This window comes from Hydra vulgaris, chromosome 13, assembly GCF_038396675.1.
Source record: "Hydra vulgaris chromosome 13, alternate assembly HydraT2T_AEP".
NCBI classification, from domain to species: Eukaryota; Metazoa; Cnidaria; class Hydrozoa; order Anthoathecata; family Hydridae; genus Hydra; species Hydra vulgaris.
Genome location: NC_088932.1, coordinates 41,653,679 through 41,725,767, shown reverse-complemented (window position 1 = coordinate 41,725,767; position 72,089 = coordinate 41,653,679). Strand labels below are relative to the sequence as shown.

The 72,089-nt window shown below is 27.3% G+C and overlaps 2 protein-coding genes across 2 annotated transcripts; one reads left to right on the top strand and one right to left on the bottom strand.

Moving 5' to 3' along the window:
* Nucleotides 1-24,510: 24,510 nt before the first annotated feature.
* LOC100206681 (fructose-1,6-bisphosphatase 1) lies at nt 24,511-42,004 on the top strand. Its single transcript, XM_065816500.1, has 6 exons — nt 24,511-24,718; nt 25,019-25,274; nt 30,285-30,425; nt 34,872-35,009; nt 39,696-39,815; nt 41,733-42,004. Exons 1-6 carry the CDS (start codon nt 24,552-24,554, stop codon nt 41,907-41,909), a joined length of 999 nt encoding a protein of 332 aa, XP_065672572.1. The 5' UTR covers nt 24,511-24,551; the 3' UTR covers nt 41,910-42,004.
* Nucleotides 42,005-54,473: 12,469 nt separating this feature from the next.
* LOC100213518 (uncharacterized) lies at nt 54,474-71,657 on the bottom strand. Its single transcript, XM_065816563.1, has 6 exons — nt 71,218-71,657; nt 70,273-70,311; nt 63,805-63,904; nt 59,241-60,115; nt 56,261-56,347; nt 54,474-54,733 (listed from the first exon to the last, which is right to left on the bottom strand). Exons 1-6 carry the CDS (start codon nt 71,252-71,254, stop codon nt 54,627-54,629), a joined length of 1,245 nt encoding a protein of 414 aa, XP_065672635.1. The 5' UTR covers nt 71,255-71,657; the 3' UTR covers nt 54,474-54,626.
* Nucleotides 71,658-72,089: the final 432 nt, after the last annotated feature.

Sequence of the window (72,089 nt, the reverse complement as noted above, 5' to 3'; positions counted from 1 at the left end):
CTACATATATTAGGAGAAATCTATTGATAATTTATTTATATTAAATCCCTTAGTTACCAGGACTCTAAGCATTTGAATATTGAGATAAAATAAAAAAATAATAAATAAGTAATTAACGGTGACATCAACGTTGTGTTATATTTCAATTACATCTACGTTTTTGAAACAAAAAATTAGTACATATTATTCTAGAGTATTTAGAGATAAGAAAAACCAATGTGTGAAATAAATTTGTCATAGCATGTTATCTCAGTTATACTTTGAAAATCACAGATTAAAAAAAAAATTTCTTAAGAAACTTATTTTTTGCCGCACAATAACTAATAATTACCACAATTTGCCATGTGTTGTCTTATATTTATTTGAGCTATATGATGCTTCAATCGAGTTTTAATTGATTGCTCGTCCCCTTAAATCCCCGTTCAGATTTTATGTATGTTTTAACTTGGTTGCTATGGTACTAAATTTTGCATAGCAACAACTCATTTTTACATTAACGTTGTTTTAACAGTATTTTACTTGCGCTAAATACACAATATTGGGGGTATGTATTAAAATGAGATTCAGAATTCTTATGAGGTGAACTTTTTTTGGTTACTATGGATACCTTACTTTGCATAACATAGCAACAACATATTTTCGGTAGTTGTTAGTAATTTAATTACTAACACTGACAGTAATTTAATTACTTTTAGTTTTAATTACTAACACTTGTAGTAACTTAATTACTAACAAGTATTAGTAGTCCAGGCGGCAGATATTATAACATTTTATTTTTAAATACAAAATACTTGTTACAATAATTATTTAGATATGGTTTTGTTAAACTTAGACATTCATAATTTTCTCGAAAAAAACAATCTTAGTATTTCAAAACAAAATATTACTGAAGATATATTAAAATTTATTCACCCAGAATTTGCTGATTTTAAAGACGTTGATTTTAGACATGCTGTTCAACGATTTGTTTACTTGTATAAAAAAAAGTGGAAATCTGCAAACTATACTGTGAAAAATTTTGAAAAGAAGTTTGTGAACTGGCTTAATGAATATTTAATTGTCAGAAAAAAAGACAATGAACCAACTGCAAGTAGACGTGGTCGAAAACCAGTTGCATTTGATAATAGTTCTAATAAAACTAAAAAACGGCGTGTATCTTGTTTAATTGAATCTCATTCATCCAATGAATTATTTTTTGCTGCTAATAAAAAATTTAGAGATGAATCTGTTGTTATTGCTGCCAAGAATGTTTTAAATATATCAAATACAGATAAAGCAACTAAATATTCAGCAGACGAAGCACTGGCTTTAATAATTGATGCAAGTCTGACAAAAGCTTCCTATCAATTGATTAGAAGCGGAGCCTTGGAGAAAGAATATAACATCTACCCCGCTTACAATGATGTCAGAGATGCAAAATTGAAATGTTATCCTGCAAACATAACAGTGGAGGACTATTCAGCTTCAGTTCCTTTAAAAGATTTAATGACTCATACTTTGCAAAGAATCTGTGCAGTTCAGGAACCTGTGCTAAGGCACTTGATATTGAACGACAAAGCAATAAAAACAATGACACTAACGTGTAAGGCTGGTTTTGATGGTGCTACTGGCCAAAGCATTTATAAACAAGTTTTATCAGAACCCGACATTAACAGAGATTTAAAGCGTGAAGAATCGTTACTTATTACTTGTCTTGTCCCATTGGATTTGACTGGATTTAACAACAGCAACGAAAAGGTGCCTATTTGGAGAAATCAAAAGTCGTCCTCCACAGCCTATTGTAGACCCATAAGATTTGCATACAAAATGGAATGCAAGGAATCTGTGATTGAAGAAGATCAGTACATTAAAAGTGAGATAAAAAGCTTGGGTATGATTTTATTAGAGGTTTGCGGATCTTCTATTGAAGTGAATTGTATTATTGAACTTACAATGATTGATGGTAAGGTTCAAACAATATTATCTGAAAAAAATAACTCATACCAATGCTGTTCAGTGTGTGGTGTCTCTCCGAAAAATATGAATAGTCTTGATATCCTTAATATAGATTATACTAACAGAGAGTTCAAATATGGTCTTTCCAGTCTTCATGCATGGATTCGATTTTTTGAGATGTTATTGCACATTGCATATAAAAAAGAAACAAGAAAGTGGCAAGCAAGATCTAAAGAACACAAAGAAAAGGCATCTGTAGCTAAACAAAAGATTCAGACTGATTTTATGAACAAAATGGGACTTGTTGTTGATTTCCCTAAAATTGGTGGTTCTGGAACAAGTAATGATGGCAATACCTCAAGGCGTGCTTTTGCAGCATATGAACAAACAGCTGAAATTCTGGGTATTGACCAAAACCTTATATTCAGATTTTACATTATCTTGGTAACGCTCTCTTCAAGATATGAAATAGACTGCTTAAAGTTCAAGGATTATTGTTTTGACACTTTTAGACTATATGTGTCCCTTTATCCATGGTATTACATGGCTCAATCAGTTCGCAAGTATTGATACATGGACATGACATAATTAAAAGCCTTACATTACCCATCGGACTTATGTCAGAGGAAGCTCAAGAGGCTAGAAATAAAGACTTTAAATCTTATCGCGAAAATTTCAGCCGAAAAACATCCAGAAAAGCAACAAATACTGATCTTATCAATAGACTCCTAGTTTCCAGTGATCCTGTTATTTCATCATTGCGTAAATCAACATCACACCAAACAAATCATAAAGCATTTCCTTCAGATGTTTTACAATTACTTAAACAATCTTCAAACGATATTATTGTTTTATAATTTTTTGATGTAATTTAAAATTGATAACGTTTTCTTGCACTATTTTTTGCTTTTATTATTCCTAAAACATTATTTACCTAAATACTCAATTTTTATTCAATATAGGTGGGTCAAAAATCCGATAAGATATTCAAATATCAATTTACCACTTTGTAACTAAGGAAAGTATCCGGTAACTAAGCAATATAAGTATCCATAACAACTAAATTTAAAAAATTATCACTTTTGTAAGAAGTGTGATCTCATATTGGTACTCATGCCAAATTTAGTGAATATAGCACTTATAAAATATCTGCAGATAACAAAAGTAGGTTGTTGCTAAGCAAAATAAAGGTATCCATAGCAACGAAATAAAAAAATATTACCTTCATAAAAAGCGCAGACATCATATTAGTACTCATACTAGTTTTAGTGAATATAGCTCTAATATTAAATTAGTTATGAATTTTGTCCAGTAAAAGTGCATTCTGGCCCACTGTGCAATGGCTATATTACTATATTATAATATAATAAACGTTTATTAAACGTCGATCAAACGTTTAGAATAACAACTTATATTAGTCAATATTGTAAACGTTTGACTGACGTTTAATAAACGTATAAATTAAAAGATTAATTGCGTAGATTTTAAATCTATAAATGTTTACGTTTAATTAAGGTCGATTAAAAGTTCACAGTATTGACTAATGTAAGTCGATATTCTAAACGTTAGATCGACGTTTAGTAAACGTATATATAAAATGTTTGAAATATACATTTTAAATCAAGCGTCAATTTTTAGTCAATAATAGGTCGGTAAACGTTTTATCTATTTTTCGACCAATTTTGATGAAATATTGACTAATTCTAAACCAATATATGTTTACTGGGATTACTTCATGACAATAAACTTTTTGTCAAATAATAATAAAAAAATACAGGTTTCAAATCAAATAAAAAATAGAACTTAAGTAACTAAACTTTTTCAATAAAAATATATTGCTTTAAATAAATAAGGAATGCTTTTAAAATCCATAAACAACAAACTTCATGCATATTACAATTAACAACGATACAATTAACAAATCTCAGCAAATAATAAAAACAAAAGTGTCAATAAATAAATGTCAACCCAACAAGAAAAACTTAATATGGTCGTTCTTTGTTTAAAACAACATAGTTCTTTGTTTGATTTTGGTGTAACAATTTTTTAGTGGTTTTTTATAAATTAATATAGGAAAGTATATTGTGATGATTACACTCAATTTCAATTAATGCATTACAGCATAAAAGTATTGAATATGGAAGTCAAACAAACTTTATCTTTAATCTTTAATTAACTTTATCTATTAATATATTTACAAACTTTATCTATTTATATATTTACAAACTTTATCTTTATCTTTAATTTAAATTAAAGAAAATTCATTGAACAGTATTGTCAAAAGGACTTTTTAACCCACAAATTTAAATGATTTTGGATATTGACCAAAATTTTATATTGTTAAGCAAATCTTAATTTCAAAATACATTTTAATGTAGACAAGAGACTTCTTTGGTTTCAAAGAACACCTAAAAAATATGTCTAAAGATACTTTTCTTAAATTTCTAAATTCTGTTTCAAGTAACAAATTTTCCTAAACTTAATATACTTGTAACAAAAATGTTTCTCTTAACAGCGTTTTAATCAGCTATTTCTTCACGTGTATAATTTGTGAAATGCCTTGCGACATGCGTTGATATTTTATGCCTACTTTCTGAATTTTTTCAGGCATAATGCTGTATCGCAAAAATCCAAAACAACCTTTCTTTGTTTATCATTTAGATCTCTGAGCTTTTTACTATACTACTTTTTTTTTTATTACTTTTTACTTTTTTTTATTATACCTAAAATAAATGCCCACACTTTTTAGATTAAAAGTTTTCCATTATGTGACAGTAAGTTTAATAAAATCACCAGTCTTGTTAAAGTTTGAGATAGTAGAAGTTTCAGGGTGATTAAGAAGAACATTGTAAGTATTATCGGAAAAAACGATTCGCTTTCTGAGTCAATTACTTTGAATGTTTTTGATAACGTGGACAAAAGTCAAACAACAAAAGAGTTTCATCTGTAGTTAACAAAGATTTTTCATAAAATGTTAGAGTTTAATCTTTATCGCATATAAAGCCTTTGCTTAGCTATTTGACTCTCTTACTGATTCTAAATTTAAATGAATTTCATCACATAAAAATTAGAAATTTATTTGTCTACAGGTTTTCACAACATTTTTAAAAGAAATTTAGGACCATCAAACATATAATTTGTATTACAAGTTATCATAATATCATTAACACTTTTCGAAAGAGAATTTATACCATTGGTTTTCCAAATACAGTAACTTCCTGATACAATAACATTTTTGTAACATACATCTTGTCACAGAATAAAAGCTCCTAGTAGAAATTTCCAAATTAAAAAAAAAGTAGTAGAAAGTTCATTGCAATTTTAGAATAGCTAAAAATCTATCTAAGAGGAAAACTGTGCAAAGTGTTATTTTAGTTTAACCTTTTTGAAGTTTTGATGTCAATTAGATCATATAATAAAGTGTTTTAAAACCCGCATTAGGTAAACAGCGTGTTTTCTACTCTTTGTCTCTGGCAAATCTATAAAATTTTTAAAACGTTTTTAAATCGTTTGACTTCTTCAATGATAAATAACTCGTAGAACAGCAATAAACACATTTCACCATTTTTCATAAACATAAACAAATTTTACCATTTTTATAAGAGACTAAAAACCTTTTCATTTAATGATTGCTATCCACTTCATTTTATAAACGGAGAGTTGATATTTAACAGAATTTCTGTATTTGCTACACTTTTTTTTTTTTTGCTATAGGTTTTTGCTTGATGACTTTTAGTCACTACGTAAGACCTCGTTGTTAATAAAAAGATTGCAGTTAAATAGGTACAATATATATTAAATTATCGGGGGTATGTATAGAGTCGTTTCAAAATATGACAAATTGACTTTTGCTGCAGTTGCTGCAGTCGATTTGCCATTTTTTTTTAACTCCCAGTTCAATTTAAGGTGATACCAATGACGTTAATAAATAACTAGATGTCTAACTTCGGGATTTTTATAAAATAAAAGTGAAGCCGATTTATTTGTTTACTATTTTAATCAGCCATTATTATATAGGGCAGAAAACAGTAAATATCATATAATGTAGAGAGTAAAATCCGTGACATTATTTCTTTTGCCTTGCTAAAGTATTTATTTAATTCAATTATTTTCATCACAAAATGGTAAATTCTTGTGCTGCATATGGATGTTCTAATAGAAATATAAAAGGCGGCACGAAATCCTTTCATAAATTTCCTCTTCAAATTCTGAATTATGTAAAAGATGGATTGTTGCTTTGAAACGTGAAAATTTTCTTCCATCCAAACACACCTGTATCTGCAGCGACCATTTTTTAGAATCAGACTACAGTTATTGTATTCTAGACAAAAAAAATCCAAGTCTTGATCCTCATCAAAAGCCTATTTTAAAATGTAATGATGTGCCATCAGTTTTTATATTTTCTACAAATATTCAAAAGACAAAAAGGAAACTCCCATCAATACGAACATCAGTAAATTCATTATTTAAATTTGATCCTTTATCGAAAAAAACAAAGTTTGATGTTTACTCTGCTATAGACAAACCCAGCAAAGAAATTAATTCAACACATAATGATCAGCAAGAAAGCACTATTGAAAAAAATGACCACACCAGTCAATCTCCAACACAATCTATAAGATCTTTATCACCAGCAAAAGAAAAATTAAAACAAAAATTAAGAAGAAAAGAAAAGAAAATCTGTTCTTTACAAGACATGGTTTCCCTTTTAAAATCTAAAAATTACATTTGATGGTACTAGTACAAATTTAAATTCCGTTGTCCCATTTGGATGTAAGTTTGGCAAAGTCATTGACGATATAGTTAGTACTTTTTCATATAACAACCAACTGCTCCACATTTTCCTAGACCATGCTCAATTCCAGAAATCCAAATGGTAAACAATTTAAGAAACCTCTATATCTTAATAATCAGCTTTATTGGAAAGATTTTTTAAACAATACGATTACTTATCTGAGCAAGTTGACTGATAATAATTGCATTCCATTGCTTTTACATCGAAGAAAGACATTTGTTTTAGGTTTAATTGTAGATGCTAAAAGCACTCTAAAATTATCCACCGATCTGTTAACGTTTCATGAGAAACCATTTAAGTATGTTCTAACTTACAAATATTCCCAAGATCTACTTGAACTATTATTTGCTTGCATTCGTAGAAAAAATGGTTACAACCTGATCAATCCTGATGTAGTGCAGTTAAAGTCATCGTTAAAACGGATTCTTCTGCGAAATTCCATAGTTGGATCGAGTCATGCTAACTGCCTGATGTTTGAGCCATATTCTAATGGCTCTATATTTTCTCTTGGAAAAAAAGGTTGTGTTCTGTTGATAATTTTGACCAAGAGGATATTGACTTTGAAGAAGTTTTTTTGTACTGCGATGAACTTCAAATGTCTAGCTACAAAGAAGCAATATTGGGATATATCTCTGGTTTTATAGTCAGAAAGTTAATAAATACTATTTCATGTAATGTTTGTGCTCAATCATTAACTGATATTTTATCATACAAACATTCCTATGCAAAATCTCATTCTTCATTAAATAATGTGAAAGATCGTGGTGGTTTGTTTTTGCCATCAAGGGATGTTGTTTCTGTTGTCGAGTCGTGTGAGAAAGTATTTAACTTCTTTATTAGTGGTAAAGATTTTAAAAATCCATAAATAACCTCAGATAAAAATATAGATGATCCATTGTGTTAACAAATTAATTATTAAAAAAAAGTCTTAAAAGGACTTAGAATTGTGGACTGAAAATGAAGATTTGCATTCCAGCCAGCTTGTTAGAAAGATATGTGAATATTACTTTAGAATTTGAATGTTCAGATATGCCCAGGATTATACCACTAAAGTTCTAAGAAAGTCGTCAATTGGTTTAACACAACAAACTAACAAATTAATATTGTTCAAGGGTTTATGAATATTTTATTTTATTGTATAAAACTTTAATTAAAATAATAAAATATATTATACGATGTTTTAGTTTGATGTTCTAAATGCAAATATGTTTTTAAATATTTTTGTGGCTATAAAAATAACAGTTTGTTTTAGTTTGTTATAACAAACTAAACATGCTAACAATATCATGTCCAATATTTGACCAAAAAATATGTATGTATTGACTGTATGCTCACTAAATTGATCGTCTGTGATTCTAATCATCTTTAATTCCAAGAATAAGGACGTTAAAATTGCCAATATCTTTTCATATGAATGTGATTGCTAAAAGCTTTTTGCCCGATATAATAATGGCTTCCAACGCATTAAATTGGCTTCACTAAAAACGGCGAAGTTACATATCTAGTTATTTTATATCATTGGTTGATACTCTGCGAAATGTTTGACATTCTTTCAAAACTTTATGGGCATGTGAGACAAAACCATTTAAAAACATGGGTTTTACCTTAGACTATTAAAAACTACAGACGCGGCTTTTTGAAATTGCGCATATACGTCACTTTGTGGCAAAAACGCAAATAATGTAGGATTTTAGTATAAAATAGGATTTTGTTTATGTAGGATTTTAGTTCAAAATATTTAGGAAATTTTTTTCCATTAAAAAAAAAATTAAAAATATTTTGAATACTTTCTTTTGAAGAATAAAAACATTTATTACTATGTTTTTTTTTTAATTTTTTACTCAATTAAAAACACTCGATTTGAATAGACAGCAAAAATTTAAAAAAGTTTCATATATATATTTATTGACCACAAAATAAAATACTTTTAGTTAATTTACTTCGAAGTTTTTTACAATCTTTATTCAAATTATCTCCTTGGTGGTATAATCTAACGTTACAATAATAAAAGCTTATCATTTTGACTAAATTAGCCAAATGATTAGATTGAACATCAATATCAAACATATGTTCTCTGTTATCAATAAAAATAGAGCTACGAACACTGATTAGAACATTAATAATTAACTTTGTTATTAAATGTTTTTGAAACAACCTCTTTTCTTCCTTAAAAATTCTGATTTCGCTTTCTGCAACTTTACATATGTGAATAACATCTTTGGAGGGTTGAACCAAGCATAGTTTAATGTCACTGTAATTAATGTTGAAGTTGGGATTTGTGATTGAATTAAGGTTAAGCAAATGTCACAATCTAAAACTTTTTCAATTTTTTTTACAACAAATCCAGCAATATATTCCACAACATCACTAACATATAATGATAAACTTCTTGAATAACTTAAACTATTTACAGCATACTCATGGTCATCACACATTTTTTCTTTATCAAAATCTTCAATAAGCTGATGATCAATTGTTTTCATTTTAATATTTTTTAAAGAACTCATTGCTAAAATTATTGATGGTGCCTGTTCAATACAATTGGCCTGAGAAGAACCTGAAACACTTGTATGAATCAACAATTTTTTGTAGGCAGCTTGAAACTGTTTTGCTGTGGGATTATTATTATATCCTCCATGGCTCCTTAAAGCACTGAAAAAAACTTCCAAATGGTCTTGAGATATAAGCTGAAATATACCTAAGACTATAATTACCATTTTGAACATAATAATTCCATATTCCCATATATGATTTCAAGCTTACAATCATCCCAATAAAACCAGTTTTACTTTGACTTAAATGCAGAGGTTCTCCATTTTTAGCACATTTAAGTGTTATTAATTACTCTATTGATTCTTTTATTTTTTAGAAAATAGTTTCTTTATTATAATGTTGTAAACTAGACTTGAAATTCTTTGCTAACAAATTTCTGCTATTTAAGATGTCAAAAATGTTATTAATAGCAATAATGAATCTTTCTGTTGCTTTGCTGTCTTCAAAATCCTTCAAGTGCTGACTTTCTCGTAAATATTCTATTGCATTTGCAACTTTTTGACTGAATGTCTGTGCAGCTAGCTTGACTTTCATTTTTTCTTGAAACCAATTTATATGTTTCTTTGTAATTTTTGTCGCTAAATGAAGGCCTTCCTTTTCTTGAATAGTTACTAATTTATCAATAAAATCCCATTTTATTGGTTCATTATTACTATCAAACATTATTTTGTGCAAACCTTATGTATTTCTTATAAGTTTTAACATGTGCGGAGGATTCATGAAAATAAAAATTGTTTTTTTTGTAACTGGATGTGGAAAGTATGTACAAGTAGAGTTAACTGATAAATCAGCTCCGAGATGATTAGCCATACTAACATTTGCTGAAGCACCATCAAAAGTTAAACTTGTTATAGTAACGCCAGCTTCTTCTAATATTTTTAAACACATTTTTACTAAGTTACTTTTTTGAACTCCTGAGATTCCATTAATTAAAAAGTAGCCTATTGGTAGCTTCCACGCATTGTTTAAGCTATTAATCAAAAACACAATTGCTTCTTTTGCTACAACTTCAGAATCGCTTTGAAGTTCAGAACCAATATCAACATACCTAAAATTATAGTTAAATTTTTTTTGATTAAACAAACTAAAATTGTACTTATATATAACTGTATTAACACAACCTACCCTGAAAACTTGTCACCATCCCATTCTATTTTTTTATGAATTGCCATTTCATCAATCATTATTGAGCAGATACATGATTTTTCTTTTTCTTTTAGTTCTGCTACTTTCAGTTTTAAGACCTTAAATGATTCAGATCGAAATCCAGGTTCGTATGTGACTTTTTGATACCATTTTTGAAGTGTTCTTGGATGAGGCAGCATTTTAGTAAATGTTTTTTTGACATATGAATAAGCTCTAGGAGAATAAAAATTGAGGAAAGAGCAAAGCTTTTCAACTCCATTGGATATTCTTTAGTGCATTTGGATTTTAGTAATTGTTTAAAAACAGTTTTTGTAGAAGTAGGCATTGTGTCCTACAAAAAATAAAACAATTTTAAAATATCTAAGAAATTATTACCTATACCTAATTAAAATTTTGAATGGAAATTTCACATAGATTATTACTTTATATTTTTAGTAAATATCACTTACAGAAAGCTTAAGGGAGGATTCTTCGTCAATCATTTGCATTTCCTTCAAATGTTTAATTAAAGATTGTAAGTTAGATACTCTTTTGTGAAGTCGCCGATTTCGTTGCTGCAAAATTTTAATTTTTATTTCTTGCTTTGAAATTAATTTTAATGCTATATTAAAAGACTGGTGTTTTTTAAAATCATTCAGGTAACATTTTTTCCTTTTTAGAGGAGGCTCTAAGGCTGTTTTTTTTTTAAATTCCTAAAGGTATTGCGGCTCTGTCCTTTAGCTCTGTCTAAGGAGGCTGTTTCCAGGGTAGTTTCAGATGAAGTATCATCTTTTATTGTTTTGATATTAATTTAACTCTCACTTGCGATTTTTCTTTTAGCTGGAGGATTTCTAGGTTTAATTTTCTTCACCAAACTACTTGGAAAATTAAAAACACTTGGTATAGCTTCCTTTTTAAGTTGCTTTTTTGAACTCCAACCGCTAAAAACATATGAATCTGGTGTAAAATGCTTAGAACAAATTTTTGAAATGTTTGTTGGAATAAAGTTTTCTCTACGCATGGCAATAATCCATTTATTTTGTAACAATAATTCTTTTGGAAATCTGTAACATAAAATTTCATTAATAAATAAAAAATATTTTTTGCATGTTTATCAAAAAGTAACATATAGCAATATAATGGTTTATAGCAACATATTAGTTATAACTTTTAGCAATGTAATGGTAAACATAGTGGATGTGGTTCTAAACAATGATATATTCTATTGACAATTCTATAACAATTAAAGTATTAAAAAAGGTTATAAAAAAGATTTATAAACATATAATATTATGTTTACTTTCTTATCAAGGAAAAAGAACTTTTAAGTTTAAAACAACAAATTACATTTATATATAACTATTAATAAAACATTTTAAAAAAATATCAGCATAAATCAAAACATATGCTAGGATTAATCAATATTGGCCAAAATTACAGAAATCCAAAATAAAAATACCATTGAGTCGTTAATAATAGTAATAGTGGACAACAAAAACCAATTTTATGACATAATAATATGACTTAATATGACTACTATGTATAAATATGATAAGCTATTTATCTTTCATCATAATTTAATAAAAGATAAATATTTATCATGTATATAATAGATTATATACATGATAAATAGATGATTAATCATCTATTAATCATTCATGATAAATTATGATGATGATGATGATGATAAATTATGATGATGATGATGATGATGATGATATATATATATATATATATATATATATATATATATATATATATATATATATATATATATATATATATATATATATATATATATATATATATATATATATATACACACATATATATATACATATATATATATGTATATATATATATACATATATTTATATTTTTCTATATTATACTAAATATGATAATATTTAGTCATATTAAATAATCAATAGATAAATAACATCATAGTAATCATATTAAATTATTTTTTATTTAAAATAAACTCTTACCCATGAAATGATATATCTGCTCCGGTTTTATGTCTTTCTGTGCAGTTGTATGCACAGCAAGAATGCACCATAGTTGAAGATAATCAAAAAATATAATGCAAATGCAAGAGCAAACTTATCATCGAAAAAAGTTTTTGCCACAAACTGACGTCATGCGCAAATTGAATTTATTATTGCTCTGTTCTTTTAGAACATAGAGCACTCTGTTTGTAGAATACACTAACATAGTTTATATATATATATACATATAAACATATATATATATATATATATATATATATATATATATATATATATATATATATATATATATATATATATATATATATATATATATATATATATATATATATATATGTATATATGTGTATATATATATATATATATATATATATATATATATATATATGTATATATATATATATATATATATATATATATATATATATATATATAAATATATATATATATATACAGGGCCGGAGTAGGACATTTTTAGGCCTGGGGCTGTAAGTATAGGAAGGCCTAATGTGGCGGTAAGGTAAAAATGCCGAGCATTAGCGAGGCTAAACCCGGGGGTCAGTGGGCCGGAGGCCCCAGCCGGGAGGGTTTGGGGGCCCCCAGACCCCGCAAGTAGGAGGGTCAGGGGGGCAGCTGCCCCCCAGAATTTTTTTTTCAGTCTTGCTAATAAAAGGACTCAATCTAGGTATGTTTTAGAGCATTTTTTTTATAATTTTTTACCAACTGGTTAGGTACAGCTACACCCCTTTGGCTTAGACACCCATATATATGTAAACTGACAAAAGGTCTTGAATCATGACTTAAGAAAGCAACTGCTGAGCTGTAGGTATATTTACTATTGAGACAGTGGAGTACGTGTATCAAATTGATAATGTGTTCACCTCCAATAAAGGAAGAAAATACCAATAATATTGGTATTTAAATGAAAAAATTAAAAAAATAAAAGTAAACAATATTTCAAATACACAAAAATTCATTCTTTAACTCAATGCTTCTTACTGGGCACTGACAAATTCTTAAGGTATTGTATTGTTGTTTTATCATGTAAATATTTTTTCATATGTTTTCCAGGATATAGATCATTGGGCGGTGACAATTTGGCAAAGGTCAAACAGAGAAGTGAAGTACATGTATGCCCTTAGTACAGTCTAACATTACAAAAGCACCAATAAATAAAAAAATTTTGATGTTTTAATGTTTGAGAACATTCAAGTTTATTTATGTTTCCATCTATGTCCGCACAACTATTAGTTTTTTAAATACACGCTAAAAAATTAACTTCGTGACATATAAATTTTCTAATCAAATAGGTTTTATAAGAGAGTGCTTTAAAATCATTCACTAATATAATTGTTTTTCCTTTAAAAGGTTTTTACATCAACGAATGTTTTAAAAGCATTCTCTTATAAAAACTATTTAATTAAAAAATTTATGTTTAATATTATGCGTGTTTTTTAAAAACTGATAGTTGTGCGGACATAGATGGAAACATAAATAACTTGAATGTTCTCAAAACATCTTTATGCGGAAAGATAATTTAAAAAATATTTGCGAATACCAAAATTCCGCCAAATATACGAAGATAGAGATATAGTATATCTCTATTCATTTATTTATTCACAACGCCTCCGCAGCTCCCAATAAATTGATTTAAAAAAACTGAGAAACATAGGAATATTTATCTGGTTCCCTAAAAAAAAAAAAAAAAAAAGTCACGGGCCTTAGGGCCTATTTTTTTTTATAAGGGCCTGGGGCTGTAGCCCCATCCGCCCCCGCCTTAATACGGCCATGTATATATATATATATATATATATATATATATATATATATATATATATATATATATATATATACACGGAACTGACTACCGTGTTTATCTACAGAAAATATTGCTGGATATCGTTCTGGATCTCATAGACTGGTATCTTCTTCGTCCTTTAGTCTTAAATATAATTCTAACATTTCGATATTGACGTTGGCACAGTTGGTAGTCTACTGTCGTACACGTCAACAATCGGAAGACAAAGAAAGTGCCGAATAATCCTCAGATTGCAATACAAGAAATTCCAATAAATTTTGCTTCATTAATGCATTTAAAAGGTCGACGTCAATGTTTTCATTATTAATATGTCAATACTTTTGTTTTTTGAAGATATTATAAACCTCGTTTGTTTTCCTACCGATAAAATTTTCTTCATTACATTTTTTTTGAGTTTATTGCGTCCGGATTTATGTCATATTCTGCATGAAAAAGTTATAAAAACTGAAGTTTACAAATAATAACATATTAATATTTAAATAAAAATATTTTATATTTTAGTAATTGTAAATTAAAACAGCAGGGGCTAGTTGCCTCTGGCCTGTTTTTACTCTGTGAGCTCTGTAACGACACACTTCTAAAACTTTATCGCATGCTGATCTTGTTTAATCATGCAGTCAAACACTTAGTGATGCACAATAGGTACACAATTAGACAAAGCCTTCTTTGGCTATAAAACATTAAATTGTTATTAAAGTTTTTATTACAATAATTATTAAGAGGTGCCGTTCTGTTCTGTAATGTTCTGAGCAGCAAAATTACAGGCTATAGTATAACTATGTAAAACATAAATGAGACACAGTCGCACCTAATGAACACTAATTACCGGTTTTTTTCATTTAAGCTGGCGGTTTTTTGCATTCAATCTGGTAGATTTAAAATCTATATCAATTTTATAATGCATGTTATGAATTGCTTAAATGATTATTATTAAAAAATATTCCACATATTCCAATTAAAAATAAATTTAGATGTGTAACAAATAGTATAATCCAGTAGCATTGAGTAATAATAATAATGTTAAGAATGATAATAATAGCAATAATAACAATAAATAGTAATAATAAATTAGTAAAAAATCGCTTATCAAACTTAAATCATTTTACACTGTGTTTAATCAATAAAAGCACATGAGAAAGAAATGATATTTTCAGAAATGATTTATATATATTTAAATATATATTTATATCAAAACATAACAAGTTTGAAAAAAAAAAATTTTTTAAATTACGACATTTATTCTCTATTAATGTCATCTCCATTAACACATTGCGTAAGAAAAGATACGCAGTGTCTCACGAAGTTTGAAAGATCATGTTCAGTAATGTGCTCACAAGCGTTCCTCATTCGTTCTAATAAAGTGTTATTTCCGATCGGAGCTATTTGTCCTCTTGTAGTATTCATAATTTTCGAGAATGTCTCTTTACAAGGATTTAAAAAAAGGTGAGTATCGGGGTAAAAAACGAATATCTTTAGGGATAACTATCATAAAAATCTAATAATGAATGATGAAAGTTAACGTTGTCCATCATCAAGGTAGACTTTTCTTCCTCCCCTAAAATACTTTTAAGTGTATTTAAGAATCCTTTAAAGATATCTGCTGTCACCCCTACGCCAACTATTGCTTCACTGCGGACTATGTTTAACCAATTTAATGCTAATATCATGGTTATGTTACGGCTTCTTGATGACAATACACGTTAACTTAAGGTCGTTCCTCGGAGACTGTATCCGTGGTTTCTTATCATATGAAGATTGAACGGACTTTCATCAGTATAAATGATAATTCTGTAACTTTGTTGCAATGTCAAGTTTAAATACCATGAATCATATGTTTTTAAAATTCTGTGACAAAATTTTAAATTCTTAAAATTTTATGTTCCTAAAATAAATTTTATGTTCTTAAAATAAATTTTATGTTCTTAAAATAAATTTTATGTTCTTAAAATAAATTTTATGTTCTTAAAATAAATTTTATGTTCTTAAAATAAATTTTATGTTCTTAAAATAAATTTTATGTTCTTAAAATAAATGTTCTTTAAAATTTTGTATGTATAATTCAATTTTTTTAACTATCGTCATAATGTAGAGACATTGACATCAATTCTCAATTCTATCTTTATCTCCTTTAGATTATAGTTTCTGTTATCTCCAATTAACTCGTATAGCTTATTTCTTATTTCCTCAGTACAACCTGATTGTCGAAAACCACCTCTAATACCAGGATTAATATTACCTGTTAATATATATCGATGGGCCAGGCGTCTTAGTGAAATCTCGCTTCTATGCACAAGTTCCGATACCTTATTTTTTTTTTTTTTTTTTTTAAACATCTTTGCTTCCAACAAGGCTGCAAGCAACCACTAATTAAAGTTGGAAGTTACTGGAAGAGAAAAGATGAAGATTTCAAGATAACGATTGACAGACGACTTAAAAGATTGCAAATTATATAAATAAGGAAAGCAAGATGAAGGAAGCGAATTCCAAAGAGCTGATGTTCGAGGAAAAAAACTAGACGAATAAGAGTTTTTGGAGCACTTAGGAACAGTCACTGAAAAAAGATGAGACTTAACTGAATGACGAGTAACACAAGAATGAATTTTAGAAGATGGCACAAGAGATGCAAGCTCTTTAGAGCAGTGCCCATTATAGAACTTGTAGAAAAGAAAAAGAGAAGCAAAATTACGACGATGTGATAATGGTTGAAGGTTGGCTGCATAAGCAGGGCCAACTATGTTTAAAATGCGTTTTTGCACCTTGTCTAAAAGAGAAAGGGCATCATTAGAAGATTCGCCCCAGATATGGCAACAGTATTCCATACAAGGCCGGATTTGAGATTTATAGAGATAGAGAATAAAATTCGAAGTAAGAAAATGTGGAGCTCGATAAAGAGATACAACCTTAACAGATGCTAATTTTGCAACTAATTTGATATATGGTTTCCAAGAAAGATCAGAAGTAAGAGTTAATCCTAGAAGATGAAGAGTAGATGACTCATCGAGTACATCACCGTTCATAAATATAGGAAGATTTAAATTATTGCAATAACGATTGGCTGAAAAAAATTGAGTTTTATCTGTATTAAAGTTCACCAGCCACTGTGAGCCTCATGTTGTAATAGAAGTGAGATCCTTTTCAAGCTCAAATGACCCCTCCAAGCAATCAGAGAGTGTTGGTTTCTTATCACGACAAGAATAAATGGTAGTATCATCAGCAAACAAAGCCACCTTAGATGTGAGAATACCTGAAAGATCGTTAATGTAAATTAAAAAGAGTATAGGGCCAAGGGTAGAACCCTGAAGTTACAGAATATGAAGAAGAATGCTATCAATCGTGGACAACTTTTACGCTACGATTGGAAAAGAAGGGTTCAATAATCTTAAAGATGACTTCTTTTACACTTTTCCCTTCGTTAATTACAAAAATATTGATCAAATTTCTTGCTTCAATATTAATTTCTGAGCGTTGGCTTCGTGCGTTATTCAGCGTACACCTTACTATTGGTATACTTATTATTACCGCGTATTATTAGTAGATACGATTACTATATCGCGACCGACTTTGATGTACCTTTGATATAACTGTAGGATTCTAACCTATTTAGTACGCGTCAACCAATGCCAGATTATTATTTATACTATAAAATACTTTATCGTTTTTTATTATTATTATTTCATTTATTTAACACCCAATGTAATATACAAGGTAAAAAAGAAAAATAAGAAAGTTATTTCTCGTGATTTTCACTTAAGAATTTTTCCTTCCAGAATTTGTTTAAAAATTCCTCTTTGCTCTTTCGCATTCCAGCACTCTATTGCATGTTTCAAAGTTTGTTCAACTTCGGAGGGAATTTCACTTTTAGAAAGTGCTATTTTATCTTCTTTTTATTTTGAATTAAGTTTTGAAAATTTAGCATCCGAAAACGGCATAGGTCCTGAATATCGCCAACAAACGAATGTTTAAATAAGGGGTGTTTCAGTTGTGAAAAGATAATGTCTGAAGTTGTTTTATTATTAAGAAGACGAAGAAACAAGTTTAATTTATTTTGTTGAATACTTTTTGAAATTTCCTGGATTTTAAATATCGAATTTGTATAGTTCTTACTGTGTTTTGAAACATTTAAAAGCGATTTTAGTGCACTCCTTCCAATTACATCTAGCTTTTTCATCAAATCAGAATTATTTTCACATATCCCCATACCATAAGTTAAGGTAGGGACTGCCAATAATTTATATATATAAGAAATAGAACTTGGGTGGGCAAACCGGATTCCAGATTGAATAAGAGTTTGAACAACAGCTCTAAAGTTTGAAATTTTTTCATCAACATTTGTATTATCGAGTGAAGCAAAAGTTGAATGTTTAGTATCCCATGTGAATCCCAGATGTCTAAGTTTATTCTGAAGATTTATTTTATTACTAGATATCGTTATCGTATTGGTTTGTATTTGTGCTTTACCTGAAATCAAGAATTCAGTTTTTTCGGCATTTATTTTAATACAATTTAAATTACTGTAAATATTGCATGTTTTTATCAGCTTTTTGAGACCAGAGAGGGTAGAGCTTAAAAGTATGATATCATCCGCATATGCCACCACACCAGTGAAGTTACCATATATCGATGTGCCAACAATACCTTGATTTGTAATAGTTTCAAGAAGACTTTCAGTGTAAATATTATATAGGTGAGGTGAAAGAATCGATCCTTGTCTTACTCCTTGCTTTAGAAGAAAGGAGTTTGATTTACAACCTTGATATGAGACTGTTGCACTACTATTGTTATATAACGAAGAGATAGAGTTAACTATACAGAGTGGTAATTTTTTATCGAAATATAATTTATCAAATAGGATATTCCAGTTGCAGCTATCAAAAGCTTTTTCTACATCTAAAGAGCATAGGTATACAGGTGAATTGTTGCTATTGTAATGTTTAATTGTTTCGCTAATTAGAAATTCAGCATGTAGCGTTGAACAGTTAGCATTGAATCCAAATTGTAGGGGGTGAGTATCTCTAATATCCGGACATATAATAAGGATTAGGTATTCTAGAACCTTTGTAAAAATTGGTATAATGCTAATACCGCGATAATTGTTTGGGCTATCTAAAGATTTTTTAAACGTTTTAACAAGGGGTACAATAATAGACGTCGACATTGATTTTTGCTTGTGGTTATATCTTTTTTCAATTTTTATTATTTTGATAGTTTTAATCATAACCATAGCTAAAAGACTACGATATGTAGCTATCGAACAGATACAGACTTGCTGATATAGTTGTATTATGTTATTGTTAGCTACAATAATAATATAATAATAGCGATAATAAAAAGCTGTGGCATGAATACATACAACATCTTTTTAGCTAGCAATATCGACTACTTATAAGTTTATAGTTATGTTTTAGTAAGCTACAAAGCAGCGATATGTAGCTATCAACATATTATTTTAAAATTGCTAACTGTAAACCCGTGATATGTATATACATGTTATTTGATATATTGTCACTATGTAGTAGCTAGTGACAATGCTACAATTTGTAGCTGTCGATATTTCGTAACAACATCATTAAAGACTAAGCTGCAATATATAGCCATCCTTTTTTGTTGTTTTGTTGTAGCTACCTACGTTTGTTGTTTTGTTGTAGCTAGCTACATTGCATCACATTGCTACGTAGCTACAAAGTTTCGATACCTAGATATATCGATATTACTACGATTATATCTAGATACAATAAAGTCAATAAAATTACGTCAACATTCGATTGAACCCCACCCCCTTTCCTAAAAATCAAATTTAAATGAAGAAAAACGAAACAAAATTTAAATTAGACTAGTTAACAAATAAATAAAAAAAGTGATTAAAAGTAAAATATTAAAAAAAAACAATTTATTCAAACTTTTTTGTGAACTTATGAACATACTTCAAATGAATATTACCATTTAAAACTACAACTGCTTGTTCTGAAAAAAAGTGAATAAAAGTAAAAGGTATAGAAAATAAAAAATTTTTAACAAAAAGTGCGTTTAACAAATTATATTTGCAACCTTTTTTGACGAAAGAGCTAAAAGTTGCAATTTACAAAGTTTTTCTGTTTTTAAAGATTTATCAACATCTTTGTTTCAATATTATGATAATATTTGTGCATAGAGGTAAAGAGCCACATTTCGACATCGAAAGAACCACACGAGTTTTGCGAGCTGCGGTTTGCTGACCCCTCGTATAAACATTTAAATAATTTAATGTAGACTATGTGCTTACATAAATCTTTTTTATTTGCACAGCAGACTAACCAACAACAACTTTGAGTTAAAAATAACAGTGTTGCGAGTAAGCATCTCGTGTTATTTAGTCTACCACTTGTCTACCACTCAACCCCACCCCTCATTCCCCCTCTCCTTGTCAACAATTGTCAAAAAAATTCAGACCCACTTCCCCTATTTTGTTGACGTAATTAATGGTCAGCCCCAAATGTAAACTTCTTTTTTTTTTTATTTCCGGGTTTTTTTCCTCCGGGCTTCGCTTTTAACAAAATATCTATATTTAAAGTTTATTTAAAAACAAAAACTAAATATTATTTTCATAAGCTTAAAGTTTATAAATAGGCTTTATTTAGATTGGCTGACTGTTTTTTGTTCTTTGCTTTACTTTTAAGTGTAAAAACAGTTCATCACCTTTCATAATTTATTTTCCTTAAAACAAATACAAAAATGACAAGGCTATTTAAACAACGTTCTATATGAGTTTTAGGAAATCACGCATTTTGTTCAGTAGAGTTTTTTTATATAATAAAATAATTTTAAAAAACTTGAACATTTTTCAGAAATATATTTATCGCTCCTTCAAACAAAAAACGAACTATAACTATAATTCTCACAATAACAATAAAAATATTTTTTTAAATGAATAATATTTTCAATTGATAAAATATTTATGTCAAAAAACTAAACATAACTATAAAAAAAAAAATTAAAAAGTATAATATTTTCAATAGATAAAGTATTTATGTTCGTTTAAATTTTACTTTATTATAAAAGTTATACTTTGTTTTTATGAATTAATATTGTAATTTTAACTGTCGTTAACTTTTTATATCCATCAGTATTTATTTATATGTTTTTGTAAACAAGTTTTCATATAGCGATTTATTATTTCAAGCTGTTATTTCTCGGTGACAAGATCATCCCATCTTTTTCGAGGCTTTGCGTTTTGTTATTCTGAATTTCTTACTTCGAATTGAATTTTTTTTTTTAATTTCTTTTTTTACTTTTATTTTATTTAAAAAATGTAATAAGTATTGTAATAAAAAATAAAAAAAGTAAAAACAAAAAAAACTATTATATTTTTTCTATTTTTAACAATAAAGTTGATCGTTAAAACGAATATATAGGCATTATTGCGCATGTCTAAAATTACGTTTGAAACGATAAGGGTATTTTGAAGGTGTATATGAAATGTACACCTATAAAATATGTTTACTGCATGTATAATGTTGTACTATTTTTTTTTCAGTGAGTTATATGTAATAGTTTTTCTACTTCGATATTTGATACTAGGTGACTTTACAGTTTGGTTTATGAGTTTTTTTATTGTACTTTTGACTACTGAATTTTAGTATTTTTTTAATTTATGTTTTGTCATTGTTTATTTAAAAAATTTAATATTTTTGTAGAAATTTATTATTTTTACAAAAACATTTAAAGTTTAGTAAGTTAAGATTATCGAGTAATTATTTATTACTAATTTATTTTACTTGACAAGGTTAAAATTGAAATTTTTAATATTAGTAGAATTTAGTTAATTATTAATATTATTAATTTTTATTTATGTTATAAATACATAAAAACATAACAAAAAATACATAAATTATGTTTTTTTTGTTATGTATTATGTATAAAATTACTAATAAATTAAAAATAATTGTATAATCAATCAATATATTTCTGAAATATTTGGTATTACATTTCAAAGTTGTTTACAAATAGTATAAACTACTAACATTAAGTAAACACCTAATGACAATGATTAAAATAGTAATAGTGATAATAATAAAAATAATATTTATAATAATAATAATAAATAGTATTAATAATACTAACATTGACATAAACATTACTACTGCCAGTGGCATGAGAAGGTTTATAAATGTTTGAAATAACCAACTTTTAAACAAAAAGAATATTACAAATTTTTTTACATTCATATGTATGACGAAAAAGTTCTTCACAAAAAAAATTACTGTGATAGGAGATTGGGAACAAGAAACCCTAAAATCTTAGCCCATCCCCTACCCTAAACATGAGGACAATGAGTTAAATTATTTATTTTTTCATAAATATAAACTAGTTATGTATTCATCAACATTTATATAAATTTAGTAAATATATTATTCATAGTTCTTATAATATAATAACCAAAATATATTGCAAATAATATGACTAAATAAATAAAATATAAACAGAAAAATACTGAGAAAATCAAAACAGAACAAGTTACAACAAACATTACAAACAAAACAAAAAGTAAGTTGAGTTCTTTTGGCAAAAAAAACCAAAACAACAAAAAAAAAAAAAAACATAAAATTTAAAATAAAAATTAAAGAAAAAAAATAATAATGCATGGTAGAAAAAAATATATACAATAAATGGCTAAAATAAAAATAAAAAACAAATAATATATAACTGTATAAAAAGTTATATGTCATTATTTAAAAATAATTAATAACTAAAAAAAAAACAATAAATAACTAACAAAAAATAATAAGTAAAACTTTATACACTAAAAAACTAAACAAAAACCATTACCACAAGTATGCATAACAGCATAAATAAAAAATAAATTGTAAATAAAGAATCCTAAGAAATGTATGAAAGAAAACTAAAGATATATATATAATAAAACTAAAGAAATATATGAAAAAATAAAAAAAATCTATAAACAAATTTACTAAGATATGTTTTTTTTCAACACTATTAGGATAATGTTAATTTATCCTAATAGTGTTGAAAAAAAAAACACATATCAGTGTGTGTTTTTCAAAACAAGCATAATTTTATTATTATAAGTCTGGTTAATTATTATAATGTTTTATTAGTTAAATTAATTATACTACTGTGAATATATATCTCTATATAGCTATATATATATATATATATATATATATATATATATATATATATATATATATATATATATATATATATATATATATATATATATATATATATATATATATATATATATATATATATATATATATAATTGATAAGAAACAAAAAGTTTTAAATACGTTTGTGAAAAGAATTCTCTTAAATAAAAACAGTACCTTTTTATAAGAAAAATTTATTTGGTTTCGCATTTAAATACGATGGAGAGACTAATGTTTTAAATAAAAAATTAGTAGATGATAAAAATAATTTTTAACAAATATTATAAAACTTGCAAAAAATTATAAAAATTTTGCATTCTTTTGAAACTAAATTTTACATTTTACGTTTTACTATTTTGCATTCCTTCAAAACTAAATTAAAGTTTTTAAAATCATATTTGATTTTAAGTCTTAAAGTTCTGTTTCTTTAAAAAATTCAAAATGCAGCTTAATGCTTTTTTTACAACCTGCTGCTACTGCTTGAAGTAAAACTGCTGAATGCGTACGCAAATTGTCATTTCGTATGTAAATGTGAGTTGCGTATTGCGTCTTAAGAAGGTCTGAAGTGCAAATATCTTTTAAGCAATTATTAGAGATATATTGTTTCTTTATTTTAAGGGTTAACGAGATTGGTTAACGAGATGTAACATAATGTAAAAATTACAATTGGTTACACTTAAAAAAGTTACGAAAAAATAACGATTGAGATGTAACATTGAGAATTGAAATTTAACTTTTTTGCATGACAATGTAACCAATTGAGACAAAGCTAATTTACAATAAATAATAATAATAAAAAAAAAAAAGATGATAGTTCACAATACTGCAATGATTAAACAAACATTTACTGTAGTGATTAAACAAACATTATCAAGTTAATTTAATATTTAATTAAAAATTAGAGAATGTAACCAATTGTAACCGATTGTAATACCAATCGTAACCGATTGAAACATAACGTAACTTTAAAATATTATAGGGGTATTATTACACATTAAAGTATTAGTATTACATTTTAGTTTAAAATGTATTTGGTTTATCTTAAGATTATTTTGTGCTCTTTACTCTAAAGATAAAGCAAGTTTTTTTTTGTTTTTTTTTATAATAATTCTGATTACAAAATTGTCATGTTATTCACAAAATTTATTTTTTGTTGTTAAAGAAAAAAAATGAGTGAACCAATTGACACAAACTGCATGACATTGAATCGTTTTCTACTACAAGATCAACGCAATTTTCCAAATGCATCTGGAGACTTAACTCATCTTTTAAATTCAATTTTAACAGCTGTTAAAGCAATATCATCTGCTGTTCGTAGAGCTGGCATGACTAAAATGTATTTGTTTATAAGTTTTGTAAACTTGTAGTGATGAGTTGAAAATTTTTTTCTTCAATTTCATATTAAAAAAATATATAAAATTTTAATTCGTCCTAAATTATAAAATAATTTAAAATAATTACTTTGAATATGAAAATGTAGCAATTAGTTTTAAGTAAGTATATTCTGTTTGTAATTATTTTCATATAGTTGCAGTTTAACTATTTATTTTAATATGAGAAAAGAGTTTGTTATTTTTTTACTTTAGTGAGGGATTGCTTAATAATATATATATTTTTTAATGTGGTTATAACTTAGGTTTGGAGTGGCTGGTCATGAAAATACAACTGGTGATAAAGTTCAAAAGCTAGATGTTTTATCTAATGAGTTGTTTATAAATATGTTGCGTTCATCGTACACTGTTTGTGCCATGGTTTCTGAAGAAAATGAAAATGTTATTGAGGTTGAAACAGAAAAGCATGGAAAATATATTGTTTACTTTGATCCTTTAGATGGATCCTCCAATATTGACTGCCTTGTATCAATTGGATCAATTTTTGGAATAGCAAAAAAGGTTTGAAGTCTTTGTTAGTTATGCTCTTATTATTTTGGTAAATATATTTTATGAAATCGAAGGGGTATGTTCTCATTTTTTTATGCAATAATTTTACAAGCATACTTTTGAGTAATACTCTTGAGATCATTTTTTTATAGATAATTTTTTATTGTTTTATTAATTTTTTCAATGAAAAAATTTAAAAAGTAAGTTAAAAAAAGTTTATGTTATTCATTATTTATTTGTAAATTCACTAACAGCAACTGCTGTTGATGTTTCACCCCTCACAATTAGAAAAAATAAAGTCAACAATTTTTTGTTGACATAAAATCTTCTTAGGTTTTTGATTTCATGAAGGAATTTAGGATTTAGGTTTCATTTAATTTGATCATGATTATAGTTCATCAAATGCAAATATTTAGCATAGAGTTGATAAAAAAACAAATGCTGAGTTTGCCAACCTTTTTTTTCAAATGTTGATGTTTGCATAAAAATTTAAAAAAAGGAACGGAAGTTTTATCTATTTTAATAAAATGTTCATTTTCCCGTTATTTTTTTTAAATAACGGGAAAATGAACATTTTATTGAAATAGTTATTTTATTGTATTAGAAGTTTTAAAATTTTTTTAAAACTTCTAATACTTCTAATAAGAAAACTTTTTTTAAAAGTTTTTTTTTTCTTTTTATTTTTTTTATTATATTTAGAATTTATTCAAAATGCTTTTTTTTGTTTTTTTATTTTTATTTTAATTATTTTATTTAAAATTGATAATAACAATTAAATCTTTCGTTTCACTGTTGTGTTTTTAAATTGACATAAATTAAAAATAAAAATAAATGTCTATAAAAATGCAGTTAGAAGCAGTTTATAAAAAGATTGGTGACAGTAGACAAAAGAGCTGTGTTTTAAATGTTCAACTAAATGGTGACATTTTTCCTTGAGAGGTCAGCTGCCTTCAAACTTGCTAATATGCCAAGTTATAGGCAGTGCGTGATGCATGGAATATGACTGTAATTTGAAAATTACTAGTGTCAGTTTCCAGTTAAAACTAATCTTTTTTGAGCATGAAAGAACAGTTACAGTAAAAGGATGTGATCTAGCTGAATGACAAGTCATGTAAAATTGACTTTTGGTTAAAGGAACAAAGTATGATAATAGCTCACTTCAGCATCAAACATGCTTGTATTTTTAGAAAAGAGAAAGAGATCTTACAACAATTGGACCAATACTCAAGCTTAGCAACAGGTTTAACAACACTTACATTGTATTTTTAGACCTTGTCTAAAAAATAGTGATTTCTTAAGAAGGACCTGCCCAAATATGACAACTGTATTTCATACGAAAACAAGCAGAAGATTTATGTACATTAATTTTTCTAAACTACTGCAATTCACAAAATCACCACAAAGCCATTTTAATTTTGTTTTAACTTAAAAAAAAATGTAGAAGTTTTATATTCAAATATTATGGGTTGCTTATTTTGTTTGTATTTTTTTTTTTTTTTGCTAAAATTTTTTTTTTTTTTGACATCTTATTTTGTAATTAACTTAATTGTTAGAGGAATTAACTGAAGGTAAGGTATGTAAAGTCGCTAACTGTGTAAAAAAAATGTGTAATGTGTAATGCTTTATCACAAGGCTTGTGAATCCCAGAAGACGTAAACTAGAGGACTGATAATTTTTGCCATTCATTAATATAGGATTATCAATAATATTGTAATTATTTTTTTTGATAATTTCTTTGAGTATAATACTCAATACACAACTAGTCATACGCATTTTTTTTTAATTATGTATGCGGTAGTGGTAGTGTACTTGCCTCATTAGTGAGAGGTTCCAAGTTCAATCCCCGCTATGTCCTTGGTAGTACAACGCTCAACTTGTTTCTCTTCGCAGCGGCCTTGTTTGTCAAGGTTCGTATTTTGAAGTTATAGAGTTGAGAGAGGGTTGTAACCACAGCTAAAGCAGCCTCCTCGACTGTAGTGACCTTAGGGAGGTGAATTGATTTTAAAATATATATATTACTAAAATATATAATATGCAACCCATCGTATACATCTTTTTTGAGTTTTGTACATAAAAATATGTTGTTTTTTTTGTAAATAATTAATGGAACTATGTTTTTACAATAATATAGTTTTTCATTTTAATGAATTTTAAACTGAAAAATAAAAAGATAAAAAAGAAAGATAAATTTTCAGCTCTTTTTTCATTAACTACACACATATGCAAAAAAAAGTTTAACGAGAGGATGGTATATTTGGTTTAAATTTGGTATAAAGTTTAACGAGAGGATGGTATAGTTGGTATATTTAAACATAAAATATAAGACACAAGCTATACAAATATGACAGTTCTTTATTTTATCAAACTGAAATAAAAGTACACCAACAATGAGTTTTGTTGGTGTATTTTTCCTTATAAAAAAGTATGGTTTCTTCCTCAATACTGAATACAATTCTTTTTTTTTCTGTAATCTATCTGGATCTAATTTTTTGCTTCAATATAAATGATTAAAGGTTTCATTGCAAAGCACACTTTTTTGAGTGGAGAAACTAAAAACAAAATAATTAAAAAGTTATTTTTAAAAAAAGGTCAACTAATATTAATCTGAAAAATTAAAACTCAAGTTAAATTAAAACTTAAAATTGTTTAATTATGCTTATAGTTAGGTTAAGGTTGAATATCTTTAAAAGTTTGATATTTTCTAATCTTATTATAATATTAAATGAACTCTTTTACCAAGGGTTAAAATCAAAAGTTAAAGTCCAAAAAATTTTAATTTCAGTACAATTTATTATATAGAATACATTTAGAGGGTGAAAGCAGAGCAAAAGTTGTTTTAATGGCCATCCTAATATATTGTGGGTATACTCGCAAAAAAACTCAAAAATCACTGTTTAGAGAAATCAATCATTTCAGTTTTTTTCCAATTTGAAACTTTTATAATTTTATCCATAGACAGGTAAATCGATTCAATGTTATTTTTTTGCAGTACAAAAATATTCACCCTAACTCTAATAAAATTAAAAATAATAAGTAATTTAAAGGGATCCCAAACCTCCGTGACATGTGTTCATATTATGAATAATTAAAATGATTATTTTAATCATTCATAATATGATTAAAAAAAAAATGTTCAAGCTAAATTTTTTTGATTAAAATAAAATAATAAATGCATACCAAGAAAACTAACTTTTTTGTTTTAATCGAAGCTTGTCTTTTTGTTTTGTTTTAGGTCTAATAGTATTCGTAATGTAATTAATCTACAGACTTGATAGTTTTTTCAAGCAGGTTTTATTCCTATTAGTTTAAGTATATGAGTGATTGATCTTTTTGTTTGTTTACATAATCGATCTTTTAAACAAACAAAAAAATCAATGACATCGTGTACTAAAACTCATAGGAATAAAACGTCCTTGAATAAATGATCAAGTCTGTAGATTGCGGCATATATTATGAAGACTATTTGGCCTACAACAAAACGGAAAAGAAGAGCCTCAATCAAAACAAAAAAGTAAGTATTTCATGGTATGCATTTATTCTTTTGTTTTAATCAAAAAAATTTAGCCCATACGTTGTTTTGTTTTTTATCATTTTCTTTAATTTGAACACAAAATGTCTCTGAGGTTTGGGATCTTTTTAAAGCTTTTAGCCTGAAAAAAATATCTTAATATGTATAATACATTATATTTATATATTATATATAAGATGTTATATAAAATAATAATGAGTTAATGTTAAATGTATTTTCATAACCAGAGAAAAGGTATTTTATTCGACTTGTGTATTTTGCCAGTTTTTAAAGAGTTTTACAGTAAATATTTCAATTTTGATATAAATGGAAAAATAGAAAGCAAAGAAATAATTTTAAATATAAATATTATGCAGGTTAAAACTTTCAATAAGTAAAATTACAAGAAACAAATAAAAATAGCATATTTGATTTAAATTTTTTATAGGTTATAAATATATTATAGGTTAAAAATATAAATTATATAGCCACAATGATGAAGGCTTTCACTGTCAATCTTGAAGAGAAAAATTACATAAATAAAAATCTCGTTCCAGCCAGAATACTGGCTGGAATTTTATTGACATTTGCGGTAAATCCAGTTCTAGCCGGAATTCAAAATTTTCATTATTATATCATCTTACCGCAGAGTTGTATTAGATTCATTTTCAACATGTATGTCCAATAGATGTTCTTAAATCTTTTTTTTATAGTGGCCCTGCAATCATTTTTAAAAATCAATTTTAGTTTACTTAATGGTAGTTTACCTTCTGTAACAGGTACTAGATGAAGCTAAAACAACGGCTTTAGAGCAGGGATAATTTCCTGTGGTCGTTTTGCAATTAGTTTTATAGCAACAATCTGAGCTGAGAGTCTGGTGTAGAAAAACTTGTAAAGCAAAATCCTCTATCTAGCGGGACTGCAGCTAAAAGCTAAAAGATCTTTGATTTTTATTTATTTATTACAATAATCAATGAAAGACATAAAAAGTTTAATAATGGAAGGACCAGTTTTTCATATGTTGACAATTGACATTGCTGCAGCCGCATCATAAACATACTTTTAAAAGGGTTTACTGAAACTACATCATGAGCTAATTTATTCCAACAGTTTGCAACACAGTTTTTATTAAAGTGCTGTTAGAATATGACTAAAATTATTTTTATTTTTATTTTCATTCCCCGTGTTATAAAAAGAGGAAAATTATGTTTAATAGTAGCTTTTGAGACCCAATTGAGTGATTTGGGGCGTGGCATTTTTAAAAAATTAGCACTTGCAATTGGCTTTTTTTTTTATTCTTGCACAAAAACTTCACAATATATGTATACATATATATATGTATGTATTATTTATGTATATATATATATATATATATATATATATATATATATATATATATATATATGTATATATATATATATATATATATTATATATATATATATATATATATATATATATATATATATATATTTATATATATATATATATATAGTTTATATAATTTTTATTTAGACTGGGAGTGATCCTGTTACAGATAAAGATATATTACAGCCAGGAAGAAATTTTGTAGCATCTGGCTATGCTTTATATGGAAGTGCAACAATGGTTGTCTTGACAACTGGAAATGGTGTTAATGGCTTTACTCTAGACCCTGTAACTTGAGTATTTATATATATATATATATATATATATATATATATATATATATATTTTAATTATTATATTTGATTAATTTAAATTTCTTTCTCATTTTTTTATTTTTATATATTTTCAATGTAATCAAAAGTTAAATTTTTTTTCTAAAAATACTTTTTTTGAAAATGAGAGATTCTATAAAATTTAAATCTTTAACATTTTATAATTTGATATTGGCATTTTTATACAGGTAGGTTAGATTCTCTTGTCTAACTATGGGCTTAGCATCCTTTTTTGTGTTTTGTTTTGTAATCAGCCTAAAGGGTTCATATCATGTCTAACCATGCGGTAGTGGTTAGAGCGCTCGCTCTGTAAGCGAGAGGTTCGGAGTTCGACTCCCACCACGTCCCTGGAAGTACCGCGCTCAACTTAGTTTTTCCGCGCAGCGGCCTTGCTCGGCAAGGTTTGTGTTTCGGAGTTAAACAGTTGAGAGAGGGTTGCACCACGAATAATAACTAAAAAATAAAAAACACAAAAAAATGAGTAGCCTCCTCGACTGTAGTGGCCCCCTCGGGCCTTGGAGAGGCGAATAATCTAAAAAAAAAAAAAAAAAAAAACCAGCAGGCATATGTCACCCTATGTTTTATATTATGCTGACTTTTATATATGATAATGGGTTTATGAAAATTAGTATAACCTGAAAGTTTGAGTATCCAACTCCTTATAGTTTTTGACTTCTATACAGGTAGGTTAGATTTTCTTGTCTAGCAACAGCCTTAGCAACTTTTTTTTTTGTTCTTATTAGCCTAAATGGTTCATTGCATGTCAAATTAGCAGGCACATGTCACTCTATGTTTTAAATTTTGCTGATTTTATATGTTAAAGGGCTTATGAAAATTAGTAAAACTTGAAAGTTAAAGTATCCAACTGCTTAATGTTCTAAAGCTTTTAGTTTTCCTGACTTATTTTAACCCAGCATTTTTTGCAGCATGATTTTAAAACATGCTGCAAAAAGAAGCATGATTTAAAATCAAGCAGTCATTAAATAGCAACTTTTAAAAAAGGAAATAAGATAAAATTTAATTTAAAAAAGGGGATGACCTGAAATTTGGTGTTACTATAATACATTTTTATATGTAACTATATCCCAAAATTTTAATGTTTTTTTTTTTTTTTTTTTCCAGATCTCAAAAAAATTAAATTTAAAAAATTGAATTTTAAAAATATTTTAAAAGTATTTTTATCACTGAAAACCACTGAAAGTTTTTTTTCTTAAAGGAGGTTGTATAATTCATTTTATAACACTTATTTTCTAATATATTGCATACAAAATTATATATTTTTATTAATTGTATTATAGATGTTTAAGCAAAAAATTAAATTTCAGAATAACTCCAATTATTAATTGTTAGTTATTCTTTCCTTCCTGTTGCCTGAGTGTTTCAGCATCCCAATATTTTTTCTTTACTTTTCAAAATAGGCCAATTCTTTAATATATATATATATATATATATATATATATATATATATATATATATATATATATATATATATATATATATATATATATATATATATATATATATATATATATATATGTATATATATATATATATATATATATATATATATATATATATATATATATATATATATATATATATATATATATATATATATATATTAGAGATGTGTCAAAACCAGTTTATGCCGAGTCCCCGATTCCAGGTACTTGCAAGAAAAAACCGGGTAAAATAAAAAGGAGTAAACCTCTCGACTGTATTGTGAATAAAATAAAAAAATACTGTAAGTGAGAAACGTCTATATTGAGTAAATTGGTGGTTAATGATTCTAAAACAGTTTATTGGTAGAAGTTAAAACTAAAAGCAATCCTTTTAATAATATTTAGACACAATTTAAACATATAGTTACAGCATTAAGGTATATTAAGGTAAATGTATATTAAAAGTTTCTTTTAAGGTGCCGGGTACTGCAAAAAAATGGCCAATTCCGGGTACTCAGGAAAACAGCCTATATATATATATATATATATATATATATATATATATATATATATATATATATATATATATATATATATATATATATATATATATATATATATATATATATATATATATAGGCCTTGTTTTAAATTAAAAAAAACGACTCAGCACATTAGCTTGTTGTGATTTTGATATATCAAAATCACAACAAGCTAATGTGCTGAGTCCAATGTAATGAGCCCAACCAAACCCTCAGTCGATGTAGCAGCACTCCCTTGCGGGTCAGGCTAAAAGACAGTAGGTGTAGCAGCACTCCGTTGCGAGTCAGGCTATTTGTCAGTCGATATAGCAGCACTCCCTTGCGAGTCAGGCTACTTGTCAGTCGATGTAGCAGCACTCCCTTGTGAGTCAGGCTATAAGATAGACGATGTAGCAACACTCCGCGCATGATTTACAGTAAAAAAAATTAAAATAAAAACATTTTATTAAAAAAAATAAAAATAAAAACATTGTTTATATTTTTTAAACATTCAGAATGTCTTAAAAACATTCAGAATGTTTTTAAAAACGTTCTGGTCAATTAAATTTGCGTTTTTGTGGTTTTTTTAAAAAACGATTAATTTGTAATTAAATTAAAAGTTTTGACTTTCGTCCAACACGCAAATGTTGGACGAAAGTCAAAAGTAATTAAAAGTGATGTATGTGTTGGCGTAAGAATCACTTTTTCCTTCTGCGCTTCCCAAATGCAACAAACTATAGAACTGTATATATATATATATATATATATATATATATATATATATATATATATATATATATATATATATATATATATATATATATATATATATATATATATAAATGAAGGTTTATCAAAATATCATTATGTGTAGAACCTTTTTGTTAACAGTTAAAAAGTCAGTAGTAGAACGAGTCAAATTTATATTGATGGTCTGAGAATAAGTTGTTGGACTCAACATGATATATTAAAAGTTTGTTTAACATAACTTTCACAACATTTTATCATCTTGTCTAAAATCTATCTACTCTGTCTTCTTTAAATTGGTTTGTGTAATTATTCTTTTCTCTGTGTCCCTTGTGTCAATTAGTATTTAGTAATATTGTGTCTAAAAGTATTATTAAGACTTATTATGGCTTGTTGACAATAACAACAAAAAAACCAGCATCAATATCGAAGTTTTCTCTAAATTTTTAGGTTTTAAATTGTGCTACATATCAGTATTGGGTGTGTGCAAAAATTAGTCAAGAAAGTAACTAATTTTTACACACAGCCAATATAAACTAAATCTAAACAAAATAATAATGCAGATAAAATAATGCAATAAAATACAAAGTTGTTAAAATACAGATAAAATACAAGGTTGTTAAAAAAGGCATATAAACCACTACTGCATTTGAATTAAAGCTTAATAAAGTTTTTATACTTAAAAAGTGTTGTTCTTCACATCAAAATTATTTTTTAATAAATAAATTTATTAAGGTTTTGTTTTTTACTGTGAGGCCTTCAAAAATAAAAGAATATTGCTAAATCTTTTATGCCAGTAACAAGTATTATTGTAAAATATAAAACTGGGACCTCTGTTCCCTTTTCTCTCCTCTCCTTTACCCAACATTGACAACACACTACTACAATATTGTTCGTGTATTTATAAGTTCAGAAAATATATTTTCTTTAAAGTGAAATTTCATAAGTTGGAAAAACACCTTATTCCTCCATTCTTGAACCCACTCTGCACCCTTCCACTGTGCACTATGCATTGCTAAGCAGAAATAAGACTTTACTTACATTTCTTAATTTTTTCAATTTTAAATTTTTAAATATTATTTTACAGAATTAGGTTTTTAGTTCCTAATTGAAAAAAAGTTGTTTAAAATTTTTTATTCTTTATTTTTTAAAAGGGGAAATTTCAAGTATTAAAAAAAAAAAAAATTTAATAAATTTTTGAATTGCTTTTGATAAAATCCAAACTTCTGCATTACCCTAATCTATTTTCAACCTAATGATATAATTAATTAAAAACCAAGTAAAGCCAAAGGTAGCCAGTTTTTATTATGTTACAAATCATCATAAAAAAATGTTCTGGGTACTTCTGTAGTAAGATACTTCAATTCAATTTTACTGGTGTTAACTGTATTAAGAACTGATTCAGATTATTCTCCTAAAACCTTTGTTATTTATTGTAATAAAAAACACGCTTTTATGTTCAATAGTAAAAACAATCGCTTTACAACACTTTATTACCGGTAAACTAAATTAATCTGGCTAAGAAGAAAAAAACTTTTTGATCTATGACATTTTGAAACCACTAACCATTTTTGAGTTGTAAAAATATTTTGATGGTTTTTATTTTTAATATGATGATGATTGTGAAAATGACATAAAATTTAAATTCATATATTTTAAGTTCTATTTTATTCAAGTTATTATTTGTTTTAGACAATCGGTGAATTTCTTTTGACTGAACCTAAAATGACCATAAAGCCAAGAGGAAAGATTTACAGTTTAAATGAAGGATATTCTGCTGAATTTGATGAGCCATTAAAAAACTATTTACAGTCCATTAAATATCCCAAGGTATAGTTTTTTTATTTAGATAATCCAATAATATTTGTATTGAATTTTTCTGACAACTTCATTTGATTTAATTAATTAATCTTTCATTATAAAATTTATACTTTAAATTTAATTTCAACATGAAATATATACTATTGCACATGTTTTTTTAAAAAGTAAACCAATATTTGTTAGGGTTCTAAAAGTAAACATTTAACTTGACAGTACAGCCAGCGCTTTCGTGCTCACCTACACACTTGCAAAAACATTAGCAAGCGCATAAAAAAGCACTAACCAAAAAGATAAAAGTGAATTGTTTTAAATTGCAAAAAGACTTTTTGATCATTTGTTGAACTTTTATGAAATGTTGTCTTTTTTGCCAGTTTTTTTTTTTAAAGTTATTTTTTCTAGTATTTATTCAAAGCATTCTTTTGGCTATTTTTATTTTAATTTAAATAGCAGGAAAAAATGAATTCTTTAAATCACGCTGGCTAACTTAAAAATGACCATCCTACCAGTGCACAAATATTTGTGATGGTTTGTTTTTATTTTTAATAACCAGCTGACGATTGTTAAAATTTTTTGTGCGCTAGCATTAAATTTTAAATGGAGAAGACTGTTAATGGTATGAATTTTCAAAATGGCATTAGAGAAAGTTTTTATCAAATATTTACAACTGGATGTTCTTCAGAATGTTAGCCTGTTTTGCAGAACAGTAGCAGTTAAACTCATTTTAAAAAGTTAAGTGTCATGCTATCACCGTCGTCAATGACGACATGAAAATTTTATTTAGTTTCTTATCTAATTATAAGGATTTGTGTCAGTAGGTAGTTTTGTCTTTGCAAAAAAAGACGATTGCAAAACATATTAATTAAATTTTAAAGCTGATGTGAATACAATGTTTATCATTTGCTTTTTAAGCTTTTTTAAGAGGCAATTATTGGTAGTTTTTTAAATGGGCCAGAATTCACTTTTATTAGACAAAACTAATAACTTGTCATATAATTCCTTAATAATTTTTAAAATACATAATTTTGAAGTTAGTTTTTAGAAAAAAGCAAACAGTTACAAATTAAGGTATAAAAGAAAAAAAAGGATACACAAGATCTAATTTATTATCTGTATTTTCGGCAAAAGTTCCTTTGAACAAAATTTTTGACCTACCCAGTAGTATTGCTCCCCCCCCCCCTCCCCTAATATAATTTTTGTTCCTATGGTCCTAGTACTATAGATTTTTTATTTGGTTGATAGTGACACCTGAAATGTCTGGCAATATTTCATTTTGCATAGTTACTAGCTTAAGTAACTTTTCTAAAAAATCAATGTTATAAACTAGACTAATATTAATGTGGCAGTCTGATTAAAAATTATTTTAAGCATTTAAAAACTTTAACACATTCCTAATTACTAATTTTAAGTATTTTTATGCAGTTCCAGGGCTCTATTTTATATTTCATGAAACTACTACATAATCATATAAAAAGGTACATAAAGCTTGAACCTTTTTGTGTATATATATAAATTTTGATTTAAAATTATTTTTCGAACCAAAACTCACATATTCTGATAATTGTAAAACAGCTTTAGCTTCTTTTTCTTGACCATCTTGGCGCAAACTACAACCTGCAAACAATAGTTCTTAAGATAAATATGATGCAACTAATGGCGTCAGTCTTCTTTTCTTTGTTTTACTACTTAAAGTATCAAAATTAACCTGGGGCCTTCCAGGTACTACAGTTGGATAAGACCAGAGTTTTCTTTATCAATGGAAGCAGTTAGTATAATTTTCTTATTATCAATTACAAATTAAACTGATGTTGGTTCATTTTGTAGCCATTGTTTGTTATTCTCTTCGAAATGAATTTTAGAGTTTTTGCATATATACCTTTGTCAAAGATGCCTTATGAAATTAGACAGGTTACTATTTACAGTTAATGCTGTTTACAACTGTCAAAAACCTGGAATCTGTACAAAATCTTATAAATAGGTATTTTAAGATGTATTAATAATAAAACAAGTTTGTAACACTAATCTAGTCTTGCTGAGACCCAATTTTTGCATAACCATTTAGAATAAAATACATATAATGTTTTTGCCACGTAAAATTGGATACATCATTTAACTTTTAAAAATCTTTATTAAAGACCAGGCGGACATCCGCGGATTATAAACCAAATTTATATTGATAATATACATATTGAACAATGTATTTCAAGTCTCAAGTTACTGGACCACTTTGGACCGTAAAATTATATGACTATATAATTGGAATTTCAGTTAAAAAAAGTACTTCAAATCATTTGAAATCATTTTATTTGACATAACTTATGTACTAAATAATATTGTAATAGCTCATTTGAAAGATTATACTTGATTTTATTAAATTATGCAATAAAAAGATGATACTTGATTTTATTAAATTATGCAATAAAAAGATGATACTTGATTTTATTAAATTATGCAATAAAAAGATGATACTTGATTTTATTAAATTATGCAATAAAAAGATGATACTTGATTTTATTAAATTATGCAATAAAAAGATGATACTTGATTTTATTAAATTATGCAATAAAAAGATGATACTTGATTTTATTAAATTATGCAATAAAAAGATGATACTTGATTTTATTAAATTATGCAATAAAAAGATGATACTTGATTTTATTAAATTATGCAATAAAAGAAAGGCTTTAAAGTTAACATCTATTCCATGGTTGTTAGTAATACAAAATATTTTTAATTTAAAAAAAAATTAAATAAATAAAAAAAAAAAAAGCTTTTTATTCTACAACTTTGAAGCATACGTCATGATAATTATACAAAAATATATACATTTTATAAAAGCTGAATGTTTAAGCTATAAAATAGTATATAATAATCTAATTTTTGAAAATGTATTTTTTTTACTTTTGTCGCCACCTGGCTTACTGTGGGTTGGTTATTTATAAGTTTATTGTTTTTTATGTTGTTTCTAGCCATATTATTAGGAATATTCTTATTAAGAATATTGTGGCCATTTTCAACGAGTTTGCCTGATTGAAAGTCAATGTTAAAAGTGTTTTTAAAAGCACTTTTTTTTTTGTAGGACTTAAAATTTCTTTTGAATACACCCTTAATAATATAAGAGTAAAGATATGGTTAAGTTGAACAATAGTTATTGCTTTCTTTTGATGTGTTTAAAATTTGTAAGGAAATACTTTGTTTTAAATGGTTTTTGAGTTCAGTTATTATGACAAAATTTTGTTTATTTAGAGTGTTTTAAAATGTTTGTTGTTTTTACATTAAATCAATGCAAGTGTGACAATCAGCTACATATTTTTTTCAACTTTTCAGAGATTATTCAAATATAGGTTTTCATGTATTTTAAGTTATTCATTTTCAACTTTTCAGAGGTTATTCAAATATAGGTTTTCATGTATTTTAAGTAATTTGATTTCAACTTTTCAGAGGTTATTCAAATATAGGTTTTCATGTATTTTAAGTAAATATAGGTTTTCATGTATTTTCAACTTTTCAGAGGTTATTCAAATATAGGTTTTTAAGTATTAACTTCTAAGTTATTCAGTATTACTTTTATTTTATTTATTTGAAGTTATTAAAGTATTACTTTTAAATTATTCAGGGTTTAGATGATTTTCAAAATTATATTATTTACATGTTTGTAAACTATATTATGAGCAGCAAAAAAACCTGTAAGATTAAAGAAGAGGCAAAAATGCTAGGTAATCAAAATTTTTTATTTTTGGTATACCAATCAAATAAAAAGTCATATAGAAAAATTGAGAAAACACAAAAAAATTTCAAGTTGCTTAAATTATTGCAAAGAATGAGTTGCAATTTACAAAGTTAAGTATACAAGAATAATTACGGTTGAGAATATGCTTGATGTTGCAGTGCAATGTTTTGCAGTGGGAGGTACGTATTGTACCAAAGTGCGGTGGTAGGCACCTATTATACTACATAATGTACTATTTATAAACTTTTTAGATGAAGGTTTAAAAATTGTTAATTGCTAAATTGTAGATTTGCTAAAGCTAAATAGGGCATAATGTGTGAAAGATCAGGTGATTTGAACAACATTCGAAGTATTTTTTTTTTGTTTTAGTTTTTTATGTTTTAGGCCACTACGCTACATCAAATCACCCAGTCTATTGAACTATGTGTTTCTTTTTGTTTCATAAATAGGAAACAAATGTTTCCTATTTATGAATTTGGGGTCCCGAAATCCCAAAACTTTCCCGAGTAAAAAAATTAGATCTAAATGAAGCAAATAATGAATAGCTTATTTGAATTTCTAGATTGTTTTTTCTTTATATATAACACATGTTGTTGATCGTTTATGGAGGTTCTTTCTGATGTTTACATAATTTGTTTCATCCAAAAATAGTTTGTCAAAAATCACTTGAGCGATAAAACATTTTAACAGACCTCCTACATCTTTAGGTAAAGCCTTACTTTTAAAAACTGAGAAATAACTAACAATACTTTTTTGTTAAAAATCTATCTACCTTTCTTTGTCTAATATGCAAAGTTGTCATGTATATTTAATATTGATTAACTAAGATGTGGGAAGTTCAACAGTGTGAATTGGAAGTAGTGTACTCCAAAGTGTAGTGGGAGATGCCAGTGTTTTTTTAGTTAAGCATTAGATCTTTTGATCTAATGAATAACTAGAAAAACATAATGATGATGTTATTTTTTAAGGATGGAAAATCCCCTTATGGCTCAAGATACATTGGGTCTATGGTTGCAGACATGCATCGAACCATCAAATATGGAGGCATATTCATGTACCCAGCAAACAAATCTGCTCCAGAAGGAAAGGTGAGTCTTGTTGTTAATTTTTATATTAAATAATTTTTGTAAAATGCTGTTAACAATACTTTACATATAATTACTAAGTTGGTTTTTAAAAACTAGGCTGATTTTAAAATCAAAACGGGCAAGTTCAAAGTGAATATTCCCAGGGAAATCCCAAAATAAGTCTATTTTGGAATAATTTATCACGTCTTGATTTTTTGAAATTTTATATATATATAAAGAGATTTTTAAAAACGAAATTTAACACTATTTAAAATATAACAAAAAACTTTACGTTTTTTATTTTTTTATTCCATGCCGCATTTTTATAGAAAAAAAAAGCATTTGATTAGTTGATTTTTTGAATAATTTAAATCACAAGTATATATTCCGGTCTGTAAATTTTTCTAAATCAGAGTAAAAATATGAGACAACAAGGCTCTGGTTTTACAACAGCATTTTTTAATCATAATAAACAAATTATAATTCCCAAGTCTTAACAGCAAAGTTGCTGTTTTTAATGAGTAAGTTTAATGAATAATTTTACCATAAACAAAGTCATTATTGAACACATATATCAGCACTTGATTGGTACTCAAAAAGAACACAAAAGAACGTACAATAGTTTATTATTGGAAAAAAAAAGAATACAAAAAGGTTCCTAGCTGGCATACAATTTGTTATAATTTTATTAAGCATTAAACATTTTATATGTATCAAGATTTTATTTTAAAAGTTGTTTGACATGTTCTGTTTAATCAATAACCTCTCTGAGCAAAATATATCTATTTATCTTATGCTAAAAACGCAACCTGCTGGTACACTTGAAGCTGTAATTTGAAGAATATGTTTTGCAAGTTTACTTAAAAATGGAACGTTGACCTCTTTGCTTGCCCACCAAATTTATGGGTTTTCATTCATTGATGTATATTTTCTTAAATTTCTAAATTTTGAGATTTCATTTATTAAATTTACAGGTTGGAGCAATAGCGCTTTCATCGCCAAAATCTATTTCCTTGAAGCTTCAGCTTCAGTGGTTTGCTTCTCTAGTTGTTTAGTAGATAGTGTAGCACTTTCAACAACAAAATGTCTCTGGTTAAAATTTTTCTTTAAAATTATAACTATTTAACTCATTATTTTCCGAAGGCAAATTCTGAAAAAAGAAGTTTTTATTATCTTACTCAAAGAAATGAGAAAATGAACTTACATTTTTTCTAATGATCAATGCAGCTTTTTTTAATGATTCTAATGATCCTAAGTCTTTTGATTTCTCAAATTATGTACGTTTAAAGGTTTTTATGAGAGCATTTTGAATTCTTTACTAATATTTTTATCTTTCAAAAATCTTTCTCTTAAATTATTTTTCAAAACCAATTTCATATCTATTAAATATTGGATCTTCATCATCTGCCATATGCCATAAGAGTTTGGTTAGCATCAAGTAAATCATTGAAATCCCAGCAATACAAGAAAGAGCCAACGCAATTTCCTTTGCAATGCGCATGAAATTTACTACTTTATTAACGTTATCAATAGTTGTATTTCGTCTTCTTTAAATATATTTTATCCGCATTTGTGCTTTGTTTTTTAAAGGGAAATACTTTTTACTAAATTTTACAGAAATAAGGTGTAGGGTGTTTAATTTAAAATCTTTTAGTGGAACTAACAAGAATCATTTTGTATCGAAGTAACAATCTAAGTCGATACGATATTATATCAAATTCAATCGATACGATATATCAAATTATCACTATATCGTTGCATCCCTAATATATTAGGTGTTATTACGTACTATATACACTATATAATAGTTATATACAATTTATACTAAATTTGTCATATACTAGCGTTTTTTGTCTCTACATGCCAATGTTAATATGAAGGGGTTTTTTTTGATTTTGTTTTCTGTTATTTATTAAAATGAATATTTTTCTTCCATAGTTGCGTCTTCTATATGAATGTAGTCCAATGGCTCATATTGTTGAGCAAGCAGGAGGCGTAGCTTCTGACGGTAAACAAAGCATACTAGATATTGTACCTCGTAGTTATCATTGCAGGTCGCCGATTTTTATTGGTTCTAAAGAAGATGTCTATGATTTTTTATCGTTTGTTAAATAAATTATCGTCAATGTAAATTATAGTTTTTATTTGATTTTGTTAAAATTTATTATATTATATCTGTTTTGATTAAGATTATATCTGCTTTATTCAAAGTTTTTTAAATTGTATTAAATCCTTTAACAGTAGCTGGTAGACACCCTTGTGGAAATTATTTGGACGGAATAGAAAAGATCGGCGGAATCAAAATACATTTTCAAAACCATTTTTCTTTCTTCAATTAAAACTTAAATTTTGAAAATATTTCGCCATCTAAATAATATTATAGGGGGTTTAATAAGCTTGTTCAGAATTTTTAAGCATCCAAGATTGAGTTATATATATATATTCAATTTATATATATGAACTTAATATATACTTTCATAAATGGTGCGCACATAAAATTTTCAATATTAATACTAATTCCAAATAAAAATGTTAAAAAAATTGGCCTAATCGTAGCTTGGGGACAATATTATTGTTAAGCTAGGATCCCCCTCTCCTAAACGTGGTTTCAATTCAAAAAATTGATTGTTTTTTTCATGTGTTAAACTAGTCTAAATTAAACGAACGATTTGAAATAAAAAAAAAAATTTCAATAAAAGGTTATTAATATATATATAGTTTTTTGGAAGCATATATAAAATTTGTCGATACATTTTTTTTGTTTAATATGAAACGAACGTAATGAGGATCTTTTTGCTGAGGTTTTCATTGATTTTTTACATAACAAGTTTTTAAAAATGGATTTTAAATTATATTTTCTACAAAAAGAGAAGAAACCACAAAAAATTACTTAATCATTTTAATCAAAATTACTATATACTAAATTAGTAAGGTTTTGTTACAACTGGGTACCTTGTAACCATTTTCCCAGAACTGACTAAAATTATAATGAACTAATTCTGAGGTTTGCTGCAACAGCCTAATCCGTTGTTTAGATAATTACTTGATATTATTTTTAAAAACTCTTTTGCTTGTTTAACTAAAGCGTGTATGTGACACTCTTAATCCGAGTTAGGGTAGGCTTTTTGATACTATTTAAATCTAATTTCAAAGTTGGGTTTTAAAGTCGTTCCTAAACAACTAACTTTAACTACTCTCAAAAATTTTAATGATTGTAGTATGAAAGATATTCATTACTGGCGAGTGAAAAAGACTTGATCATAACTTTCAAAATATCTTAGTTATCAAGAGGTTTTGAAGACTGCCCTCCCTTAAACTCAACACCCTGAGTTTTAGTTATTTCAAAGCCTTGTTTTACATTCTACTCCTCTGCTTTATAAGAAAATTCATAAGAATTAATGTATTTATCAAGACAGTAAATAGCCTCTTAGTATTTCGTCTTAAAAGATGAAGTTCCATGGGAACAAGAACTTTTATGGTGCGAGACTAAAATTTGGCAAAAACTACAATACTTTGAGCAACTATTATCTAAATTTTGATAATATTCTGTCGATTTCTTTTTAAAAAAAAAAGTGGGTTAAACGGGTAGGTCATGAATTTTTGGTGTTCAAAATAGGTACTTTCTAAAGATGATGCAAACTTTAAATTTTGCGATAGTGGTCCTGGTATCAAATAAGAATGTTTCACAAAAAATTACAGCGACAGGAGCCTGGGGATAATATACATCTGAAAAATTGGGACTCACTGTCCCAAATATATGAAAGAAGAAAAAAAAAATTTTTTTTTCTACAGTCTCTTAAAATAGATCAAATTCATCGGAAAAATTAACTTATCTAAAAAAAATTTCTTATTGTTTGAAAATGGCGACCAAGGAAAGTTTGAAACCTTCTCTATTTGAGGGGGTTGTCAACTTTACAAGATCATTACTTTAGAACGTTAAAATAGTTTTTTACTAAATGAGAATTTAAAGATGAATTTTACTCGAGTAAAATTCATCAATAAAATTCCAATAATGGAAGAGTTTTTTTTCAAGTGCTATCATTGCCCCCTTCCCTCACAAGTACTTGGACCTTTGGAACCAAAATTTAATGGGAAATTTTAAACAATACGTTAATTACGGTAAATAAACGTTTTCATTACAAGTTAAATGCGCAAACAACATTTCTTTGTTTTGTATATTCATTGCGGTATACCGTGAAAATTTATTAATAGGTTTTATCAACCTTTTTTTATCTGCTACAGTAGTTAATAAAAAAGCATCAAACCCTTTCGAATGTAAAATACTTTTTGTAATATTTTTTTTAATTTCTAAAATAAAAAGTAGGACATTAAAGTTCTATAGATATTACATACATAACATAAATAAAAGATATTATAAATATATATACTATAACAAGCGAAAATGTACTATAAACATATATACTATAACAAGAGAAAGGGAGAGACTTTTAAAAAAGCCTAAAACTTCTAAAAACTTCAAAACACTGGAAGAAATTTGTTGCTCATATGTTGAGTATTGAGTATCATATATTGATATTGAATTCAGTTGAGTATTATATATTGATGGTTTGATTAAATCAGATTTAACTAACTGATAGGTAATTAGTTAAATTTGAGCGTTTAACACACATTAAAGAGAAAACTTTTCTTTTTATTGAAAAAAAGATTTTACATTCAAACTTTTCTTTTATTCAAAATTAATTTACCGGGCGAGGGTCATAACAAGTAGCGGATCTTCTGAAAAAAAAATTATTAAAAACTTAATAGAAATTTAATATAGAAAAGAAATTAACAAACCCATCCCAGTTTTTTTAATATAAATTTACATTTTTGAAATATGAAGTTATTGAACATTAAGGCCGTTTTCCTCAAGACAAAATATTCGCGCGAAGCGAATTTTTTCGTCGATAAGCATGCTACGGTTTGAAAATTTTGGGGTGAGTCATCAACAAAAACACCTGAAAAAACCCTTTGGAGGGATGGTAGTACATACCCATAGGATATCATAACTAGTGATTTTAAAATCAACGATTACCATCCGTGAAAGAAATTGGAACTTTTGTTTTTCTCATTACTGGCTAAGCTTCATTTAGTATTAAAAATTCATCCAATTCTGAGTTGTTTTTTTCGAAAATGTGTATTTTCTAAAAAACAACTGAAAAAGCAAGAAAAACAAAGCAAATTTCTGTATTATTTCAAAACTTGACTGGAAGAGCAAGGTATGAAGCTTTAAAGTTCTCAATGTATTCTTGAAAATTTTTATCCAGATGGGATCCAAAACATGCAGTAACTAACTTATCAAATTGCCTGAATGCTTCAACATAAGGAAATGTTGCACTTACAGCTGCTGCTTCAACTTTTTGCTGAAGAATAGCAATATTTTTCAACAGCCTTTGACAATGATTTCATTGAAAATGTCCTTCATGAACGGGTTGGAGGGGAATGTTTAAAACCTCTGGCCATTCTTTGACCTCTGGCCAAACTTTGCTTAGACTCTTAAAAAGGTGGTTGACCACACCCATCAGTTAGGTAAAGTTTCATTGGTGGTATTGCTTTTAGAATAAATGTTTCATCTGAAAGATTGAGCAAGCGCACGTTGATGACATTTCCAAAGCATTTAGCACTCTTTATATTACTTCCTTCAGCAACAAAAGCTTGGTGAGATTTTTTGATGCTTCCAAAAGTTTTCAGTGCACCACATTTTCCAAGGTTTGAAGAGTCTGCATCACACCAACAGCAAGGATATTTGCTAGCATGAGACTAAAGTTCACAAAGAATGTTAGCAACTTATATGTCACAAGACAAGACAAAGGAAAAAGCACCAATATTGGTGAGTTTCAACATTTAATTTTAGTGACAGAAAAGTGATTTTTAAGCAACTTTCCTTGCTCTGCAAATTTCTTAGCAAAATATGGCTCAACACTTTTCGTTGTTGGCCTGCAGGGTTAAGAGTTGAAGCAAGTTGTCTCATCTGTTTTTTGGAAAAACCAGTATTAAGTTCAACTGCCACAAGGCTTTAAGTTAACAGAGGATCCTTAACAGTTGTGTTGGAGTAACTTTGTCTGAAATTTAAAACGGATTAATTGAATATAATGTACCTAATCAAAAACAATATTTTGGGCAAAAAGCAGTGAAGAAACACTAACCAAGTTTCAGTGGTAATTTAGGTCCCCCACTTGATTTGCTCAGTCGCACTGTGCCATTCGGAGATGCATCCAAAACAAAAGATGCAAAAATTTCTGCACTTTTTGTGACTGATTTTGCAAGTGCAATCAGGTTTGTACTTTTAGCTCAAGGGTTGCACTTATGGGATAAACCCGGTCCAATCACAGTGAGGCAGTACTGCTGGACAAAAAAGATGAATTTTTGCCCTTTGACTTACCAATTTGGCAAATAATACAGTCAAATGCAGGAGAATTTCTTGTTGATGACTTCACAGCAATTGAGCTGAAATCATACAACTTGGGAAATGGCTGTGATGTTTTTCTCTCATCAATTTTTTACAGAATGAAACGATAATTTGTGCACATTCCATTTGGAAGATGATCATTATTAAAGTCTAATGGTTTTGGAGAGTGTTTTGCCAATCTGCTTATCAAGAAAGGTATTATACTTCGATTACATTTTGACATGGAGAGAATGTAAACTGTGTTTTGACACTCAGCATGAGTTTTAGCAGAATTAGGCATTTTAAATGCATTTTTTTAGTTCCTCAAACAAAATTATATTAATTTGGTTTGAATACTAGAACAAAAATGATGAACTTAAAAAAATGTTGTGGATTAACAAGAAATCAAAACAAAACTGATGCTCAACATTAAAGATGTGGTGGTTTCTAGTTTTGTAGAAAAAAAAGCAATTTTTTTGTTAGAGTTGAATTTTTTAAGAATTTTTGTTGTTATTAATTCTATTTTTACAAAAAAGTATCAATATAAGCTTATAAAAATTTTTTTACTTTATAAAACCCTTTGAAAAAAATTCGTAATATGAGCATTTTTTCTATTAAAGTATTAAAATTTAAATTTCTTTCTCGGACGTTAATGGTTGATTTTAAAACCACTCGCAATAGTATCCCAAGGGTCCATATTATTACCCCTCCAAAGGACTTTTTAAGGTGTTTTCACTCTGAATAATGGTTAGCATTAGTAAATTCATCAAATAAGGAATAAGACTTAAATCAAGAACTTACAAATGTAAATGCTCACTGTTAATTCCAAAAGTTATTCTTTTGGAATTGACAGTTACAAATAAGGTTGCGAAATCAGACGATACAAATGTAGAAGATGATGTTTCACTAACAGGTGCATGACGAACAAGCGGTAGACGGTATTCTAAGAAGATTTTTGATAATTCATAAATCAGAGAAAACAGTGATACAAAATATTTGTTTATAAGTTTATTAATTTTATTAGTAATCTTTGACTTAATCTTAATGTAAACTTTTATTTTCTGCTAATGAGATTAAATTTAAAAATATTAAATAGAACTTGTTACTTTAATATTTCCACTGCAAAAAGCTTGATCATTTAATTTTTTCCCCCACTATATGAAAACGTTTTAAATAAGTTTATAACTTTATATATAGTTTTATAAAATAAAGTTTTATATAGTTTTATAAAATAAAAGTATAGTATAACTAGTATAGTATAAAAGTTTATAAACATATTATAATAGTTGTAAGAAATATACGAAATAAGACCAGGTCTTTTATAACTGTATCTTATTTATAAGTTTCATTACTTTTATAACTGTATCTTATTTATAAATTTCAAGACCTATATAGCTCTTATTACTTATATAAAGTTAAAAAGTCAAAAAGTAATTTTAATTTAAATTAGCTTTAAAACTTAAATAAGTTGAAATTACGTTAACTAAATCAAAGAAACTATTAGACAAGATCTAAAAGTTTAATATACGTTTACTTAGACTAAATCTAAACGCTTTATATACGTTAATTAAACTAGATTTAAACGTAAATTGTACAAAATCTAAAGGCTTTATATACGTATAATAATCTTATAAAAGACATCTAAAATACGTTTTAATATAGACGTTTTATAGACGTTTGTTCTAAACGTTAATCTGGATTTCATTCTCAACGGATAATTGACCAAATCTGAACGTTTTGTCAAAACTTTGTTTTGACATTTAATAGACGTTTGGGTGTTTACTGGGAATGCATGGAAAGAAATTTCCACATGCTCCAAAGTAGAAAGTTATAAATATCAACATTTCAATAAATAAAATATTTTTAATCAAAAATAATTCCATATTATTTTTTATTCTGAATATAACTGACAAAAAATAAACACTACGAGTATACTCGTAGTTTGGCAATGGAGAATAAATTATTTTCTCCAGGGCCGAAGTACGAGTTTACTCCTAACACCTTAATGAGTATAACTCATTGCGGTGACTAGTAATGTAGCTTATTTGATGCATTATTATTATAAATAGTGTTTCAATTTTTTTGAAACTGGCAGTTATCATGAGTAAAAAAGGTAATTTATATTTTGTTTTCTTAATTTTAAATTGCTGTGTTTTTTAGATTAGAAGCTAAAATATACTTGATAACTACTATATGTTATTAAAATGTGAAAAAAAATTTGAAGTACACAATAAATTGTTTTTTAATATGTTAAAAAACTTTTTAGTGTGCACTTCGAAATTTTTTATACAGTACAGAGTGGATGCTCGAAATCCGGACAATTTTAAATTTGCCGGCATTTTTTTGTTTTTAAATTCTATGTTGCGAAATTCAAACATTAATCAAAACAAACATTGTACTCTCAGGAAAAAAAGTAAAAATTGCAAATTTAGCACATCATGTCAAAGGAATGTTACCGTAGATTTGCAGTGGTTGAGTCCCTCCGCGCCGGACACTCTGTCCCAGAGATTATAAAATGTGCCAAAAAGCACAGTTTATGATATTGCAAAGAGGTTTAATGATGGTGCAGAGTCTGTAGAACGAAAAGAAAAGACTGCTCACAAGCCAATCAGGAATAAGGCCTTCATCAGCAGAGTACAGAAGTTGATCAACAAAAACCCCAGCACCTCCATCAGTAAACTGAGCAAAGATATGAATGTGTCTCATTACACCATGAGAAGAGTGATTTGTGATGACCTTAGGTACAAGTCCTATGTCCTGAAAATCAGGCAGATGCTGCCTGCTTCAATGAAGGAGAAGAGAGTGGCTAAGTGTTCCGTTCTTTTAGCATCAATAAAACATGAAGTTGCCGGTAAACTTTTTTTCAGCGATGAGAAAATTTTTACTGTGGATGCCAAAGTGAACAGAAGAAATGACAGATGGTTGGCTCAAGACCCAGAAGATGTCACAGTGATTGGTCAAACAAAATTTATAGCCTCTGTCTACGTCATTATTTGCTGTTTCCAGCAAAGGCCATGTCATGCCACCACACTTCTTCTTGAAGGGCCAAAATGTCAACAAAGAAGTCTACTTGGACCTTCTGATTAAGGTGGTAAAACAAGATGGTAAAACAAGAGTGGGTAAGGTGGTAAAACAAGATTGGATGGACAAGTGTTCCAATGGTAGGCTACATGTGTTTCAGCAAGACTTAGCTCCTGCTCATACCTCCAATTTGGTATAGGGTTGGCTTGAAGAAAATCTCCCTATGTTCTGGTCAAAGCAATTTTGGCCTCCAAACTCACCAGATCTCAATGCATTGGACTATTATGTCTGGGGTACTTTGGAACGTGAGACCAATAAATCAAGTCACAACACTGTTGAATCTCTAAAGCGAGCAATAACTACTGCAGCTGCCAACATGTTGGCCAATGAGGTCGAGCACGCCTGCTCCAGGTTCAGGAAGCGTATCGAGCAAGTCATTGAAGCTAAAGGCAGCTGGATTGAGTGAAATGAAAGCTCTTATATGTGTACATTACTGTTTAAAATTTCAGAAATATAGCTTTGAAACTAATACTTTTATTGTAATTTTTATTTTGTGTCAAAAAAGTCCGGATTTCGAGCATCCACCCTGTATACTAATTAATGTGTTTTATAGATAAGTAATTTCTTTTTTATAAATCGATAATTTATAAATTTACATTAATAAATTATAAATCTCATATTAGCTCAACACAGATATTCCACAATTGAATCAGCACATATGATTATGGAAGATTACGAGGACATTATAGTGAAGATGATGATATTGAAGATTCGGATTCATTATTAGCTTATACTACTACATCTTTGAGCTTGACTGCATCAGAATCAGACTCTGAAGATAATAACACTGAAAAAAGTGATGACGATCAGTTAACAGATGTTCATCTGGCAGCCACTGCAGAAGATTTTTTAATGCCACCGAAAAGAGCTAGAACAACAGATGGTCTTGCTTACTGACAAAATCAAAACAAAGCTCAACAAGTAGATCTTATAAGTAATATTTTGCCTGACGAAACAACTTCTAAAACAAATCCATCTAGAAATTCAAAACAAACGAAAGATGAGCCGAATATTATAAAACAAATTCAATTTACTGCTGATCCTGGTTTGAAGATAAACATAGAGAGCAAAAAACCATTAGATTTCTTAACAGAAGTGCTTATAAATACTATGGTAGTTAAAGCTAATTCCTACGTAACGCAAGAAATAAATAAGCAGCGTCCCCTCAGAAGAATCTCACGTTTTAAAGATTGAAATCAATAAATTCAGAAGATATGCGGCAGTTCCTTGGAATTTTTCTTTATATGGGGTGTGTCAAAATGCCTTCTTTAGAACACTATTGATCTAAGAACAGTCTCTCTAGATTTCCCTTATTTTCTAGAATAATGCTACGAAATAAATTCTAACTAGTGTTACGATTTTGCCACTTTATTAACAATAAAGAATCGGGTAGTGGACGCTTTTTAAAATTAATTGAATTCTCGATCACTTAAATAATACAATAGATAACATTTACTGTCCAAATAAAAATATATCAATCGATGAATCAATGATGTTTTGGAAGGGACGTCTTGTATTCAGGCAGTATATAAAAAATAAAAGACATAAGTATGGTATCAAGTTCTATGAGCTTTGCAAATCAAATGGTATTGTATTAAAAGTAAAAATCTACTCTGGCGAGGCAATTTTCGATAAACATTTGTTGGGTCAAACGGGAGCTATTGTTTTAGATTTAATGGAAAAATTTCTGGGAAAAGGTTATAACCTGTACACCGATAACTTTTATAATTCCTTTAAATTAACAAAGCACATGATAAATCAAAAAACAAACATTTGTGGTACTTTAAGAACAGACCGAAAGTCAAATCCAAAAGAATGTACAAAAGCAAAACTGAAACAGGGAGACGTTATAAGCAGAAGCTGAGAGGGGGTTGCTAAATGGAAAGACAAAAGAGACGTGCTAATTATTTGCAACTTGCATTCGTTACAAATAATTGAATTAAATAATTAGAATCAATGTATGTCAGGAGTAAATAGAGCGGATCAAATGGTATCATATTATGATTTCCTAAAAAAGACAATTAGATGATATAAAAAAGTAGCACTTCATCTCTTTGATACTTTTTTGTTTAATGCTTACTGTCTAAACAACAAATATGGAGTAGATAAAACAATTTCCTTGTTTAAGTTTAGAGAATTAGTTGTTACGGATTTATTGGGTGAACGTTTGAATGAAATTGTGCCTCGAATCACCAATAATAGCTTCCACTACTTGTCTTCAATACCACCGAATGAAAAGAAAAAATTCCCAACAAAACCATGTCAAGTCTGCTCTAAAATAAAACGTAAAGAAACACGATATAAATGTGCTGTTTGTGAAAATAGATCTCCGTTGTGTATTGGCGAATGTTTCAGAATGTATCATTCAAAAGAATAGGTTTACACTTTAATTTTCATGAAATAAAATTAAAGCATTATCAATATTTTACTTTTATCTGTTTTAAGCTATTTCTGCCTTTATCCGCTATTTATGTCTATATCTAATTTAAATTAGGTTCCTTGGATTTTTAAAATAAAAACTTGAATGTAATATTTTCTGAAATCAAATGTGAAGCTAAGAAAAAAAAAAAGTGAATAGACAAAGCCAGTCATGCACAAATATTATTTGAAATAAGTTAGTATAACTACGAATAATATAATATAATAATATAATAGTATAACTACGAGTTTACTCGTAGGTAGCAAACTCATGACGCCGGCTAACTACGAATATTCTCGTAGTTGGCAAATATCGAAGTCCCGCTAACTACGAGTATACTCGTGGTTGGCAAATAAATGACGCCAACTTACTAGTATATTCGTAGTTGGCAGCGAACAGGTTAAATATATAGCGAAAACTTATTGCTGCCATTTTTATTGATGACAACGAAAAGAAAGTAGCCCAAAAGAAAGTAGAAATCAAAACGACGTTTCGTCATAGCGAAAAATTTTCTTCTCGCGAATATTTCGTCTTGTAGAAAACGGCCTTTAATCGTTAACTCAAGACAAAGATTTTTATTTTCTTACAGCAAAACTCCTGAAAACCAACTTCTATATTGGAGTAATTTATTTTTGTAAATGTAATCTAAAGACCTTCAGCACCTTAAAACTGATATAATTTTTTCCTAACTATGATTTTTAACCTCAGTATGTCAATTTTACCACAAAAATAGCAATATATTACCAAAAGGCTCTTGATGTACGTCATTATCTAGATTCTTATATATATATATATATATATATATATATATATATATATATATATATATATATATATATATATATATATATATATATATATATATATATAATGTTAATAAAGTTCAATTTTATTGAACGTTATATGTTTATATTCACAATATCAAAGTAAATGATTACATAAAATAAATTGTACGTCATTATCTAGATTCTTAAAATAAATTAAAAAAACAAAAATACCTTCTCGACAACCCATAACCACACCTACCTGTGCGATCATAACTACTCCTGGAGATTAAATATGGCCATATTTAAATTCCCCGACCTCAATTATTTATATTTAAACATACAAATCTTCCATCTAACTGAAAAACCATTGTGATATTGCAGGACCATCCTTTAAAAATTCACTTTTACGGTTATAACCACTTTCAGAGACCAAATATGACTAGATTTGATTATCCTGATCTCAATTTTCTCAATTTAGATATACAACATTTACTATCTAATTGAAAAACCATTAGATATTTCAGAAGCACCCTTGACCGCTTCTAAAAGAATCTCTTGAGCGGTCATAACCACTCATAAAGAGCCCGAAAATGAAATCTTAGGCCCCCAAAACCCTATAAACACGTATTATATGTCTATATTACCCCATAAATAGTTTCGCCACTTTTAGACAATTCTGGTCTACATTCTGTGCGCTGGTTAAGGAATAAGTAAAAAATTGTCGGAGCCGACTTACCAAGACCTGTATTTTACGGGACAACTAGTATTAAATTATGTAAAAGATTTTATTTGAACTGTTTCAATTTCTTTAAATGCCACCATTTTTTTTAACATTAAAGAAGAACTTTTTGCGATATTTTGCGAGTTATGGGTAAACTATAATCCTACCTAATAGTTACATTAAGTTTACTACAACAAATGACTTCAAATTTAATTTGTTGTAAAAATTTATGCAAAGATAATTATTGATTTTTTTGACGATATATATTAGAATAATTATGAAATAAACAATATATTTTTTAAAAGATTATAATCTTTAAAAAAGTAACGATAAGCGGTTTCCGTTGTTAAAAAAGTTTTTTGATTAATTTTTTGAAGAATTTTCAGTGAAACAATATGGATAATACTGTTATGAAACAAGGATTTGACTTAAGTGCAACATAAATTCTGGCGGTCTCTTTGGTTTACTTAGACGTTGATATACGTTATAAAATAACTATTACCTTAATTAAATTTTAAATTATATTTACAACATATAAGAACTTTTTTATGTTATATTTTTTAATCAAATGTAACATAAAAAAAAAAAGACGTGTCATATTTAAATTTTGTTTATTACTTTCGTTTAAATTGTCGTCATGTCTATTACATGTTAAATATTTGGCGTTATATGTTCCATTTGTAGTTACGTCTGATAGTTGTCGTTATGATTATTATTTGTTGTTATGTAAGGGTGGCCAATGATTTAAAAGTATCAAATTCTAGGTCTATTTTAAGTATTTCTTTGATATTTGGCATTTTTTCAAGATTTTTGAAATTCAAAGTTACCATTTAAACTTTGGAGATATTTGCAAATGAACGTTTATAAGAAATGATAACAGCTCCTTAAATATTAAAGCCTGAACCTAAAAGAATACAACTTCTATGCTATACTATGATTGGTAATTTTATTAGCTGAATTGTTACAGAAAATATCCTCATTACAAGATTTTCAGATGATAAAAAAAAGTTATTTTCTAGGTTTTTAAAACCCCCAAATACCAACAAATCAAGGTTTTTTTAAAATTTTCCTATAAATACATCTTATAAAGGGTGGCGCTAGCCACTCTTTAAATGACGTAGTTATTGTAATGTGTAGTTATGTTATTACCTCTAGTACTTAAGTTAAGTACATGCAGATACCCACTTAGTTATAAATACTACTCTTTATGTACTTGTTGTTATGCACATATGATGCTAATATTTAAATAGTTATTAGCCAAAAATTTGATTTAAAAAAATAGAAAAATTGAATAAAAAAGTAATTTAAAAAAAATAAGAAAACTTTTCTATTGAAAGTTAAAAAACAAAGTTTCACAAATTAATTTAAGTAGAAAACCAAAAACTAGACAATAATTCAATTCCTAAGTTTTATAACACAGCTTTCACAATACACCAAGTCAACTAAACAAGTAAAATTATCTATACATTTTCGAAGACTCAAGCGCGTCCGGATACTTATCCATTAGATATACTACCAGTTTATCAATATATTCTCGCAGTTCTCGGTTTTCAAACTTCAGTTCTAAATAAATTATTTTTATTTAGTTTGATAGCAAGTTTTATCATTTTTTTTAAACATTAAAAAAAAAAATTATCAATTAACTACACTTTGTATCGAAACAAAACTACGAAGGTATCATTTTAACAATTTAAATATTTGTTAAGCAAATTTTGAGAATTAGTGAAGGTACTGTATTGAGCATCAAGCTTGAAGCTTTTATTTTAAGAATTATTCTATTATATATCAAACAGTATAAGCTCATTGTTTTAGTAAAAAACAATTTATCTTATAAACATGACGATGTTATAATATAAACAGGTTATAGCAGGTTAGCCCAAAACAAATTAAGCATGTTAGCCGTATGTGTTAGCGCAAACTGTACACATTGATATTAAATTGTTTGTATTTATGAATATTTTTTAATAATGAAACTTCATGACTTTTAGAGATAAGAGAGTTTGATATTATTTAATATGTACGAGTAAGATATGTGTGTTCAAAAATTAAGGTGACTTTTCAAATATCGCAAACAATATACATTTGATTTTTGTTTGTTTTTGTTTTGTTGCTTGTACACATGTCGCAATAATTTGTTTACAGTTTCAACAGTGTAGCTTTTTTATTTTTTTATTTTTAAAAATATTAGAAGTGTTTTGGTGTACCTGGCCATTTTCTGTTAAATAAAAAAATAGATCAAAGTATTTACATCATATTTTGTGTAAAAAATGGAAGTGCTCCAAAACACTTGTTGAGATTTTTAACTCATACAGAGAGTCTGCTAAGTTAAAAAAATTTTTTCAGATATTTTACGCATGAGACGTGTGTCAGCAAAATTCGTTTAACAAATTGCTTAATTTTAGCCAGAAAAACCATGAGCGATACTCGCAAGCTAAGAAACTGTTGAATGACAAAGAATGATGACCTAATTTGGTCAAAAAGATCATAACTGGTGATGAATCACGAGTCATGGTTATGACGTCAAAACCAAAGCCCAACATCCCAATGGAAGTACCTAGGCGAATCAAGAGTAAAAAAACATGTCAGGATTAATAAACAATCAAATTGCTGCTTACTGTTTTCTTCGATTACGATGGCGTAGTTCATCAGGACTTCTTACCACAAAGTTGTATGGTCAATAAGGAGTGTTACCTTAAATTATAAAATTTAAGGTAATACTCCTTTCTTATTTGGAAAAAGCAAGAATATTCAAAATAGAAAAAGAAAAACTGAAAGAAATGGAGGGATTATTCTTGATATCAATCAATAAGATTTTTATTAAAACTTTGCATAAAAAATAAAAATGTAAAATATCAGATAAATTTAACACAATAAAAAAAATACTATCTAAACAAATATACACACATATATATGAATACAACATATGTAAACAAACATAAATATATACAATACATAAATGGTCAACATAACAACGTATAAATAGTCACTATCTATGCTTTTCATAAAATAAAAAGTTCAATAAATCTTACTTTTATTTAATAAAACTTATTAAATTTTTATAATTTACTATTACAGAACAAAAATTCTTACGTTCAACAGTTTGTTTAAGTTTTACATCGCCTGATAATCTTTCGGCTTTAGGGGAACCAGAATTTGATGATTGACCAGAACCTAATCCTGTTCAAACAAATCTTTTAAAATTTTTTCAGACAAAAAAAAAAAAAATAAATAATGAAAAAACAAAGTAATTTTGTAGTTGTAATAAATGCACTTTATACATCGAGTATCTATGAACAAAAAACATATTATATTGACTATTTCAGTATGACCCCATCAGTGGCACTATATGCCCAGCTAAGCTATATATATATATATATATATATATATATATATATATATATATATATATATATATATATATATATATATATATATATATATATATATATATATATATATATATATATATATTTACACGTTAAAACTTATTAAAACTGTAGGTTTGTCTAAAGCCAGAAAATCTGACATCTGGATTCAGGGCAACTGGCATTTGTGATCTTGACAGGGATCAAATCCTAAGAAGCATTCCTTCAAAGAATCATGATGTTGGTGGAGGCCCTACTGCAACATTTTTAATGATGCAATAGAAACCGTGCTAGAGAAACACTGTGGATAAGATGGAAAGATTAGAAGTGACAAAAGTTTAACAACTGTCTGAAAGATTTTTCAGATGAGAACCATGATTTAGTTGAAAGTGATGAAGATGTTGAAGCAGGAAATATTGAACAGAGCAAAGACAATTTAATGATTAATTCAATGGGTTGTAGTTGCATACCCAGGGAAGAATGAAAACACTACCTTAAACTATATCAGACAGATAACAAAAATTCTCAAAATAGCTTAAACTGCAATCAATTTCACCCCATAGGCATGCTCTAATTATTTTTTCAAATATTTTAATGATCTCTGATGTGTGTGTGTGTGTATGTGTGTGTGTGTGTGTGTGTGTGTGTGTGTGTGTGTGTGTGTGTGTGTGTGTGTGTGTGTGTGTGTGTGTGTGTGTGTGTGAAAATAATCACTTTTCGGTGATATATTGAAACAAAATGATGGCTACAAATACTTTGTAGCCATCATTTTGTTTCAATATATTACCATGTTTTTAGTAAGACCCTTTTTGGTATACTGAGTACAAAAAAAAAAGATGCAAAAGTCAGATATTTATGAATATCAAAAATAATCAATTTCATCTTGTCAATTGATTGATTGGTTTGGATTTTGGGCAGGCAAAATGTATGGTTAAAGGAAATCATCTGTTACATTTATTTTATTAATTCTTCTTTTTCTGAAAAAATACATGATCTTAATACACAGTTGTAAATTATTACTTGAGCCATTACTGAACTTGTTATTATTTACCTAAGCCATTACTGAAATGAAAACTTTACTCTGCTGCCATTTGTATATATAATTGGATGGTTTACAAATGCACAGGAAAAATATATTGATATGCATAGTTGTTTTTTTTTGTTTTTTTTTTTGCGACAGATGGCATAATAGTGCAAAATATTTTTACTATCAGATAATATTAAAGCGTTGCTTAAAGCCTTTAAACATTATACAAGTCTCTAATACAATCAACAACAAAAATTTCAAAATGAGTTTCAAAAAAAACAAAACTATATCTAAAAATTTTAAATAAAGATAAAGATCATTAACTGATACTTATTTGCATAAAAACTATTATTTTTTAACAGAAAATAAAAGTATTTTTTATAGACTTTTGGAAAAAAAATTTTTTAGTTATATCAGTGACCTGTTATCATTCAATAATTTACACTACTAATAAACTTATATAGTTATTTATTTAATAATTTTTCTATTGAATGAATAAAGCTGTAAATGAATAAATGGATAGCTTGAGTGAAAACCCAACGAATATGCTCTTATAAAAAAAAATTTCACAGCACAATAAACGATGCTTGTTATGTATATGTTCTAGTAGCATTAATGTTAATTAATTTTACTTATGTTTGTAATGAGTATAAAAAGCAAATTTTTTAATGAATAAACAGATGGCTTGCGAATAAACAGATATATATATATATATATATATATATATATATATATATATATTATATATATATATATATATGTATATATATATATATATATATATATATATATATATATACATATATATATATATATATATATATATATATATATATATATATATATATATATATATATACACACATATCTTTGCATACTTAGCATAACATCAAACATCATTGATGATATCATACTGAAATAAGGAGCTGCCAGGGCTTTCATACATACATTAACTGAAGGTTTGGGCAGGTATCATCTAGACATAAAGAACTTTTATAGCGACAAGAAAAACTTTTTAGATTCAAGTCAGCGTTTTTAAATTGTGCAAAATATATTAGGACAGTACTGATCTATATATATATATATATATATATATATATATATATATATATATATATATATATATATATATATATATATATATATATATATATATATATATATATACACATATATATATAGACACACACACACACACACACACACACACACACACACACACACACACACACACACACACACACACACACACACACACACACACACACACACACACACATGGGTCAAAATAAGTGTCAGACATTGGTGCCCCCAAACCATTTTTGAGACCTGTTTAAAGGAAGCAAGCTACTATTGTTCATTTTTACTGAAAAAAAATATGCACACACATATACAAATATATACATAGACAAAGATTTTTCCTATGAATAGAGCCACATCCAGAGCACTATGATTGAGGGAACCTAAATCGGTTGTAATAAAACAAATATAACTGTGCTACATTTATAAATAAATATATAGAATTATAATAGCAACAATATAAGTCTGCTATTTGTTGACTTTGCTAAAAAAATTAAAATTGATTTGATGACAAACAGAAGTTAATGATGACTCTAAAATGATACCCCCCAAAAATGTCTGGATGCAGCCCGTATTAAGCATCCTAAAAATAATATACCATTTGCTGTTGATTCAGTGTGTCCATCATCTTCATTATTTTCTATAAACTCAAACATCATTTTTGATGCAGACATTCCACCACTTTTTGTTTGAATTGATATTGGACCAGTACCATGAGATGCAGATGTTAAGCACATAATTTTTCTTGATGTATAATACTCAAGTGTAGAAAGACAGTTACACCCAGCAACAGTTAGTCTAACAATATCATCTCTAGATAAACCTAAATATTTACCAGTAATTTGAATTAAAGTTCCTCCTTTTGATGGCCCTGAACTTGGGACAACATTTAATACTTTTGGGGGGTAACATTGCTCTTTAATAACCGGTAATTGGTTGTTTGTATCAGCCATTGAATACCTTTTATCCATATAAAGTTTAGAAATTTTAGGATCGTCTGCTATGGTAGAATTATTTTGATTTGAATCAAAAAACATTTGTGACACTAAAGCATCTTTCACCACACTTTTTTTTCTTAGTCGTGAATTAGATATATCTTCTACGGAAACTGAACCTTTTATTGAAACTGAACCAGCAGTCATTGATATTCGTCTATTTTCTTCCTCTGATCGAAATTTTCGCATTGGATCTGGGCTTTTGCCTTTTAATCGATTTATTGTTTTATTAATAATATTTTTTGAATTAGAGTTTGCATTCATAGATTCATCTGTATCATAAAAGTCTTCAACCCAGCAGTCTAAACATAATTCACCTTGAGGGTTGCTGTTTTTTTTATGAGGACCAAGTGAAACCCATTTTAAAAAGTGTTCTTCTGAAGGAATTTCTCTAATTGGAATAATAATTTGACCAATAATATCATCTTTGTCTTTGACATTAATTTTTAAAGAGAACTTGTTGTTTTCAGGCAAAGTGCTAAAAAATATAGAAATTTAAGTGTTTATACAGATATAATTTAGTAGAAAAAAAAAAAAATGTAATTCTCTATCAAACTCTTACAATTTTTAGGCCTTGCATTAAAGCATTATGCAATACACATAGAATTCAAGATTTTGCAGGCTTGGAGAGGAATGGTGTGTGATTGCACACTGTAACTGACCATGCTTATAGTTTTTTTTCTTTGCACATTAGCATTTAGGGATCCCAAAGTGCTGAGACAAGTTGTATTCGTATTAAAGAAAATGCTTTTTCTTTAAAAATGTATGGGTAAAAATTTTTTGAGTTTTTGCTACAAATAAAAATAAAATATTTGGTTTTGAGAGTTTAGTAGTGCAACTTGTTTTTAACAATTGTAAGTATAAATTTTTATATTAAAAAGTTATAACAAATAATATATTTTTTGTCCGTGTAAGAATATATTATATCAAATTTATTATTTTCAATTTGTATTATTGCATCTACTCGAAGTTTTCAAAGTGACAAAATTGCAATGATAAGTTAATATAGAAGATTATTAATGTACAATTCCCACATTGATAGAAACTTTTTTGTTTTATTTACATTTTAATTATTATTTCTGCCTACCCCTTATTTAACACTGTCTGACTTAATTTGTATCCCTATATTTAACACTGTCTGACTTATATTTATATCAGACAGTGTTAAATATAGGGATAATTAACTAAATAAACTATAATTAACAATAATATAATGTAATGTAACTATAAATAAACAACAATGTCAGTTAAAAACCATAAAACTACTTCGAATAAAACATTTAAAGCTAAATAAAATAGTTCTCTTTAAAAGATTCGAATCCATTACTTAGAATCAAAATTAGAGCATTAGAACATCCGTTGCGCTGCGCTGATTTGTTGATTGAAGGAAAAATTAATATATCTAAACATATATTATATGATCAACAAATAGCACTTGTTTTGAAAAACAAATATATAAATTTATAAACAAAGCAAATATATAAATTTATATATTTTTATAAAACGTCTTTTATAACATCTTTTTCTTTATCTTTTATAAAATATCTTTTACAAAAGATATATTGCTTTAAAAATAATCCTGACAATTGAAGAACCAAACATATTGTTTTATTATTAATTATATTACAAATAATTTTTGTAAAAAATAAAGTTTTGTAAAAAAAAAATGATTTGCTGATTGCGGCAGATAAAATAATTTGATATCTTGAAAAAAAATTTGACGTTGACGTCATACTCTGAAACTGTAATCAATTTAATGCGCATGAAATAAATCAAGTCTGCAGATTGCGGCACATCTTATGAAGACTCTGAGAACCAAGAAGAAATGGTGAGCTTCGATTAAAACAACAATTTTAGTTTTATTGATATGCATTTATAATTCGATTTTAATCAAAAAAATTTTATATATGAACACAATTTGTCTGGGCAATTAGGGATCCCTTTACTTTTAACTAAGGGCTACTTTTAATAACTTGACAATCAATTTATAAAAAAACTTTAACAAAAGAACAATTTAAATCAAACAATTTTTAATTTATCAAAGTTATGCATAATATTCTTACTTTCCAATAAAGTTAGTACTAACTAAATGATCTTTTTGTGTGTATTTTTGATAGCATTTTTCTTTAATTTAGTTTTAAAAAGAGATACTTTTGCTTGAGTTTTCCATACTTTGAAAATTATTAAATTTTCAAAATATAACAGAGAACATTTTTGCAAACTGAATATTTATAAAAAAGATAATGCATTTAGGTATATTTAAAAACTCTTTTAATAAGCTATACTTCCAAGCCTAAACGAGTCTTTGCTGATCACAACAAAACTGCTCATGAAATAATTACAAAAACTTTAATTTTTTTACTTGCTGGCTTTTTCACAAAAAATTTAGCAAATATTTTTTGTAAAAAAGCTTAATTTGAAAATGATATATGATTATAAGAATATATTTATTTTATAAAAATAAATTTAAGAAAACAAGATCTAATAGATTTATTCGTTTAGTTTTTCTTGACAAAAAAAGGACTTAACATTATTTTGAGTCTATTACTTGCATCAAATGTTGAGAAATAAAAAACATTTTATGTTTTTAAAAACTAAAAATAAAATAAGCATTCATAGCATTTGCACATAACAACATTTCTGCATTGTTTTGAGTTAATTTTAAATATAAATTTAACGTGGCAATAAATGTGATAAAAAGCATATGAAAAAATGATGTTTACATGATGTTTAAATTACACTTATGAGTTACACATTAATTTTCATAATAAAACCCTGAGTGCTATGTGCCTCATACACACTTGCAACTAATGCAGCCTACAGAGCTACAAGTAACTTAATTTTTAACAAAAATTATTTTTAAAACTTTACCTTTTTTTTCTAATAAATTCAGTTCCTTAAGACTGTGGAGGGACCACTAAAGTTGAGGAGGTACAACATTTATTTTTTTTTAATTTTATGTGCAACTCCTTTACTCCAAAACACCTTGAAAATAAAACAAAAAAAAATAAAACAACAACTTTACAAATTACTGTATGAAGAAACAGGTTTGTTCTTCCAGAGACAGAGTGGATATGAACTTAGAACCTCTTGATTGTGAGCTGAGTGTTCTGCCATACTACTACAGTCTAATACTGTTAACAATTTTAATTAGACAAACCCTTTGTTTTTATTTTGTTTTTAGAATGGACAAGATTAGGGTTGAGTCAGGTAAAGAGACCCATACTAGATTTATAACAAGTTGCATGCATCAGAATGCTTAATTTTCAAAACATTATTGATGTTTTTTATACTATGATGGTTTATATAACTATCGAAAAATATTTGTAAACTATTTGGTTGTTTTTACTAATTAACATAAAAGTCACACAAAAAAAAAATTGAAGATAAAAAAGAAAGAAAAAAAAAATTAGTGCAAAAATTATTTCCATCTGTATTTAAATATCTATTTCTATTTAAATTTATTAAACTTTCAGTTTTTTTAATGTAGTTAAGCATTAAACTATCTTTATGGTAGAGTAACACATTAAAATTACATTCAAATTTAAATATGCAAATTTAAAGTTGCTAAAAATTTTATTAACTCATTTTGGTAGTTTAAAATATAAGTTTTGCAAAATGGTAATAAATAAGTTTAAATGTTCTACATATTTTGTGACTTATAAAAATAATGTTAATATGTTAATATTAACATTATTTTTATGAGTCACAAAATATGTAGAACATTTTTTTTATCATTATTTTTAAATTAAATTTAAAATTTAACATTTTATAATAATGGGATTATTGTCTTATGATGGGATTATGTACAAATTTATATGCTATTTTTTAAACAAGTCAATTAATGCTGATGCATTAAGCAATAAGCAATGGAATAAACATGTCAACCTAAAGCAGCATAATTTATTTTGTTGATAACGTATTTTTTAACAAACCTGAAAATATTTTTTAACAAATCACTAACCATCTAATAAAAACAACTCTCTGCAACAACTCTTTAATAAATAAATTTTTTTATTATTAAATTTTTTCATTGATATTTTCAACCATGTTTTTACTTAACTGTGATAATCACGTAATAAACCCTCAAGAGAATTATTCAATTAAATAACAAACAAGCTACAAAAAAAAATATACAATAAAACTATATAGTATAAAAAAACTTACAATGTTGACTCCTCATTCCATTTAGCATTTCGATCTCGAACTTGAGAAGTACAACATTTATCTTTACCAAACCCAAATACTGCCCATGCCAATGGCTCACCTTATAATTTTAATAAAATGTCTGCATTTAAAAACATATCAACTATAAGAGTATGACAGCAAATAATAACAGAAAAATTTAACAACAAAATATAAAAATGGCATTTTATAAAAATAAAAAATTACTTAAACATAACTATATTTCATTCTCAAAAAAATAAATAGCGTGCAAATAGATAAAAAAAAAAAAAAAAACTTTGTGAAGTGTCTTTTTCAATTAGAAAATTGTTTGCTCAAAAACCCTTTTTTTATGTCAAAAACCCTCGTCTATGTCAATGTCAAAAACCCTCGTCTATGTAGTTACATAGACGAGGGTTATTTTTCATGTATATATACACTACACTGTACACTTCACTGCTCTAGATTACTTTTAAATTGAAAAATTAATTATATCTTAGCTTTTTTAATTTTCCTTAAAATAAAAGATTTTTTTTAATTATTATTATTAAACGAATAGATTATAATTAAATAGTCAAAAAACGAGCGTATAGACATTTATTGTTTACTTACTTTCTCTGCTAAATCCAACCACTAAGCAAAAAATCAATTCAAAGTTATAACTTTTTTAGCGCGAACCGGCAACCGAGCACCGATACATTGTCAATATTGACGGATTGCAATCCCTCATGACATTTCAAGGGAAGGAGTGCTTCTCTAGGCAGAACTATTTGCAAAGAACTTTTCCTCTAATTCGACTCTTGAATCTGATAAACATGCTCTTTCTTCTATTTCAATGAAACAGGTTAACGCATTGTGAGACATTCAAACCACTCCCGCTTCCGTTGTTAAGTCATACTTCATTAAACTCTTCTAGGGCTTGTGGTGCAGACAACATTCCTGTCACTCTCTTACAAAGTTGTTCTCCAGAAATCTCTTCGTTTCTCTCTAAACTATATAATAAGTGCTTAACTGAGTTTTGTTTTCCTACTTGCTGGAAAATGGCGTCTGTTGTTCCAATTTTCAAATACTCCGGAGAACATTCTTATCCAACATTTATCGTCCGATCAGTCTTCTTTCTGTTATTAGCAAGGTCTTTGATCAACAAATTTCTCACATCCTATATTGAGTAAAATAATTTTCAGACAATCAATACGGTTTTTGATCTTCTCGCTCTACGGCTGACTTGCTGACTGCTGTGACCAAAAAAATTTATCGCGCATTAGATGGAGGCTTTTTTCCATTAGCTTGGTTTATATGGTGTATCTGGGAAAGTTTTTGAGATTATCAAATTGTATCTTTCTAACCACTTTATTAAAACCATCCTCAAAAGCCAACACTCTTCTCCGTTTCCAATAACTTCTGGGGTACCTCAAGATTCTATCCTTGGTCCTGTTTTGTTTCTTAACTACATTAATGATCTTTTCGCCAATCTTACATCTAAAGTAGCTGTTTTTGCTGATGAAACAACTTTATACTCCTGTCTTGACAAAAAGTTGTAGCCGATCTTAAATCTGATCTCAGTTCTATGACAGATTAGGGCTCGCGGTGGCTTTTGGATTTTAACTCCGGCAAAACTCAGTTATTTACTGCAAACAACTATCGCAATACTGTCGACATTCCTATTTTAATGAATGGCAACCCTTATTGTTTACTACTTACCCTTTGGAGCTCTCTCCCATCCTCGTTTTTTCTAGACTTAAAAAACCTACAATTTTTCAAGTCTTCTGTTAGCCGCTTCCTTGCTCTACAACTCTATTCTTTTTTTTCCTAGTAACTCCCAACTTAATAGTGGTTGCTTACAGCCTTGTTGGGAGTAATTTGAATTAAAAAAAAGTTGTCTTATTGTGAATAGCACAACTAACTTGTCTTATTGTGAATAGCACAAAATATTTTGATTTCAAAATATTTTGTGCTATCCACAGATCGTTTTCAATTTTTTCAACTTTCAACTTAATTAGCCATTAAGTTGAAAGTTGAAAAATTGAAAACGTGTTGCTTATATTAAATCTGCAGCGCTATAGATTTTGAAATGACGCTATATATTTTGAAATTTTGACTTATATCATATCATATTTTAAAGTAACGTATTTACTTTCGCAATTTTTTAACATCACTCTTTAGCTCCCATTGGAAATCGATTGTTTCTCGAGCGAAGTCTTCATTTATGTATAAGCCGGTTCCACTTTATTGCGCTGAGAACTTTGCTTTTTGTTATGAAAATTTAAGTGTTTTTAAACAATTGTTCTTGATTTTTTAATCTTGTGTTGACCGATACATAGTATTTTAAAAACGTTTAAAATACAGATCAGTTGGTTATAATAAAAATCACCTATGATTGGTTGAAAACCAAATTATCGGTTAAATGCGAAAATCTCTTAAATTGGTTGAAAATAAAAAAGAATTGTTACAGTCTTAGTATAACACTATAGCGTAATACTAAGGCTATAACAATTCAATAAAACTGTGTAACAAATTTTACTTTAGTTTTATTCTTGGGTTAAAAGTGTGTTTTTAAAACAAATTTTAATTACTGAAAACAAATAAAAAATAGTTGCTGCTCCACATAAAACTTTGCTCTGTAACTGGGATAACGATATTTTAAAATTTACATGTTTTCGAGAAAGGTTTCGATTCATATTGAATACTGAGCATTCTTTTAAAACATTTTTAAATTCTCATTGTCCAGAATGTCCAAGAATTTTCCGAAATGTTCTAGAACTTCCAAAAAGCCTTTTAAAAAAGCCTTTAGAAAACTTTTTTTAAGAACTATTAAGAAACTTCAAAAACTTCTAAAAATGTTCTCAAACTGTCTAAAAGTGGTCATGCATGTCTAAAAGCACAGGTGACTCGAATCAATAATTCACATAGTTTTATTGGTGAATAAAATAATAACAAATCAATCATTTGAAAAGCAATTACTTAATTCAAATGACACCAGCAGATTGTTTGCATCCAGCAGATGCATTTTTTTACGTGTATAGACAATATATAGACAAGACAGAAAGACTATTCCGGGGAAGCAGTTCCAAAAATGCGTGAGACCTTTTTAACATGTCGAATTGAATTCTGAGTTTCTAATATTCAGACTAGAACAGAGTAATTTGTTGGATAAAATACTTTTTAACTTCTTCAGTCGGGAGGAGAGGCAGCGCATCTGCAACGATGTGGCTGGTAACTTCAAGCCTATTGGTATCACATGTAGTTCGAGTGAATGGTGCTTATTTGTAGAGAGTTCATCTCAAAGCCTCAAACCTGTGTTGCTTCACTTTGGAAATAACATCTGTCCATTTATATGGCTCACTCTGTACATCTCACAATGGACAACTTGTGTCAAGATGATGCTGACTGTCGAAGTATGACAAATACAGATAGGATTCATCGGAGACTTTAAAATAATGTAATTCTTCATGGGCTTTCAAGACGGTTTCACAATATTTTTTTATTTCCTTTGCCTCGGGGACAGCCGTGACATTAAGGCTTACTATCACAGGAAGGACTGGCCACAATGAACCAAGTTCTTTGCGAGCAAGAGAAATGCTAAGTGGGAGCTGCTAATATTATTTCAGGAATAGCTTATGCTACAACGTCACATCAAGCAACTTGTCTGCTTCTGCCAATGAGTTAGTACCTTTTAAGTTTAGAACCAGTATCTTTGTTGGAACACAGATAAAAAAAATACGTGTATCTTTTTGATCTGAGGTCATATCATAGTATGTGAAAAGTTTGCCAAGCTCCAAAACAGAACAAAGAGAGCGGCTTGTGAAAGTTTTGTTGCAGTTAATCATGACTTTCTATGAATTTACAAGGCTGAAAACTATGCGGAGTTAGTTCAGATTCTTATTAAAAATTAAGCCGAAATAAAATACAGAGTATATCTATATTCTCGATTTTTTTCAGAATAAGTCTTATTCTCGACGTTTATCTCAATTAAAATTCAAGAAAATGCCAGCTTTACTCAGCAAACCAATCGCTTTAATCAAAATATTTTGACTTTGAACGTCTTTATCAAGGTATACAACAGTATAATAAAAACAGGATGGGGAATACATTTTAATGCTGCTTTGTGGAAGTGATTTACATCACACTCACCATTTTAAAAATTTACTTATTTCTAAAGCGTTTTGAATGATTTACTGTCTTTGTCAATTCATTATGCAGTAGTTGTTTCAAACCAGAGCGAATGAACGAATGAATGAACATAAATGTGTTTAACACGTTCTCTCTCAATATACACGAATTTTTGTGCTGTCAAATCAATATTTTCGCTAAATGTAGCCGTTTATCATAAGTCTTTAGACGTAAGCAATTGAAATCCAGATGTTTTTTTTGTCAATCTATACGTAAGCAATTGAAATCCAGATGTTTCTTTTTGTCGATCTATAAGTAAGCAATTGAAATCCAGATGTTTCTTTTTGTCGATCTATACGTAAGCAATTGAAATCCAGATGTTTCTTTTTGTCGATCTATACGTAAGCAATTGAAATCCAGATGTTTCTTTTTGTCGATCTATACGTAAGCAATTGAAATCCAGATGATTCTTTTTGTCGATCTATACGTAAGCAATTGAAATCCAGATGTTTTTTTTTGTCGATCTATACGTAAGCAATTGAAATCCAGATGTTTCTTTTTGTCGATCTATACGTAAGCAATTGAAATCCAGATGTTTCTTTTTGTCGATCTATACGTAAGCAATTGAAATCCAGATGTTTCTTTTTGTCGATACTTAAGCTATTTCTTCTTGATCGATTTTTCAAGTTTATTGATTTTTTAAATAATATATTGATTTCATTGGCGTAGTAATAAGTACAAACCTCAAAATTATTACTGATAGATTAGGCACGTTAGAAAAATTTTTTTTTTTAAAATGGAAATTTTTGAATATTAAAAAAGATTAAAATGACATTAAGAAAAGTTTAGAAGAAGGTAAAACCTTTGGAAAAATATCTCAGATAATAAATTATTATTATTGTTATTATACCCTTAGGGGCAAAAACATGATTTTGATTGAAAGCTAATATATTTATTCAAAATAAGTTTTACAATATAAGAATGAATAAAATACGTATAGTCAGAATTACAATTTTGTTAACGTTTATATAAATGTATATAAATGTAAGTTTTTTTACAAAAGGTGTTTATGATGTCAAACTAACAGAAAAATGTAGCAAGTTCAAATTTTCTTTATTGAAATACCAATTATGGAATTTTTAAAAAAACGTTGAACTTGAAATTTTGATGGAAGAAAAATTTGAAGAAAAACAAACTTAAATACAAAAAAAAAATTTATATTTTATTCTTTTTTATTATTATTTTTTGTCAGTACCCTAAATAATTCAAACATTTAAGAGTTCATGAACAACATACTAAACTTATTAAAAATCGTATTAAAAAGCGCGTTCTGTAAAAAACGTGTAAGGCCGCTTACACATAAATTGACCGACACATAGGGTCGCAGAGCGGTTTAAATTCATGATTACTGATGAATTTTCTGTATTCTAAAACATGAGTATGGAAAGAGAAATAATATAAATACAAATTTTTTATGAATTTTGACAAATTTGAACACTATTCTCATGCAATTTGGATTACTAAGGTAGGAAAAGAAAATGAATGGATTTTCAATAAAATAAATGCTTCCATCCGATATTTTTAAAAAGAAGTTCTTGAGCAAATATTTTTTTAAATAAAATAACGGAAATAAAAAAATAAAATGCTGTATTGCTACTGAAAGCATTTTCATTCTTTTTTATATTCAAATATTTTCTAAATTAAATCTTTGCTCTCGTTAAAAACAAATTTTAACAAGCCAAAAATATTATCAAGTAAAAAAATTACACTTAAGTAAAATTTATTTCACCACCACCCATACACCGCCACCATTGTTTTTAAGAGGTTGTAAATCTATTATGGCTATAACTTTTAAACGCTGATTGATTTTTTGATGAAAACAAAAATATATTTGTAAACTTTAGTCTTATTTAAAGAAATAGTTTAATTTTTCGGAAAATCGAAATTCCCAAAATTAGTAGTGTGATTTCACAAATAAATGTGGGGAAATTCACTATTGTCTACGTTTCAAAGTATTTTTGTTCCTAGGATTTAATTAGCGCAATTTTCGGGAGAAAAAAAAAACATTACTTTGAACATAGAAAAGTTTGGAGTTTTTGAGTTATTGAACTCAAATACTAAAATATCCATGATCCGCCCCTTGATTTATAGATAAGCACATTAAAAAATATATAATGTTAAAACCACTTTATAATGTATTTAATGCCTGGTAATCCTTTTTATAAAATTAATCTACTTTTTAATAGATAATTGGATACAATTATATATAAAGTTAAGATATGTTCGGGAATTAATAAGAATTATGCTTAACTCGTAGAACAAAAAAATTTAGTAGAACGAAAGATAAATAAAATATTTTACCATCTCCCTTTTTTGATTTGAGGTTCCTTGATGAATAAACTAAAACATATCAAAAACAAAAGTATTTATTTTTCAAACATATACATGTATTTATTTATAGCTTCAACATCTTGAAGCTATAAATAAATACATGTATATATATATATATATATATATATATATATATATATATATATATATATATATATATATATATATATATACAGGCCCGTAGCATCCGGAGAGTCAGCAGGGGCGTTTGGCCGCCCCCCCGTCCCCCGAATAATTTTTGAAATAAAAAATTTTGAAGTTAGTTTTTAGAAAGAAAAAAAACGATTACAAACTATGATATAAAAGAAAAAAAAGGATAGAAAAGACCTAAGTTGTTACCACACACACACAGAGGAGGATCGGGACTAAACTAAATGACTAAAAATAAATAAATAAAAAGGTCCCCGACACTGCCCCCCCCCCCGCCTCATATAATTTTTATTCCTACGGGCCTGATATATATATATACATATATATATATATATACATATATATATATATATATATATATATATATATATATATATATATATATATATATATATATATATATATATATATATATATATATATGTATATATATATATATATATATATATATATATATATATTTAAATATATATAATATTATATTAAATAAAGCGTTTAAAAAAATTTCAACAAAAATAAATAAATTTAATAAACATCTGCTTATTTTATAAATATAAGCAAAAAACGTTTTTACATCAAAAAAAGATAATTTGAAAAGCATAAAATTTTTAACGACAAAAATGTTATTGAACTAATAGAAACCAAAATTTATACGAACCAAAAGCGTCTGTCTTTTACAACCTCATTCTTTATTTATCATATTTAATTTTATGGAAATTAAGTTCATGTATACATTATTCAACAATTTGTTAGAAAGCGTCTTACCTATAACTTTAACGGTTTTTGGTTTGCCGACATTCATCGTTAAAAGTAATTTTTGACCCCTTTTAAACCTATATCTTTATTAAGGAGCTATTTAAACATCTAATTAGCACATCTAAATTGAAGTTCATTTGTAACTTTTTCTTTAATGTTACAAAACGAAATAAATAAAAATCTTTAATAAGACTATAAACTTTTAATACGCCAGCTTTTTACTCGCTTTAAACATAATTTTGCAAAACAAAGTTATAAAATAAGAATATTAGGTGACGTCATAATTACAAACTTAATAAAATTGCATTTTTTCGTTCACCGTCGTTGTAAAATTGCGTCACTTCTAATGTTGTTCTCTTGCATAGCAAATTTCGCTTCCAGCAATTTAATATTTTAGAAACTTTCGTTTTAAACGAAGTACTATTAATATTTGTTAAGTAGATAAAAGCACGCTCCCCCTTCAGTTGCTTTTTATTATGTATTAAAATAAGCGTTACCCTAACAACCACGTCGGAATTAATGATTTATTTAATACTTTCTTTTATTTATACAACTCGAAAGAAAAGAGCTATACAACTTAAATTCTAATATTTACAACTAATCTTTTTAAAGAAGCGCATCTTTACATCAAAATAAAAAAAAAATGTAACTTGAGTGTACAAAAAATCCCGGTTAAGATTCCTATTAATTTGCAAACGCAAATAGAACATTTTAGCCCGGATCGGTTTGACTTAAAAAATCAATAAATGATATCATTTTTTAAAGTGGACAGTTTTGGAAGCATACAGTTTATATAATACTTTTTTTATCAAATACTTTTTCCATTCATACTTTCATACAATTTTTAGTGACTAGTAATTATTAAGTAGGTTTTAACCTAG

Excerpts from the sequence above, each read along its gene's own strand:
- LOC100206681 (XM_065816500.1), top strand. The coding sequence starts at position 24,552 with ATGAGTGAACCAATTGACACAAACTGCATGACATTGAATCGTTTTCTA. Across the intron at positions 35,010-39,695 it reads AGTCCATTAAATATCCCAAG|GATGGAAAATCCCCTTATGG; the intron begins GTATAGTTTTTT and ends TTATTTTTTAAG. Across the intron at positions 39,816-41,732 it reads AATCTGCTCCAGAAGGAAAG|TTGCGTCTTCTATATGAATG; the intron begins GTGAGTCTTGTT and ends TTTCTTCCATAG.
- LOC100213518 (XM_065816563.1), bottom strand. The coding sequence starts at position 71,254 with ATGAATGTCGGCAAACCAAAAACCGTTAAAGTTATAG. Across the intron at positions 63,905-70,272 it reads CAAATCAAAAAAGGGAGATG|GTGAGCCATTGGCATGGGCA; the intron begins GTAAAATATTTT and ends TAAAATTATAAG. Across the intron at positions 54,734-56,260 it reads ACTTAAACAAACTGTTGAAC|AACTGAAGTTTGAAAACCGA; the intron begins GTAAGAATTTTT and ends TAATTTATTTAG.